Source organism: Podarcis muralis, chromosome W (assembly GCF_964188315.1).
Source record: "Podarcis muralis chromosome W, rPodMur119.hap1.1, whole genome shotgun sequence".
Classification (NCBI taxonomy): Eukaryota; Metazoa; Chordata; class Lepidosauria; order Squamata; family Lacertidae; genus Podarcis; species Podarcis muralis.
Genome location: NC_135674.1, coordinates 22,337,957 through 22,410,045, shown reverse-complemented (window position 1 = coordinate 22,410,045; position 72,089 = coordinate 22,337,957). Strand labels below are relative to the sequence as shown.

Genomic DNA, 72,089 nt, shown 5'->3' with positions numbered 1-72,089 from the left:
AATTGGTGAAAAGAGGGAAAGTAAACTTATATTAAGATCAAGATAAATTTTCAGGATAAAAATTTTGAAGAGAGGGAAAGGATTTGCTGAAATGGATAATTGACTTAGAATACAAAAAAGGGAGGTGTGAGGAGGTCAGGGAAACCAGCAAATGAAAGATAAGTTATGGGAAGGTTCGATTTGTTGTTGTTTTTTTCCTTTTTGTTTTTAATTGTCTCTATTTTTCTGTTTTTTATTGTGATGTGTTGTTTTGTTATTGTTTAATTTGGTGTTTTTTCTTTTGCTTTTTTGTAAACTTAAAACCTTAATAAATACTATTTTAAAAATAATAATAAATAAGCTGTCCTGCCATCTTAGCCATGCCTCTTCCCCTTACCTTGGGAGGAAATAGGTAGTCAAGGCTATTGTCCCCTCACCCCTGGTGTACCTGAGAAACTCAGCTTGCAGAGAGAGTTGAGCTAGTTGCTCCAGCTCAACCACATGGCTCTCACCAGCCACTCTGGAGCTCCTATACCAATAATCTTTTGGACGGATTTAGAGAGCTAGGAGAAGCTACTTTATTTTGCCATTATCCTTCATCTTTCTCATTTGTGTGAGAATGCAAATGATCTGTTTCCAGCAGAGTTAAACCTCACCATCTGTGTGCAGCTGGGAAAGTGCATGACAATCTAAACGTTTGTACTGGCCAACGTCTTGCAATGTCCTTCATCCCAGTTCCAGAACCCTTCCTGCTGCATCATGGAAGATCTCTCATGAGATCCTCAGCAGTGAACATCCAAAGAGTCTTCTGGATCAGACCAGTGGCCCGTTCAGTCCAACATTCAGTCCAGCATCCTGTTCACCCAGAGGCCAACCCACAAGGAGGATTCACACACAAGACCGCTCTCTCCTCCTGTGGTTTCTAGCAACTAGGATGCAGAGGCACCACTGCCTCCAGCAATGGAGGCAGAGCCTAGTCATTATATCTAGAGCCATCAGCAATCCTCTCCTCTAGCCATTCGCCTAGGTTCCTGCTGTTATTTGTCCACTGGACTTTCATTTATTCTGGCCTAAAAGCCCTCAAGGAGAACCTAGGAGACCGTCTTGCTGAAGCAGAAAAAGAGTCCCAATGGGTGGCAATGCATTTCCACAAGAAATCTCTATTTTAGTGCAACAGCGCTAACACTTTGGAACTCCCTGCCTAGGGACCCCAGGCAGCTGCCTTCACTGTACTCTCCCCCACACCTCCGTAAAGCCTTCAGGTTTAGGGGCCTTTGGAAGACATGTGGAAGGCTGCAGGGTGTGGAAAGCCTTTTGCTTACTGCTGAGTTTAATTGTCATGGCAATATTTTGAAATGTGTGCCTGTATTTCACTGGATCATTAAACAGTTCCATGAGGAGTTTTTGTAAACTTGCTTTAAGTTTTTTTGACAATCAAGTGGGGTAGAAATGTTCTAGGATGAATTAAGTTACATTAAATTGAAATGAACTCTCTTGAAATTGAATCCAAAGTGGTGAAGGTCTAACTCTCTGCTTGCTATTCCTGTACAACATCTTTCTTGTGCTTCTGCCTGATTTTGTTTTGTCTGGAAACTGAGTGAGATAAAAAGAGTGCAATGGTGTGTGTTTCAGCCAGCCATCCGGCTGCTGCAACTATTCCCTGGGTGCCACCACACTGTCCTGTCTGTGTGTTTGGAAGGGAATGGGAGCTATGCTCCCCCCGGAGACACTCCACTCCTTCTTCCTTAGCTGTGTTGCTCAACAGTTGAGGCAACCTTCACAGTTCTGGGATGCCAATGCCAAAGACCTGGAAGTGTGCTGTCAATATATTTACAGTGCAGGGGTTCCTCCGGAGGAGACGACCACTTGTTTGTTTTGCGTTCATGTCTTGCTTGCCCAAAACCTAACACAGTGGTTAGACTCTACTAAGGGAATGGTTAGAGTGCTTTAATCCATTCTCATTGGAAAAGCTGAAGTTCTGGGCTGGACCTGAATCCCTCCCACAAAATACTGACAGTCTGGAAACACCCTGGGTGCAAACATGTTTTAGTGGGGAAAGGATCTTTGCCTCTTCCTCCTTCCTAACCTGCAGTAGTGCCCTGGCAAATCACAAAGTGCAGGCTCCCTTCATGGTACTCACAGCCACACCGCTTCTAAGATTATACAAATTTAATATATCAACAACAAATAAACACAATAAGGCTATAATGATACAATCTGAATCATTAGGGGTGCATTGCAGCAGTCATTGCAAATCTCCATGAGTCGCCTTTCAGCCAGAAGCTCTGCAGCACAGGTGGTTCTGATGATTCCCCTGTAAGGAAGGCTTACAATGTAGGAGGCTTTGGGGCTTTGGGAGAGGGGGGAAAGTGGGGACATCATAGAAGTATGCATGATGTGGGAAAGGTGCAGAGCGATGTTTTCTCCCTCATAATATCAGAACCTGGATCTCTTTAAGAAAGAGGAATGTTGGCAGATTCAGGCCAGACACAGAGTGCCTAGTGACACTGAAATTTCCTCCTTCCAGAGGCACTGAGGGGGATGGCTTTAAGAGAGGATTCATCAAATTCATGGAGGGTTAGACCATGTTGCACCTCCAGCCGCAGAGGCAGTCTACCTCTGCCTACCCGTTGCGGGCGTCCCCAGTGGGGAGAGTGGGGCTGCATTTGGAGTCTGCTTGGGGCTTCCCTTGGACATCTGCTGGGCTGCTGAGAGCTGGACTAGATGGGCCTTGGTCTGATCCTGCAGGGCTGTGACAATAAGAGCCTGGAGTATGGCTGTTTCCCGAGCAATTCAGGGAACAGTAGTGCAGAGTTGCATCTCCCTGGGAAGGGGCACGTGCTCAGCAAAGCTGTCTCTTGCTTCTGGTCCTAAGAGTTGGGGTGGGGACATGGAGGAAAGGGGTGCAGCCTTCTGTAGAGGCCGGAGTCTCTCCCCTGCCTCTCTCTGCCACCTCTGAGGTGCCCGAAAAGGCAGATAGCAGAGGAAGCGAACCAATAGTCACGTTCATCTGTACTGGCTCAGTATGACCTATTCTGACAGATGCTGCCTTTCATATTCACGCCCAAGAGCCTTTCCGCTCCAGAGATCTGGGGCTGAACCCCAAAAGGAAGAACAAAGAAACAGTGGGGTCACTCAGAGGAGAAGATGGTGAAATGCAAACAGGGGACACAGAAAGGGCTGAACTCCTCAATGCCTTCTTTGCCTCAGTCTTCTCCGATAAAGAAAACAATGCCCGACCTGAAGAATTTGGAGCAAACGATTCAGCAGAGGAAACACAGCCCAGAATAACTAAGGAGATAGTACAAGAATACTTGGCTAGTTTAGATGTATTCAAGTCTCCAGGGCCAGATGAACTGCATCCAAGAGTATTAAAAGAACTGGCAGATGTGATCTCAGAACCACTGGCAGTCATCTTTGAGAATTCCTGGAGAACGGGCGAAGTCCCGGCAGACTGGAGGAGGGCAAATGTTGTCCCTATTTTTATGGTTAGCGCCATCGTCTAATGGCGGATTCCCTCCGAGCTCCGGAGGGAATCGGCTCAGTAGGAGACGGGTCCTGCCGCGGCGGCGACACGGGGAACCTCATAAACCACAGGCGTTGAAGCCTGTGGACCTGGAGACTCGGTGGGCACCATTTGCGCCCCCCCGACCCGAGAAGGAGCCTTTTTAAAGGCTTCGGAACGGGGGACGGGGAGCGGCGTGGTGCTGAGAGTCGATCGCTTCTCTTACGGAGTGAAGCCGCATGCCATGGTCGGAGAGTGCTGACTTCTTCCTTTGAAAATTTGGACTAAAAGTAACAACCCGTGAGTAATACGGAATTTATAAAAGGAAAACTTTTGTTTAAATTCGGCACGATCGGGGAAGGCACAAAGAGGAAGTCCGTCTCCCCGCCTTGTAAACAGTTTGAAGCAAGGACTAGATAACTAAGGTCGAGAGAACATCTCCTTTTTATTGGATAAAGGTATTAATTGCACGATTGGGCAGTATAAGTAATCTTGCTGGAGGATAAGAGTTAATTTGGAGAGCTGAAGTGCCACACCCCCCCCCCCCGGGGACCCGGGAGTGATCCACGAGAGAGAGCCTGTTGAGGAGACATAGAAGATTTTGACAGCTGTCAAACTAGCTGTCAAAGTTGGAAAAAAATAGAGAACTTTGTTTCTGTTGTCTTTGCTGGTTATATTTGTTACAATATAGTTATAAATTGTTGGAAACAAAGAAGAACTGAAACAAGTTAACTTGGCTTTTGGGTTGGAATTGGAAGGAATACTAAATAACCAGAATCCCTCTAGAGGGGGTTCAGGGACATTACAAGAATGGCTGCAAGTGGAAAAATACAGGCTGAGCTCAACAAGGCTTTTTTTCTCTTGGGAAAGTTGCAAGAGCAAAGTGATGTTTTGGCTACAAGTGTCACAACTTTGAAGTCAACAGTAAATAAACTCACTGAGTTGGATAAGGACTTGACTCAAAAAGTCTATGCAGCTGAGCAAGAAAAGAAATCTGAGAAGTTTGAGGAAGTGGAAAAAGAGATATATGTTGATCAGGAGGAACAGGAAGGAGGGGCCGTAATGCAACAGGCAAAGGAGAGCCAGAGGCCTGTCAAGATGGATACAAAGGAAAATAAGAACTGGATGATGAAAATTTGGTTTGAATTGAGGAATGAAGAATGGAGAGATCTCCTATTGTGGAGATCTGAAGATCTATGGATTACAAATTTGATCAAGGTGGAAGCTGGAGCTTTTGGGACATTTGGATTTAAAAGGATTAAGAAACAAGATTTGAGCTCCACTTTTGGATATGGAGGTCTGGCTGGAAGAAACATGGACATTATTGGGACAGAGCTTCTCCGAGATTTGGTGTTTAATACAAAGGACTATCAAAAAAACCGGCAGAGAGGAACTGAGAGAGAATTAAGAGCCTCGGACGTGAGGTCTCCAGGCTGATAGCAGATAGACTGATGGACATTGGTTGGGGATCGAAACCGGGAAAGGGGGGGGTGGGGTTTGGGAATCCAAAGGGTGTACAATTATATTTTGTGGGGGTTTTTTGGTGTTTTTTTTTTTTTTTTTTTTTTTTTTTGCTATTAGTAATAAAAATGGGGAATTCGTGGAAGGGAATTTGGGTCGACCTTAGAAAAAGGTTTTAAGAAGGAGTATTGAAGTATAAAGATTGATGTATATAAGGTAAAATTGGATACATAAAATGAATTAAATATAATAATGAACTAAACATAATAAGGTTAAAAATTGGGGATAAGAACTTGTTGAACTAACAATTGGAAATGGAATACAAGAAGGGGAGACATGGGGAAGTCGTGGAAATAGGTTATTGAAAATAAGGATTGTAAATGTTGAGTGTTTTTAAATTTTTTTTCTGGATTTTTTTTGAAAATTTTAATAAATATCTCTTAAAAAAAAAGGGGGGGGGGGAGAGGACCCAAATAATTATCGCCCAGTCAGTCTGACATCAATACCAGGGAAGATTCTGGAGCAGATCATTAAGCAAACGGTCTGTGAGCACCTAGAAAGGAATGCTGTGATCACCAATAGTCAGCATGGATTTCTGAAAAATAAGTCATGTCAGACTAACCTGATCTCATTTTTTGACAGAATTACAAGCCTGGTAGATGAAGGGAATGCAGTGGATGTAGCCTACCTTGATTTCAGCAAGGCATTCGACAAGGTGCCCCATGATATTCTTGTAAAGAAGGTGGTAAAATGCAGTCTTGACTATGCTACCACTCAGTGGATTTGTAACTGGCTGACTGACCGATCCCAAAGGGTGCTCATCAATGGTTCCTCTTCATCCTGGAGAAGAGTGACTAGTGGGGTGGCACAGGGTTCTGTCTTATTCAACATCTTTATCAATGACTTGGATGATGGACTCAAGGGCATCCTGATCAAATTTGCAGATGACACCAAACTGGAAGGGGTGGCTAACACCCCAGAGGACAGGATCAAACTTCAAAATGATCTTGACAGATTAGAGAACTGGGCCAAAACAAACAAGATGAACTTTAACAGGGAGAAATGTAAAGTATTGCACTTGGGCAAAAAAAAAAATGAGAGGCACAAATACAAGATGGGGGACACCTGGCTTGAGAGCAGTACATGTGAAAAGGATCTAGGAGTCTTGGTTGACCACAAACCTGACATGAGCCAACAGTGGGACGCGGCAGCAAAAAAGCCAATGCAATTCTGGGCTGCATCAATAGGAGTATAGCATCTAGATCAAGGGAAGTAATAGTGCCACTGTATTCTGCTCTGGTCAGACCTCACCTGGAGTACTGTGTCCAGTTCTGGGCACTACAGTTCAAGAAGGACACTGACAAACTGGAATGTGTCCAGAGGAGGGCAACCAAAATGGTCAAAGGCCTGGAAACGATGCCTTATGAGGAACGGCTAAGGGAACTGGGCATGTTTAGCCTGGAGAAGAGGAGGTTAAGGGGTGATATGATAGCCATGTTCAAACATATAAAAGGATGTCATATAGAGGAGGGAGAAAGGTTGTTTTCTGCTGCTCCAGAGAAGCGGACACGGAGCAATGGATCCAAACTACAAGAAAGAAGATTCCACCTAAACATTAGGAAGAACTTCCTGACAGTAAGAGCTGTTCGACAGTGGAATTTGCTGCCAAGGAGTGTGGTGGAGTCTCCTTCTTTGGAGGTCTTTAAGCAGAGGCTTGACAACCATATGTCAGGAGTGCTCTGATGGTGTTTCCTGCTTGGCAGGGGGTTGGACTCGATGGCCCTTGTGGTCTATTCCAACTCTATGATTCTATGATTCTATGATTCTAACCCGGGATCTGCATGCCAAGGCTGGGGTAAGAAAGAGCCCTTTCCAGCTGGCCACATTGGGTGCCTGCCTGGAGAGTGGAAGCCGGGGGTTTGAGGGACATTGTGCTGCTCCTGGCAACCCCCAGGTGGCCCAAGAACTGGCCCAAGGTAGCTCAGCCAAGTTGCCAAGGCCAGCATTTAAGACCGCGCACCCTTTCCCCTCAGATGATAAAGCCGGGATGAGTCATGCTAGCAGCCTCTGGCCTTGATGGGCTTTGAGGCAGCCCAGCCCCCTTCTCTGCAAGCAGGCTGCCTCCTGGGAGGAGCAGCACTTTTCTGACGTGACAGAAGCGCACAACTTCCTCCTCCCACTTGCCGCCCGCCACAGTCTTTCTCCGCCGGCTCAGTTTAGTGCGCCAAGCGGCTCATCCCAGGTGGGAATTTGGGTGGCACTGCTTGCAGAAGGAGAAGCGGCTGGCGCTAGCAGACACTCCCATTGTTCTTCTCAGGTAGGACTTCCGGGATCCAGACGAATGTTTTCCCAAAAAGTATGGCTCGACTACTGATTTCCCATTTAAAGGATGGCAAAAAGACCTAAGTCTCGAGGATAGGTGAAAAAACCCACAAATTACATTTAAAGTTCTGTGAGATGCAAAGGAAAGCTTGCGTTTTAAACTTGCATTTTACAGCTTGTTGCTTGGTTCCGGTTAACGGAATGGGGGATATTGAGAAAGAAGAGACTTGGAATTAGAAGGTTAGGATTTCAGGGTTAGATGGCTTGGATATTTGTGGTAGATCAAGTCAGAGTAAATGCGCACCTTGAGAACCACTGTATTAGATGTGTGTGGCGTATTAAGAATCTGAAAATAGATATAAAGTTAGTTTATACACAAAGACTCTATTTTGGGTTTCACCAGAAGACACTTTTTATAGACAAAAGGGTGACGGATAAAGAGAAATGGTTAATCTATTGAGAGTTCTTAAAGTGGAAACGGGGAGATTGTAAAATTTAAACAAGGGGTTTCTCTTTTACACTTAATAAAAGAGAGTTGGGGTGTTGTTTATGGGTTCTTTTTCCGGGGGGTTGGGTTTTGCTGTTGCTGATGTTAATTTTTTATCTCTTTAGTTTGGATTATATGATTTACGTGGAATCTTATTATTTATGTGGATTTTATTTCAATTTTGTTGTGTACTTTTTGATATTTTGTTCATTGTTTACGACTAGTTTTGTTATGTTTGCAGTTATCTAATATTTTATTTTTCTTGTAAGCTGCCATGCACATGGTTTGAAATTGGGAAAGGCAACATACAAATAAATAAATGATTGATTGATTGATTTAGAGATTCTAGTTGGAAATGAAGACTGGGGTATGGAAGAGTGTGAGATGGGTTTTGAGATACAATTGTGCACATCATGTGATATCAAAAATGTACAAACTTTTGTTGAAATCCTAAGTGGAAGAGGAACAGATTAAAAAGTGCATGATTAAAGAGGCAGGATTTTCTATTTTTTTGGTTATATTGTACAGTTGGAATAGTGGTAACATAGGTGGACTAAAGAGTTAAAATATACATTGAGTTATGACTTAAAATAGACTTTTAAATATATATATATTTAAGTACTGTTGGTATCTAACTCCCGAGAAGTTATTTAGAATACATGAAAACATACCAAATGTTTGTTGGGAATGTCAAGAAGATGAAGGGACATTTTCTCGTGCTTGGTGGACATGTGAAATAGCTTAAAACATGAGATACAAATACATACATTGTTTTTGAAGGTTCCTATTCAACTGTTGGGACTTACCGATATACAGAAAGCCTTTCCTGACTATAGCGCTGCAGCAGCTCCCAGCCAAGTCCTCGGAAATGTTCCCCAGCAGATGGCATGCTAGGAGGTCCTGCACCACTTGGTTTTTTCAAGTATTCAGAGAAATTGTGGATTTTAGGAGTTAGAAATGGGTCAGTAGCTTCATTTGGCACTGCCAGAAAAGACTGCCCCTTCAAATTCTGTTTCTAACACGTACAATGATTTAATAATAATAATTTTTATTATTTCTACCCCGCCCATCTGGCTGGGTTTCCCTAGCCACTCTGGGCAGCTTCCAGGAAAAGATAAAAAATACATTAAAACATCAGTCAGAAGGCCCTCAGCGCTGGACCTCAGTGTCCGGGCTGACTGATGGGGCTGTATTGAAGCACAATAGGGGGTGGCGTAGGGACTTTGCGCCGGTGATCGATGGTCAAGAAAAGGCAACCTTTGTGGTGTTTTATGTCAGGAGTTGGGAATTCTAGAAGTAGTACTCCTTTTTGCACGTTCTTATTTTTTTTAAAAAAAGATATTTATTAGGGTTTAACAAATCCAGAAAAAAGAAAAACATACAATAAAAGGTTACAAAACTTCAAAAGTAGACAAAAAAAGGAAAGAATACAGTAAAAAAGAAAAAGAAAAAAACAACAATACATCAAAACATTAAGAAAAAAACAAAAAGATTTAAAAGGCAATAACATTTAAAGAAGAAAAAAGAGCCAGTATTTTCATGTCCTTATCTTTCATTTGCTTATTTCCTTGACTTCCTCACACCTCCCTTTTTGTATTCTAGTTCAATTAGTTGTTTCAGCAAGTCCTTTCCCTCTTTCTCAAATTTAGTTCCATAATTTATCTTAACGCAATTTAGCTTTAAATTTTACACCTTTACCCATAATCAATCTATGCTTACCTGATTCTTAATAACATTTCTACTAAAGCCATATAACTTCTTTCCAGCATCCTTCTAACATTCATTAATTTTACAATATTTCTGTAAATATACTTTAAATTTTTTCCAATCTTCTTCCACCAACTCTTCTCCCTGGTCTCGGATTCTGCCAGTCATTTCTGCCAACTCCATGTAGTCCATCAGCTTCATCTGCCATTCTTCCCGGGTAGGCAGTGCTTTGCAATGAGTATTCTTGCTGCTGTCGTAGCATACATAAAAAAAGTTCTATCCTTCTTTGGCACCAATTGGCCGACCATGCCCAAGAGAAAGGCCTCTGGTTTCTTCAAGAAGGTATATTTAAATACCTTTTTCATTTCATTATAGATCATTTCCCAGAATGCCTTAATCTTTGGGCATGTCCACCAAAGGTGAAAGAAAGTACCTTCAGTCTCCTTACATTTCCAACATTTATTATCAGGCAGATGATAGATTTTTGCAAGCTTGACTGGTGTTATGTACCACCTATAGATCATTTTCATTAAATTATCTTTTAAGGCATTACATGCCGTAAAACTTCATACCTGTGGTCCATAACTGTTCCCAGTCAGCCATCATAATGTTATATCCAACATCTTGTGCCCATTTAATCATAGCAGATTTCACCGTTTCATCTTGAGTATTCCATTTCAACAGCAAGTTATACATTCTTGACAAATTCTTAACTTTAGAGTCTAATAATTCTGTTTCCAATTTTGATTTTTCCACTTGGAAACCTATTTTTTTATCCACATTATATACCTCCATTATTTGATAATAATGGAGCCAGTCTCGCACTTTATTTTTTAGTTTTTCAAAACTCTGCAATTTTAGTCTGTCTCCCTCTTGTTCCAAAATTTCACAATACTTCGGCCATTTGGCCTCCATATTGAGTTTTTTCTGAGCCTTTGCTTCCATTGGTGACAACCATCTTGGGGTTTTACTTTCTAGCAAATCCTTATATCTTACCCAAACATTAAACAGTGCTTTTTTCTAACAATATGGTTTTTGAACGCTTTATGTGCTTTAACCTTGTCATACCACAGATATGCATGCCAACCAAATACATTGTTAAAACCTTCCAAATCCAACACGTCTGTGTTTTCAAGAAGCATCCATTCTCTCAGCCAACAAAATGCGGCTGATTCATAATAAAGTTTAAGGTCTGGCAGGGCAAATCCACCTCTTTCTTGGCATCTGTTAATATTTTAAATTTTATACGAGGCTTCTTGCCCTGCCAGACAAATCTAGAGATATCTCTCCGCCACTTCTTGAAACAGTCCATTTTATCCAAAATTTGCAATGTTTGAAACAAAAATAATATTCTTGGCAATACATTCATTTTAATCACAGCAATTCGACCTAGCAACGATAGCTTCAAATTTGACCTTACAGTGGTGCCTCGCAAGACGAAAAGAATCTGTTCCGCGATTCTCTTCGTCTTGCGGTTTTTTCGTCTTGCGAAGCAAGCCCATTAGCGGCTTAGCGGATTAGCGCTATTAGCGGCTTAGCGGGCTTAGCGGCGCTGTTTCGCCTCTGTCTTACCCGCCTTGGCTGAATCCTGGTTTTTCTTTTCGATGTAAGGATTGACGTCTTCGCCCCAGTAATTAGGATCAGTTAGATCCCATCGGGTAGAAGGTAGGAGAGATGCGTTTCTACGGAAATTCTCATCGTAAGTTAAGGCGGCATATACTCCAGCAAGCGCGTGTGCCCTCCTCACGTGAGCCAGATAGGCAACCAAATCCATGGAGCGCCGAGGATAAGCCGCGCAAACTACTCCCATGAATACCTGGTACCCATCCAGCCAATTCTCAAAGGTGCGCTCCGCCCTAGGCGTCCTATACCTCCACTTACCAAAGGAGCGCCTCTTCTCACCTTTTCCTGTTAGCTTAGTCGGAGGGAGAAGGGTGAACATGTCCACGTAGTCCCCATTGAGGATCTTATTCCTCTTCTTCTGGGACAAATGGTTCCCCAATATAAAGTCGGTGGACTGATTGGTGGCAACTTTTACATCCTCCAGTAAAGCCCCATCCTTCCAGTCCAGCACACTGTTAAAGGTCTTACGATGAGAATTGGCCCTCCTTTCGTGCGCCCAAAGTGGGATCCCATGATTCGATTCCCCCAGACCCCAGTAGCTATCCATGGGGCCCTCGCTATCCGAATCCGAGGATGACGTACCTGAGTCGTCTTCAGTCTCGGACTGCTTACTTCTTTTCTTCTTCGAAGACGTGTGCTTCTTTTTGGACTTTCTTTTTCCTCCTTGCGCCTCGACGTTGGCTGGGTTCACACTGGTGGCTGTCTGAGTACCTTGAGGTTGCACATGCTCCTCCTCCAAGGCAGAACCCGCGCTGTCATCGGTAGAGCTGTGCTGGGGCTGCTGCTCCTGAAACACACTAGGAATGTCTACAACCTGTGAAACCGCGTTACCACTGGCACCCTTGGCCGTAGCCCCCCCTTTGCCGGGACCCTTTGCAGGTGCCTTTCCCTTTCCCCTGCTTTGGTTAGTTTTCTTAGCCATGGCTGCCTGGGCCCGGGTATTAGGGCGACCTACGATCGCCGTGTCCAACTGGTTGCTAGCCCCTGCAACAACTGGGATGTCCTGCTGACCCTGACCGCTGGGCGGAGTATCGGGTATCACGTCTTGTGATGGTTCCGGGGCTGGAAGGGCAAAAGCCCCCCTAGGCCTACACTGTCTGTAAAAGGTTTCGAAAGCCATGAAAAATTGGGCAAAGGCTTGAGGGTCGCATGGCATGGCCGGCAGCTGGGCGCCCCCACTGCCCGTGAGAGGTGCCATCTGATTACCGGAGGTGGGTGGCTGCTGGTCCCCCCCGGAAGCCATTACTTAAGCTAGAGCGTCAAACAATAGCCACTGAAATTATTCGCCTAAATATATGGTGTCACCCACCTAGGTGGACTGTGTACTCCCCCCTAGTTCAGTAAATCCTAAGCAAACTTAGATGCCACCACCGGCCACTGCCAGCGATCGGCCGCACCGCCTAAAGCTGCACCCAGCTCAGTATTGTCTACAGTGACTTGGCACCAGGTTGAATATGGAAGGGCTGGTTGCCCTAGTTCAGTATTATCAACACTGACCCAGCTGTTCCTTTACCTGTGGTACTGGCTGCCAAGTTCAGTATTATCAGCACTGGCTAAGGTTCAACTTAAAATTAGAAATGCTAGCTGGGACCAAATTCGATAATCTCAACACTGGCTTAGCTGTTACTTAACACTTTAGATGTTAGCAAAACCTATTCTAATAATACCTACGCCGGTGCCACTGTAACTTAAATCAATAAGAGCTAGTTCAGAACCACTAGAAGTTTGAACCACTAGCCCTATTCTGATAAAAGAATTAATTTTTTTCCTATATATATTAAATACTGCTATTATTAGGCTTTTAACTATTATTGAATTGTATTTCCTATCCAGTAAGCTCAAATTAAATTTCCCTAAACCAATTGGTTCAGGCAAAACCCAAATCCCAGTGAGAGAGGACGTTTATATTTGTAGAAGGCTATTAGTTCCCCTTCTTGAATGAAGGAGAGGGCTTAACTAACCACTGCCAAATAATCTCCACTATACCAGGCACTGTGCCCCAACAGCATAAAGGCCACTTAAAAATATTTACAGCACTCAGCACATTAGCCCCAACAGCATAAAGGCCACTTAAAAATATTTACAGCACTCAGCACTTTAGCCCCCCAGACGAATGAAAACCAAGCAATCGAAAGAATTAACTCCCAATGCCTTCAGACTGCCAAAATAAATGCGCAACTAAACCCCGAAAAGGAAAGTTCCTAAGCAGCAAAACTATAAAACCGTGTACGTAAAGGGTCTGATTGAACTGTGCGAAAACCTTGCTTGCCTGATCGCCGCTTTCTTATGCTGCTACCTCCGCTTTTTTCAAAGAATACTCTGCTTGCGTTCAGAATATATTCCTACCGCCACACCTAAAATGGCCGCCTGGGCCTCTACTAGTGTCCCTTCCCAAGATGGCGACCGCAGTCTTTCCCCTCACCTCAACAAAGATGGCCGCTCACACTACTACCACGTGTGCCCACAAAGATGGCGCCGGTTCTCCGCCCTTAACAAAGCCCTTAACAGAAATGGCAGCCGCAGAACGTATTCACGTATTCACCCTTGCGTGCCACACCTAAAATGGCCGCCGGGGCTTCGCGCCACATCTAAAATGGCCCCCGGGGCTTCGCGCCACACCTAAAATGGCCGCCGGGGCTTCGCGCCACACCTAAAATGGCCGCCGGGGCTTCAACACGTGGACCTTACCAATATGGCGGTCGCTATCAGCCTTTTCCCCTCGCCTAAACTAAAATATGGCAGCCGCAGGTTCTCCGCCCTTAACAAAGCCCTTAACAGAAATGGCAGCCGCAGCTTCAAAACCCACACTCAGGGGAGGCGGGCGGATGCTGTAGCAACCCGGCAAACCAATCCAGCGAGACGAGGCAAGCGAAGTTGGAAAGCAGAAACGCGACGACAAAATGCAATGTAAACCAGGGGGCTGAAAAACAGCGTGGGGGGATTTAGAACGGGATGTGCAAACCTGGCGCTAAGAGGGAGAAAAGCAGGGGGGCAGCTAGGCAAGGCAAACAGCCGGTAAACCTAAGAAAGTAAAAAACTGAAGGGGGAAAACCAGGGAACCCGAGCAAAGCAGGGCAGACAAGAAAACAAAACTGCCGGCAAGTACTCCCACGACCCAAGCGAGAAGGAAGGAGCGGAGGGGAGCTCCGCTCTGTGTACTTTACCCCTCCTGCTCTCCGGTTTCAAACGTGATGCTCCCTGCGTTGCCTGATCGTGGGGTGATCCAGCCGCTGCACTGATCCTCCTACGACTCCCAAACTGACAAGGTAAGTGTCCTCCATGCGCAAGTAAACAAAGCGGAAAGTTCCCACGGAGCCGCTGGAGTCTCCCAACCTTCTTTCTGCTGGCAAACCACCCCAGCAAAAGTGATTTCAGCTCTAGTGGAGACCGTGGTCTCCTTAGTGATTTAGCTCCGTCGGGGTGAAGCCAAGCACGAGGCAGAAGGTGAGGCTCGCAACGGCTCCCAAACAGCGACGAAAACATCACAGCTGGCAAGGGGAAAAGAGGGCGGTCCTCGGGCGTGCCTGGGCTTAAATAGGCTATGCCCCACCTCCCCGACCCGCTGATTGGCGGGCCGGGTCGGAGGCACGCCCGGGGATTCCCTGTTCACGCGGGGGCAAAGGCCGGCCCCCGCGCGCGTGTGGGAGGGTTTAGCACACAACCCCCTCTCCTCCCAGGTCGGAAATGGCTTTAGCGGCTTAGCGGATTAGCGCTATTAGCGGCTTAGAGGGCTTAGCGGATCAGCTGATAAGCGGCTTAGCGGCTTAGCGGATCAGCTGTTAAGAGGCTTAGCGGCTTAGCGGATCAGCTGATAAGCGGCTTAGCGGCTTGGGAAAAAGGGGGGGGGAGGGAAAAAACCCTGCAGGAACTCGCAAGACATTTTCCATAGGAAACTCGCAAGACATTTTCCATAGGAAATTCGTTTTGCGAAGCACCTCCAAAACGGAAAACCCTTTCGTCTAGCGGGTTTTCCGTCTTGCGAGGCATTCGTCTTGCGGGGCACCACTGTACTTCTAAATCCTTTTTCACTTCCGTCCAACATTTTTCATAGTTATCCTTAAATAAATTCACATTCTTAGCAGTCATATTTACCCCTAAATATTTCACTTTCTTAACCAATATCAATCCTGTCTCCTTCTGGAACTTGTCTCTCTCAATCTCATTTAGATTTTTCTCTAAAACTTTAGTTTTCATCTTATTCAACTTGAAACCTGCTACCTGACCAAATTCTTGGATCAGTTCTAATACTCTTTTAGTGCTTGATTCTGGCTCCTGTAAAGTCAATACCAAATCATCAGCAAATGCTTTTAATTTATACTGTTTGGCTCACACTTGGATACCTTTTACCAATTGGTCCCTTCTAATGATATTTAGCAAAACCTCCAGGACCGATATAAAAAGCAATGGAGAGATTGGGCAACCTTGTCGTGTTCCTTTCTCAATCTTAAATTCTTCCGTCACTACATTGTTCACAATTAATTTAGCCTTTTGTTCTGAGTAAATTGCACCTATACCGTTTCCAAAACCTTGACCAACCCCCAACCCCAATAAATTCTTTTTCATAAAACTCCAGGAAATATTGTTGAAGGCTTTCTCCGCGTCCACAAAGATCAGAACTGCTTTAGTATTAATCTTCACTTGTAACTTTTCTAAAATATTAATTATATTCCTCGTATTGTCAGACAAATGTCTGCCCGGGAGAAAGCCCGCTTGGTCTTTATGAATTTCTTCTGCTAACACCTTTTTCAATCTTCTAGCCAAAATATCTGCAAATTTTTTATAATCCACATTAAGCAGTGATATGGGACGGTAGTTCTTAAGCTGCGTCTTTTCAGTCTCTGATTTCGGTATAAGTGTGATGTACGCTTCCTTCCACGACTCTGGTGCCCTTTTCCCTTCCAATATTTCATTACAGACTTCCTTTAAAGGTTGTATTAACCATTCTTTCAAAGTTCTGTAATATCTAGAAGTCAGTCCATCTGGTCCTGGAGATTTACCCAATTGCAAATTCTGAATGGCCCCTTCTACTTCCTGTTCCGTTATTTTGTAATCCAGCATTGATTTATTTTCTTTGGAAATTTTTTGTAGTCCATTTATTTTCAAGAATTTATCAATGACCATTTCATTCTGCTTTTCTTGTGTATATAGTTGTTTAAAATACCTCTGAAAACACTTTCTGATTTCCACTGGATTCTGTATATTCTTTCCTTCCACTTCCAGATTCGTGATAGTATTTAATTTTTGTCTTTTTTTCAATTGCCAAGCCAACAATTTCCCGCACTTATTTGCCGATTCAGATGTCTTTTGTCTCATCTGTTTAATCTTCCATTCTATTTCCTGATTCATCATTTTCATGTATTGTACTTGATATAGCTTTATTTCTTTCAAAATCTCCTGAGACTTTGGTTTCGCCCTCAGTTTCTTCTCTCCTTCCTTTATTTTTTTCCAAATTTTGTCTTTTTTCTCATTTTGCATTCTCTTCTTAATTGCATTCTGTTGTATCAAAAATCCTCTCATAACGGCTTTACTTGTGTCCCAAATTACTCTTTTTTCAACAGTAGTGTTCATGTTTATCTCAAAATAGTCTCAGAGTTTTCTGGGCCTTTTTAGTAAATTCATCATTCCTAAACAAAGAGTCATTCATCCTCCATCTAAAGGAACCAGTTGGCATCAGTTTTAATTCCATCTTCACAGCATTATGATCAGAGCAGGTCTTAGGGCAGATTTCAACTTTGCTAATCTTTGGGGCCAGCCCTCTAGTTACCCAAATTTGTTCAATTCTTGTCCATGTCATTTTAGCCTCAGAATAGAAAGTTCCCTCTCTACCCAGAGGGTTCTTCATTCTCCAAGTGTCAATTAAGTCCATGTTTTCAGTCATCTCAAAAAATGTTTTTGGTAATCTTCCATCCTTAGTAATTATTTGTCTTTGCGCCTTGTCCATATTTGTGGATACAACACCATTCATATCTCCCATCAGAATCATATTGTAGTCCAAATAGTCCATCAAAATTTCATGTAGCTTTTTAAAGAATTCCGATTTCCCTTCATTTGGTGCATAAACGCCTATTATCAAAAATTTATCTCCTTGTGTTTGGATTTCAATTGCTACAAATCTTCCTTGCTCGTCTTTAAAGATAAATTTAGGTGATAGACTCTCCTTTGCATAGAGGACTACTCCTCTTTTTTTAACTTTATCCGATGAAATAAATTCTTGGCCTAATTTTTTGTTACTCAGTAGCTTCCTGTGTAACCTTGTCACATGTGTTTCTTGTAAACAAATCAAGTCCAATTGCTCTTTTTTCAACAAATGAAACACTCTCCTCCTTTTTTCCGAGCTGTTCAGTCCATTCACTTTCCAGCTCAAGGCCTGCAGCACCATCCTGTGGCTACTTTGATGCTCCCCCGACTGCCCCCAGAGCCTGCTCCTCTTCTGTTGGTGGTAACACTGGTTCGTTAACAGGGGAGTGCAGTCCAAAAGACAATGCTGAAATGTCCAGGGTACCCTTACTTGGTGATGTTTTCTCCCAAACTCTTTGCTCCAATCCTCTGCCTGGTGATCCTCTTTCCGATATTATTGGCTCTTTTCCAATTCCCTTCTGTAGGTCTTCTTCGTAGTTATACAGGAACTTTGTTTTATCTTCTACTGATCTTATCTTTATTTTCCTTCCTTTAAAACTAAAGGATAGGCCTTGAGGAAATTCCCACCTGAAGTTAATTTTATTCCTTCTCAACAGATCCACCAGATCTCTGAAATTAAATCTCAAGTCCAAAAGGTATTTAGGGATGTCTTTAAATATCTCCACTCTAAATTGGTGTATTGCCAAGGCCTCCTCGTAATGCCAACTCAAGATTTTATCCCTCTCTTCTTTAGATCGGAGTGTAATCAAACAGTCTCTTATTCTGTTCTTCTCCTTCTTCCCTCCTCTTCCAAGCCTGAAGGCTCTCACAATTTTAAACTCCTCTTTTTGCAAATCCTGGTTCCAGAAGGCTGCAAATTCCTCTGTAAGATAGTCTATCAAAGAGTCTTTTTCTAGTTCAGGTATCAAATTTGTCTGTTTCTCCTTGAGCTCAAACATAGAAAGCATCAACTTCTGGTCTTGTACTTGTTTCCGCACATCTGGGACCTCTGTTTCCAGTTGTGCTACCTTCGCTTCAACTGTAACAATCTTTCCCTTAACTTCCTCTGCAGTCTGTCTAGTTGCATTGGACTCCTTAACTAATGTCTCTATAGCTTCTGTATTAGAATTAACCTTTTGTTCCAAGCTTTTTATGCTTTGTGTATTTTGGTCCAATTTTTGTGAGTTTTGGTCCAATTTTTTATTCATTTGTTCCAAGGAATTATTAATTTTACTCAAAACAAGTGCCCAATCTTCTTCCGAAAGCATTCCTCCTTTTGGTTTAGTATGCATTGATGCAGCTGCAGAGGGAACAGGAGGGCCATCTCCGAAAAGACTTCCCAGACCTTGTTGTCTTTTCTTGTAAAGAAGGATCTATTTTTTCTTTCCCATCTGCCATAACACTCAAAGCCCTCAAGGTCAGATACAGTCCCAGAGTTTTATCTTTAAGGCTGGAAAATTCCACTCCTTGTAGCAATTTCAAAGTCCTCCTCTAGAGGGAAATGGTTATTATTTATCTTGTATTAGTCCAAAGTATCCTTTTACTCTCTTTTTTTATTTGCAATAACAAGTTGCGCCAATATAATTAGTATCACCTTAACTTTAACTCAGAAAAGAAAGTTGAAACTTTTAAACCAGGAGAAAATAGTTGAAACAATGTTTCACTCACTGACAGCCAAATGGTCTATTCACAGTCAAAGCGGAGCTCCGAAATGCAGCAATTTTAATGGCTGCCGTTCCCAGGTTCCGAGTGGTGAAAAGTTAACTTTTCCCTCTTTTTCTGCAGGCAAATAACGTCCAAAAATCCTCCCCCTTTCCCCCTGCTTCCAAGGGGGGGCTCGCTATTTTTATACTGGAAATTTAAAGATCAAACACAGTCTTTCAGGCTTTAGTTTAATGTCAAGAAGACGGGGGCGGAAACAGTACTTAAGGATGATCAAGCATTGCCTATGAAGGTCCAGGAGCTTGAAGAAAAACTCCAGCCATTGCCAGCAATACTCCAAGAGCCTCAAGCAAGAGGTATTTTTGAGAATCCTGTCTTCACAAATTCCGGGAACATGGCCCTCCCAGTGTTAAGGTGGGGAGGTGGGGTTGGGAGGTTGCAGATAAGAGTCAAAAGTTAAAAATGTAAAGGCTAATGGAATTCTATTTAAAAATCAAAAGTCGCTGTGGTGATTCAAGTTATAGTGTCAGACAAAAGACAAGATGAAAAAGGAAAGATAAGGAAGAGAGAAAAGAGATAGAGAGAAAAAGAAGAAAGAAAAAGAAAACACAAAAAAATCCTACTGAAAATGGTTTGTTTGTTTGTTTGTTCAGAAAAGAGAAGGGGGGAAAAACACCATGGTAATAAGTAAATAGAAAAAGTGGGGGAAAGTGGGGATGGAAAAGTAGATATATATAGAATTCTTTAATGAGAATTTTTTTGAAAAAAACTTCATTTGGAGTGGGAACAACCCGCCCCATCTGTGCACCCCAGCGGTCTGTGCATGAGCTAGAAGCCAGCGGCCCAGCCAGCAGCTGACATTGGGAGGTCCAACCAAAGACCTTGCTGGTCCGATATGCTTTTCTCACGCTGCCCTCTGTTGTAAACCAAATCTGCCCTTCGTCCCTTATGGGGTATGCAAGAGCCCGTATAGAGTCCTTAAGTGGGTTCCCTATTGGTAGGAGAAGATAACAGAGGTCAACCAGAGAATATTGAGAAGCAAAGCAGCTAGTAAGCCTGATCTTTATTAAAGCTGTTGCAACAGGGTGCTCCCCTCACACGCAGGAGGAGGGAGGAGGGCCCACAACAAAGGTGTGCCCACCCTTATATAGACATTTTAAATTGCCCGCCCTGGAGTCCAAGACCACCCCCAGAAACATCATACATACATCACAGAAGGGGTCTAGCCCAAGACCACCCCCCAGATACATCACACCTACATCATAGAAAAGGTGGTCTACAACAGAAATCTGAGTGCGTTGTTTATCTCCTGTCTGGCAGGTTACCTGTTAATGGTCACTTGATTGGATTACCTGGGGAACCTGGCCAGTCCTCTGAGATGGTAATCACTTAATTCCTGGGACAATGGGAAGGTTCCCTCTCCCTCCTTGGAGAGAAACATTTGGTCAGTTTGGGAGTCAAAATGGTTTCAGGACTGTATTCCTGTGCTGCTCCAGACATGTGGTTTCTATATTTATGCACGTGTTTGCTTGGTCCATTTATGAACATTTATGACCTATCTAAGACCTTCAAATTCTTATAAGACCACCCTCCAGATGCATCTTGAAAGCAGGCTTCTGGCGCAACAGCCCTCCCCAAGCTCGGAGCGCTGGGGATGAGGGGCCTGCGGCTCTCCAGAGGCTGCTGGAGCCTGGGGACCACATCTGGAGCGGAAGAGGCACGCCAAAACTCAACTCCTCACCTCGGTCTGGTTCCTACTTCAGCGAGAACTTCTTGGTTTATGCTGTGTAATTTATTGGTTTCTGCATTCGGAAATGGTGAGCCGCTTTGGGTTCCTTGGCCAGAAAGGCAGTGCGTTACAAATTAAATCATTCAGAAAGCTGGGGAAGGGACCTCCCAGCAAAGTCCCACCAATTCCTGCAAGCCGGTCGACGGGAAATGAGAATGGGGAGTTCAGGTGTGGTCGACCCCCCGTGGCCCGTCGCTCGCTGGACTGGCAGCCACCTTGGGAAGTCCTCTGCCTACCGCTGAGTTTCCTCGGTGCCGCTAGCAAAGATGTTTCCGCCTCTGTTATCTCCACCTCCCCGCGTCTCCAGCAGCCAATGATCGCTCGGGATCGGCCGCCGAAGAGTGAACCAGAAGCGCTTGAGGCTGCGTGCATCGAGGTCTGCGCGCACCCCTGCGCAATTATGCGCCATGCCAACGATGTCCTGATTCCTCGCGTCACTCCTGCTCTTGCGCACATCCTTCCTCTTCTTTTGAGCCCTTTAAGAGCGGCTGGTGTCAGCGCCCCCTCCCTTTCCTCTAGTCCTCCCAAATCACTACACTTTCATGTTGCCTTTTGGCCTCCGTTGTTGAAGGAGCTCTTTTTAAGAGATCCGGGGTGGCATAGTGATTAGTTTGTCAGACTAGGACCTGGGAGAGACCTGGGTTCAAATCCTCCCACTCGGCCTCGAAGTTCCCTGCGTGTGGCATTAGAGGCCAGTCCATAGAAGCCAACTCCTAGGGGTCGAGGTCCCTTTCGCCACCCCCTAATAAAATATTTGGGTGGGACAGTCGATTATGCGGGAAGGGGCTTACCAGCCCTCCCACAATATTTCATACAAGTCCCCCCCCCCCCCGGCCAGTCACTGCTTGTCACTCTAGCCTACCTCACAGGGTTGTCGTTGGGATTAGATTGCGCCACTCTGGACGCCACGTGGATGTCACATTGAGCTCCTCCGAGGAAAAGAGGGGATATAAATGCACTGAATGAATGAATAAATAGCACCCGACCAGGGTGTCGTGTTGAAATGTGTGCCCCTCCTTCTCTTTCCTTCCCTTTTTCGTGCGCCCATTTGCTCCACGCAGAATAATAGAAGAACAGAAGAACGTGGGGCAGTTGCCTTTTGCCAAGTCAGAGACTCCTGGTCTATAGAGCTCGGAATTGTCTCCACTGACTGGCAGCATCTCCTCATAGTCTTCTCCCAGCCCTGCTTGCTGGAGATGTCCCTGGGGACTAAGCCTGGGACCTTCTGAACTATAGCCCTTCTCTGCCCCTCGTGGTGACCCCTGGTGGATAAAGCCACACGAAGGCCAGTCGCAAGGCATCACAGGGTATGGGCACTCTGCACGCACTCAAAGGCACTGCAATGGTATTGCTAGAGAGTGCTGCGATGGGATTCAATCGGGAAGGGAGAACCCTGTACCTCTGCCACCTTAAGCTCCTTGGAGAACGAGGTGGGATACAAATGCAAACAAAGAAATATTTTGGACTACAACTCCCATCAACCACCATCAGCTGGGGCTGAGGGGAATTGTAGCTCAGAAACCTCCGGGGTGAGGCCCAAGGTTTCATCACACCTGCTCCGCCAAGGCACAGAACAGAAGAATCTGGCGGACACTGGTGTCCATCTAACCCTGCTTGTCTGCTGTGCTGGCACCAGCTCTCCGGCCAAGGGTCCTTTTAAGGGGGGTGGGGGTGCCAGGGATTGAACCTGGAGCCTTTGGCATGCAAAGTGGGGGCACTTCACCACCGAGCAGATCTCCCCCCCCCCCTTGGTGCCTGCTGTCAGAGGGGGCTCCGGCCAGCCAGGTTCTGCACAATGGGCGTGCCCAAGGGACTCCAGTGAGGCCCGCATCCCAGTCCACTGCTTGGCTGGACACTCAGTACTGCTCAGGATAGGAGGCCATTTCCTTGCAATGGTAGAAGAAGCTGAGCACCCGATTTAAACAAAAAATAAATAAACAATGGAGTATGTCATATGCATAGCATGTATCCAGGAAAAATAGAGCTTGCAAATTTTCTAATACACATGGGTCATCACTTCTTATTGCTGAGAATAAATTGGGGATCTTGTGTGACATTGTAATGATTCTGATTCTGATTATATTTAGACCCTGCCCACCCAGCTGGGATTCTCCAACCACAATTGTATGTTGCCACAGAAAGAAATATTAAAAATTAAGAAGTTTAGTTGTTTGCCCACAAATCTTTCCCTATAGACCAATATTTGGATTCTTCTTGAACATTCTCCACAGTTTGAGGAAGTTCCAGGCAGCTGTAAAAGTTATAAACAGTTCCATGAATTTTTAAAAGTGCTCATAGTTATGAGTAGTAACATTACATATACGATGTTTCCAACTTTTCTTTTTTTAAAAAAAAATGTTTTTATTAAGTTTTTCCATAAAATCTCTAGTCATTTGATTTTGCACATCACATATTCTCTTTTGTTGAACTTCCCACAACTCCCCTGAAAATCATCCATAGTTATTCTCTTATCTACACATTCCTTATTCCAAATATCGCTTATAAATAAAATTTTCTATCCTCATTTACCATCTTGCAATATTCCTTAAACTTCACAAAGCTTCTTTAAAACACACTAGCGTTATATTCTCCTCACATACAGTTTTCAAATACTCTCTAAATTTTCCCCAGTCCTCCAAAAACTTATGATCTCTTTGAAGTCTGATTTTTCCGGTTAATTTGTCCAGTTCCGCATAGTCTGTTAATTTGCTTCTCCATTCGTCCAAAGTCGGTACTTGTTCTTGTTTCCACCTTTGAGCTATCAGCATTCTTGCTGCGGTTATTGCGTACTGGAAGAGTTTAAAATCCCTTCTTTTTATTTCCTTTCTGGTTATCCCTAACAAGAAGGTCTCTGGTTTCTTTACGAAACTGTACTTTAGCATTTTCTTTAACTCATTATATATTGCTTCCCAGAATCCCTTCACTTTCTTACATTCCCACCACATGTGCATAAACGTGCCCTCTTTCTCTCTGCATCTCCAACATTTATTACAGATTTTGTACATTTTCCCCAGCTTAGCCGGTGTCATATACCATCTGTATACCATTTTCATGGTATTTTCTTTCAACGTTACACATGCGGTGAACTTCAGATTTTCATTCCATATTTTTTCCCATTCTTCCAGCTCTATACTATACCCTAAGTCTCTAGCCCAATGGATCATTACCTCTTTGACTTCCTCATCCATCGTATACCATTCCAATAGAATTTTGTACATTTTGGATATTAATTTACAATCATTATTAACAATTTCTGATTGAAACCTCGAATCTTTTTCATTATACCCTTTTTCTTTCACCTCCTTTTTGAACATATCACTTATCTGAAGATAGTGCAGCCAATCAAATACATGTTCTTTTATTTGCTCATATGGTTTTATTCTCCATTTCTCTCCTTCTTTTATCACCAAATCTCCATATGTGATCCAATTGCTTCTCATATTGATTTTTTTGACTTCCATTTCCTCTAGTGGGGATAACGAATGTGGTACCCCCCTTTCTAATATGTTTTTATACCTGTCCCAAACTTCAATTAAAGATTTCCGGAAAATATGATTTTCAAACGATTTATGTCCCTTCTTCTTCTCTTGTCCTAGATAGACGTGCCACCCGAATCTATTATCGAATCCCTCTAAATCCAGTAATTTTGTATTTTTAAGTTTGATCCATTCTCTTATCCAGCAAAGGCATGATGCCTCATAATGCAACCTCAAATCTGGCAGGGCAAATCCTCCTCTTGCTTTTGCATCCGTTAACAATTTATATTTGATTCTTGGCTTTTTGCCCTGCCAGATATATCTTGAGATCGTTCTTTGCCATTCCTTAAAGATTTTTACTCCTCTTATTATAGGGATCATCTGAAATAAGAATAGTATCTTGGGTAGCACGTTCATCTTTATCATTGCTATTCTGCCCCAAAGGGATAATTTTAACCTTCCCCACCCTTCCAAATCTTTCTTAATTCCGTTCCACACCGGGACATAATTATTTTGGAACAGGTCAATATTTTTCGGTGTTATCCATATTCCCAAATATTTAACTTTCTTTACAATTTCAATTCCCATTTGCTGCTGTAACATCTCCATCATTGTTTGATCCATATTTTTTGTTAGGATTTTAGTTTTTTTCCTATTTAGTATAAAACCTGCCACCTCCCCAAATTTTTCCATTTCCTCTAATACTTCCAATGCATTATTCATCGGGTCTTCCACCATTATAACCAAATCGTCAGCAAAGGCTTTGATTCTGTATTCATTTTGGCCTACTGTTACCCCCTTTATCCTTTCGTTTTTCCTAATTGAATTCAGAAGAGTCTCTAGAACCATTATGAACAGTAAGGGTGAGAGCGGGCAGCCCTGCCTGGTACCTTTTGATATCTTAATTTCTTCTGTTATCACATTATTTACTATCAACTTAGCTCTCTGTTCGTTGTATATAGCCCTTATTCCATTGAGAAAGTCGTTCCCCATCTCTAAAAATTCCATGTTTTTCAACATGAAGTCCCATGATATATTGTCAAATGCCTTTTCGGCATCTACAAACATTAACATTGCTCGTCTCTCGTTCCTAGCTGTCAGATATTCCAATATGTTTACTATGTTTCTCACATTATCCCTCATCTGTCTGCCAGGAAGAAAACCCACTTGATCTTCATGAATGATTCCCTGTAATACCTTTTTTAATCTTTTTGCCATTATTCCTGCAAAGATTTTATAATCCGTATTCAACAAAGATATCGGTCTATAATTCTTTACTTGTGTTGGGTCCGCGTCCTCTTTTGGAATAAAAGTTATGAATGCATCCTTCCAGGTTTCCGGAATTTCTTTCTCTTTGAGAATATTATTCAGCACTTCTTTCAGTGGTGTCATCAGGGTTAGCCTTAGCTCCTTATAATACCTTGCTGTAAAGCCATCTGGTCCTGGGGCTTTCCCATTTTTCAACTCTGTTATTGCCATCTTAATCTCCTCACTATCTATTGGGATATTCAGCCTCTCCCTTGCTTCTGCCGAGATCTTTTGCACCTCTCTCTCTTTTAGATATCTCTCTATTTTCCTCATGTTATTCTTCTCTTTATTCTTATACAATTGACTATAAAAATCCAAAAATCCTTTCCTGATACCTTTAGGACTAGTTATCTCTTCCTCTTTTACCTTGATTTTTTTTATTGTACTTTGTTCTTTTCTTTTTTTGATCTGCCAGGCAAGCCACTTTCCTGATTTATTCGCGAATTAAAAAAATTTTTGTCTTAATTTTTTGATATTCCATTCCACTTCTTTGTTAATTAGCATTGCAAATTGGGTTTGCAAGGCCTTAATACTTTGTTTAATTTTCATATTATTTGGTTTTTTAATTAGCTTTTGTTCGTTTTCCATAATTTGTTTTAAAATCTCTCTCTTTCCTTTCTCTCTATTCTTCTTTTTGATTGAGTTTTGTTGTATACAAAACCCTCTCATCACCGCCTTTCCTGCATCCCACACTATACTCATTTTCGTTCCTTTGTTACAGTTATCCTCGAAATACTCTTTTAATTTCTCCTGCGCCTCTTGTACAAATTTTTGGTCATCAAATAAGTAATCATTCATTCTCCATCTGAATGTTCTTTCCTCATAACTTTTCATTTCTAATTTAATCGGACTATGATCTGAGATTACTCTTGCTTCAATTTCCACTTGAGAAGTTCTTGGGATTAGCTCATCTGAGATCCAAATTTGATCTATTCTGGACATCGACTGGTTTGGTTCTGAGTAGAATGTAAACTGTTTTTCCAGTGGATGTCGTAACCTCCAAATACCTGTTAAATTACAGTTTCTAACCAATTCAAAAAATGTTTTGGGTAGTTTACCTTCCTTCGTTCCACTGTCCCTCAGTCTGTCCATTTCTGTTGAAACTACCCCGTTCATATCTCCCATCAGAATTATCTTTTGATCCATGTATTCCAACAATATTTCTTCCAAATTTTTGTAAAAGTCAGTTTTATTTCCATTAGGTGCATAGATCCCAACAATTATTATCTTTTCACCTTGCCAGTCAATTTGAATCCCGATAATTCTCCCCTCTTCATCCTTAAAAATTTGCTGGGCTTCTATTTTACTTTTCACATACAGAATCACTCCTCTTTTCTTTTCTTTATCTGAGGATATAAATTCATTTCCGAGTCTTTTATTTATCAAAATTTTCCTATGCCTTTTAGCCACGTGTGTTTCTTGCAAGCATATTATATCTAAAAAAATTTTCTTTAGAAGTTGTTCCACTTTGTTCCGTTTTTTTTTATCGTTCAGACCATTAATATTCCAACTCCATAATTTTAATGCCATCTTTTTCCGATTTATTATAATAAATCTTACTTCTATTAATTTTATTATATTCATTCCTCTCCTTCCTCTCCCTCCTCCTCTTCCTCTCCCTCTTCTTCCTCTTCCTCCAGCTCTTCTCCAATTTCCCTCCTCTCACCCACTTCCTTCATTCCTTTTGCCTCCGCCCCTCCTGTTACTCCTTTAACTTCTTCTTCTTCCTCTATCAATAACTCTTTATATTTCCTCTGAAATTTGCCTATTTCTTCTGGACAGGTCAGTCTATGCCTTTTGTTTTTATAAGTAAAGGAGATCCCTTCCGGGAACTCCCATTTGAATTCTATATTATTTTTTTAAGGATTTTCACCTGTGGCTTATAAAGGTCTCTCCGTTTCAACAGTCTAATTGGTATATCTTTAAAAATGATTATATAACTACCATCAATAGATAGTCTTTTTTCTCTATTTTTTTGGAGTACCAAATTTCTCATGTCTCTATCCTTAAATGTTATGAGGCAGTCTCCTGGAAATTTCTTTGCCTTGGTTGTCCTCACTTTTATCCTAAAGATATTCTGAATCGTACTTGCAACCTCCTCTACTTGGAGCTCCATCCATTGTGCTAATTCTTTTATTAATTTTTGTCTAATATTCTCACCTTGACTCTCTGGTATCCCCCTCAACCTTAAATTAACTTCCCGTTGCCGAAGTTCATTCATGGAGATTGCATCCCACATTTCTTCTTGAGCTTTATTAGTTTCCAAGAGTCCTACCCTACTTTTATCCTCTTCCCGTTTCAAATCCTTCATTTCCAATTTCATCCTTTTCATTCCTTCCTCTAAGGTGTGAGTTCTTTTCGATACCTCTCTTATTTGCCCTTTAAGTTCATTTACTGTTTCATCTATCTTCCTATCCATTTTCCCAATCTTTAAATCCACCTGTTCTATTTTGGATTCTAGATTCTTCTCACTTTGCCTAATCTCAGCAAACATCTTTAGTATTTCGGCTCTGAAATCTGACTCTTGCTTGGACCCCTTTCTCTCTGCCGGGGTCCCCCCATTCCCGCCTTTCTTTGATACATGAGACATTTTGTGCAAGTAATCTTATTACCCCACTTCAGTAAATTAGAGAGAAACCTGTTCCGGTACTGGCACTTCCAATCCCCACTCAGGAAAAATAAATCAAATAATCTATATCTATTTCCTCTCTTTTGCCAAACTCAAAATAAATTCGGATCCCTTAAACCCTTAGACCCTTAGACCCTTTAAATCCATAGATGTTCAATATACATAGCACTAATGAATTAGTGATTAATTGTCCAAAGTATTCTTACATATACCTGAGTGGGGTGTCCACTCAAAAATTAGTGCAAAAACGAAGAAAAGGAGAAAAAAAAAGAAGAGAAAAGTTTATATGTAGATCTTCCCGAGGCGCTTTAGCCAGCAGTTCTTAAATCTTCATGCCCCCAATTGGGCTATTCCCTCATAAGGTCGTCAAATTGTTTTATTTAGTCACACTCTTTTTCTTCTTGCCCTCAATTGGGCTAAATCCTCAAGATACTCAGGCCGACTGAAGGTTTCCAAATAGTTTCATACAAATCCCAATCCTAAACCCCAGGTCTATCCAGTGGGTCCGCAAATACCCCCCAAAAAAGAGAAAGGAAAAACCAATTTGTAAATCCACCTCTGTCCGCCAGAGTGCCACCGTCCGACGAGGGGGAGGGAGTAGAGGAAAGGGAGACGAAGAAAGAGAAAGAAAACTGTCCCTCTTTTCTTTTAGTTCCTCGAAAACAGTAGCTATATTAGCCTAGGATGAAGTACTTCCAGTTGGCTAACATTGTATAAAATATAAAAGGGTCAGTTCCCAAAAAAGAAAAATAAGGCATCAACCCACCAACGTACCTACTTCCTCCTTCCTCTGTTCAGAAATGGAGACCAAGCTGTAATGGAGTCTAGACGCTAACGCAGTAATATCTTCCACTAAACAGAACTCCAGAGATTACGTTTTCTTCCCCCCGTCACCAAAAGGGCTAGGAATAACAGAAAATAGCAGAATATTGACTCTTTGCTCCCCCTCCAAATTCGTCTTTTGCCAGTTTTTACCAGTTTTCTTTTTTTTTCTTTTCTGGAAAGGGGAGAAGAACTTTATCCGCCAGCGTCACTCACATTATTCTGCCGCTTTGTTTACTCCCCTGCGTCCATAATGATTCCAGATAAGAGTTGAGCTCTTGTTTCCTTCTTTTTGTTCGGGTCCTTCCTTAGTTGGTATCCAAATTGCCTAGGTCCTTCTCTGAGCTCAAATTTCTTTCTTTTTTTTTTTTTTTGAGAATCCAGCGTTTCTCTTACAGGCACGGGGCTTCGCTTTCTCGGAGGCAGTTATGGCTTCCCTCAGCCCGCTTCTCCCCCCCGCCGTACTCTTCGCTCCGGAAAACGGAGTTACCTGACGGCCGGGAGGTTCGCGTTCTGGCTCCGCGGGATCCAATGTATCTGGACACCCTCCAAATACTTTTCAGGGGACCACGGCGCCCTGTGGAACCCCTATTTTCCTCCGAGAAGCTCGGGATTCTCCCAAGGAAGAAATCCCCGCCTGCCTTAGAGTCGCGCTGAACCGGAACATTCTTGAACATTCTCCACAGTTTGAGGAAGTTCCAGGCAGCTGTAAAAGTTATAAACAGTTCCGTGAAGTTTTAAAAAGTGCTCATAGTTATGAGTAGTAACGTTACATATACGATGTTTCCAACTTTTCATTTTGGGGCAACCTTTTTCCGTAACTGAGAATACTTAGTCCCTTTTCCAGTGTTTCTAAGCAAAAGTGCATCCCTTTATGATACAGGAAACTGTTTTGGGGGAAGAAAAGAAAAGTCAACAAGTTACACCCCTAGTGCCCACACAAACACACAGACACGCCTTCTTGGCACTGCCTGCTTTCATCCACATGCCTTGGGATATGTGTGAGGGTGCTTCTGAGCATGTACAAAGTACCCCCCCATACACGAAAACCCTGTCTCCACCGGCTTATCACACAGCTCACCCATGAGCATGCCTGAGTCTGGATGTGCAACTGGAGAGGGTGAGAAAAACAGTCACCCTGAACCAAATTTGAAAATTGCAATGGATAGAGAGGGGGGGAAGGATTAGATTCTCAATTATACTCTCTATTGCTTCATGTAGGTTATCAATGGAACCCCTGAAAAAGATATGGCACACAAATGATTCCCAAGGATGGGAATAAAATCTGCTTCCAGATTTCTTTGGGGAAACTCCTTGAAACTATTGCACAGATGGGAGAGCAGGAGCTGGTCGCTCGCGCATGCGCCTGGCAGGGACCTGGCCTCGTCGTGAGCAGCAGAGCTTCCCGCCGTGGGGCTCACGGCGGACTCCCGAGAAGGGCACAGAGGCTGCAGCGCCTGCTGTCGCTTACTCCAAAGTAAGTGTGTACGCACCTACCTGGGACTAGTTGGCCCGATCTGACTCAATGCACTTACTTCTGAGTAGACATTTAGGGGAGGGGGTGAAATGTTGCGTCTGCCTGTTGCACCAACAAGGAGAGGGAGCTTTCTTGCAGGAAAATCGCCAGGAAAGTGTTGTTCTTATTACACCTGTTGCTTGAGAGAACTGCCAGCACGGCAAGGAGGCAAGGTGCGCGCCCAAAGGGCGGCAGACCCGTGTATGGCTGCGCGTGTGTGAATGTGAAGTTGCGTGCAGTGGGCGAGAGACGAGACCTGCAGCCAGGGAGAAAGTGTGGTTCCCACAGGCTTTCTCATGGGAAGCGGGCAAGGCAGGGAAGAGGCGCTTGCCCTCCGAGGCTGCAGCAGGACATGATACAAGAGCGAGCGCGCAAGAGGCGTGAGCCACCCGTGCACGCCAGGCACAGATGGCAGCAGCGGCTCCCTCCGAAAGCGAGGGGCGGGGATTCGTCTTCTGAGGGTATAGGCAGCAAGGAGCCAAAGACAGCTCCCGAGCGTGCAAAGGGAAGGCAGTGTGGTGTGGCGGTTAGAGAGCTGAACGTGGGGGCCGACCTGATCTTACTCAGAGCAGAGCCACGGACATTACGGGACACAGAGAGAGTTTGGTGAGAGCCTGCAGTTCTATGATTCTTTGAGAGCAGGAGAAGGACTTTTCCCTACCCGCTTTCTCAATGCCATCCATCATTTTAAAAATAATAATCTTATATCTATAAAAACATATCAGTTCCAACAGTCATACAACAGAACTTCTCATCTTATACAATATTTTAGACTTCCGTCAACACCTCTGATGATTTCCCATTCTTTATCACTTATTCTGCATTTCTTAATTTCTAGATTACGTTTGTCAGGGGTTCAGGGACAGAGGCACAGGTGAGGGAGGAGACGGAGAGCGAGGGGGAAGAATCCCAGGACAGCGAGGAAGAGGATGACAATGACTTGAGGGATTCCATGAGTCTTTCAAGTGAATCGGAGGATTCCCAGAAGGGGGCGTCTGTGGTCAGGCCAAGGGGAGTCACAGGGGGGACTCGTCAGGAGCAGGGGACCAGCAGGGGAACCCAAAGTGGGAGCTGGGAGTCGGGACCGGCTTCTCCGCCAGAGCGCAGTGAAGGGGGTGGAGATTCCAGAGTGACAGGGGAAGCAGGTCCGAAAGCAGAGAGGGAGGGGAGATCGGAGCAAGACATCCTCCCGGAAAGGGAGGGGAGTAGTGCAGGGAGTAGTGTAACTGTCAAGAGGAAGGTTAGAGGTTGCGAACGCGCGCCAAGTTCAAATGTGGAGGCGCACGGAAGAACAGGGAGCCCGGAGGAGGAGCCAGGTCCCAAAGCACGCAGGAGGGGGGAAGAGCTGTCTGGGGATTCCGCGTCAGGGGAATCCAGGAGGGGCGAAACCCCAGGGGGCAGGAAGACCCTGCGGAAAAGGAAAGAAAGGAAGAGGTGGAGCAGCACAAGCCTCTTAAACTGGTGCAGAGGAGGGACTGACTCAGAGGGGACTTCAGCGGTCTAAGCGTAACAGACGTGGGGCTGCGCGCCTCGGCTGTGGAGCGTACAATACACTGCAATAAACATCTTTGTATATAAACTGGACTTGGCGTTGGTCTCTTGTGAGCTGGGACCTGAGGCAGCCCTGACAGTAAATCCCCTCTCTAAAAGAACGCAAATTTTTTTTTGCAAAGCTCACGAAGTTTGGCAGCCATGAATGCGGAGGAACAGTTAGCAGCCCTCCGAAACGCAGTCACCGAGCTTTCCACTGCGGTAGTGGTCTCCCAGAAGAAAAGTGACGAAGCGGAGGCGCGATGCCACGATCTGCAAGTCAGGTGGGAACGTGCGTGCAAAGAGGGGTTCCCGGGGTCCAGATCAGAGGGAATCGGACTCGGAAGGCGGGGGGGCAGTTTAGTAGCCCACTTCGATGGGAACCTGAAGCACTATCCCAGTTTCAGAGCAGACGTCGTATATGCGCTGCATTTGCTTCGGAAAGACTTTAAAGATGAGGAGGAGAAAGTGGGTTTTATTGTGTCCCACTTGCATGGGGAAGCTAGAGCCTGGCTGCGCAATTTGTGGCGCGAAGATGGTCCTGCCCGCAGAGATTCTGACGAATTTATCAAAGCCATGGACGCTTGCTTCCTATCTACCGTGGACGTTGATGTGGCGCGACGGGAGATGCATGGATTGCGGCAAGGCAAGGCTACAGTGCGTCAGTACCATTCTCGCTTTTTTGCATTGCTGAATGTGCTGGGCTGGGAAAAGGACTCCCAAGCAGTGAGAGATTTGTTCTGGGAAGGGCTCCATGGCTCCATAAAGGATGAGTTGGCCAGGGGAGACAGACCTCAGACCCTAGCAGACGTCGTGCAGAGGGCACTCACGATTGGAGTGCGCCACGAAGAACGTCCTTGGCACAGTGAGGAGGGTCGCCAGGTGCGCGCACCAGCTAAAGCGCCTCCTTTTATTCCCAGGGATCTGGGCCGTGCGCATCCCTCGCCTCTGCTGAGGCAGGGGGAGGAACCGATGGAGCTTGGTGGTGCTAAGGCTCAAACAGCGGCCGGAGCCCCAGCGGCCGGTGCAGTCAAGGCGAAGCCTCCTAGAGGGAGCAGGAAGTGTTACATCTGTGACAGTGCGCAGCACATGGCCAAAGAGTGTCCCCAGAGGCTCCAGAAGCACACTGCAGCATTAGCAACAGTAACAGAAGAGGTGCTTCACGGAGAGCAGTTTCAGGGAAACGACAGTGCCTGGCTGGAAGCAGAAATGCTGGGGCTCAGCCAGGCGAGTCAGTAAAGCAGTCCCCAGCGATTTTGCAGCATACAGACCCCTTACCACCCAAGCCAGTGGTGCAGCTCACTGCAACGCTCCAGCTACCTAATGGACCCACCCTGGAAGTCCCCATTACAATCGACTCCGGTAGCAACGCGGACTTTGTGGGGGTGCAGTTCATCAAGCAGCATCGCATAGCGCTTCTAGCAGCCACACAGCCCCTGAACGTCGTCACGGTCGATGGCAGGAAGTTGCTCGGCGGGCAAGTTGTACAACAGACGCCACCCATGGTGATGCAGATTGGGAATCATCGCGAGGTCATCAGCTTCAATGTCACCCGCCTGTCAGACACGCCTATAGTGTTAGGCATGAGCTGGCTGGATAGACACAGTCCAACATTAGCGTGGTACCAGCGGCAGCTCACCTTTGGCTCATCTTACTGCGCACAACATTGCATCCAGACAGGCCAGGAGGAGGAGGGCCAGGAGGAAGGGCGGCAGTTACACCTCGGCATGGTGCAGGCAGTCCCCCACAAGTACAAGGGGTTTTTGGAGGTCTTCTGCGAAAAGGAAGCTGACCAGTTGCCACCCCACCGGCCCTACGACTGTGCGATTGACTTTTTACCAGGGGCGACGCTGCCGACTGCAAAGCTGTATTCCATGTCTGAGGATGAGATGCAAGAACTCAGGGAGTTCATAGAGCACAATTTGAAGCGGGGATTCATCCAGGAATCCAAAGCAATGGGGGGCAGTCCTGTGTTTTTCGTGAAGAAGAAGGACACGCCCCAAAAGAGACTCATTGTGGACTATCGGGCCATAAACTCGATGACAAAGCCCAAGGCTTTTCCCATGCCCAAGATTGACGACCTGCTAGCGACGGTGAGGAAGGGGAAGATCTTCACCAAGTTGGATCTACGCGGAGCATACAATCTCATACGCATGCGTGAGGGCGATGAGTGGAAGACGGCCATGTTCACGCCGTTGGGCACCTATGAATACAGAGTTATGCCTTTTGGTCTCCAAAATGGCTCCCACTGTTTCCAAGCATTTATGCACCACGTGCTAGCGGGACTCCTCTACAAGAAGTGCGTATGCTTCCTCGACGACATCCTGATCTTCTCGGAATCGCAGGAAGCTCACGAGAGGGACGTAAAGGAGGTCCTGCAGAGACTACGGGAACACAGACTCTACACCAAACTGGAGAAGTGCCAGTTCGACGTAACGGAGGTGGATTTCCTGGGCTACAGGCTATCCGACAAGGGACTAGCCATGGACAGCGTCAAGGTCCGTGCGGTGTTGGACTGGAAGAGCCCGCGCAATCGGAAGGAGGTCCAGAGGATCGTCGGTTTCGCCAACTTTTACCGCAAATTCATCAGGGGTTTCGCGAAAGAGACGGCAGCAATCACGGACACTCTCAGTTCCAAAAAGAAGAAGTTCACCTGGACGGACCAGGCGGAGCAGTCCTTTCGGAAACTTAAGAGCCTCTTCGCATCCGAGGAACAGCTGCTACACGTGAATCCCGGCAGGCCCATGCGGGTCGAGACTGACGCATCCGACAGAGCGGTGGGGGCCGTCCTCTTGCAGGAAGATCCGCAAGGGAACTGGAGGCCCTGCGCTTTCTATTCCCGGAAGCTCAGCAAGTCGGAACAGAACTACACCATCTGGGACAGGGAGTTGTTGGCCATTCACGCGGCTTTCAAAGCGTGGCGGCACTTCCTCATAGGAGCCAAGCACACCGTGCAGGTCCACACGGACCACAAGAACCTAGAGTATTGGCGCACGGCGAAGCTCCAGAGCCAGAGGCACATACGCTGGACGGAATTCTTCGCGGATTTCGACTTCCGAATAGAGTACATCCCGGGAGACTCCAATGTCATAGCAGCTGCGCTCTCCAGGAAACCGCAATATCTCGAGGAAGCGGCAACAGCGGCAGCCAAGCACATTTCCGCACCGCAGGCGTGGGCGTGCGCTTCAGCCGTCGTGGACCTGGACGCGGTGCGTTGCGCGCTGCAAACGGATCAGTTTGCACAATCCAAGATGGAAGAGCTGCGCAGAGGTACAGCGAGGGACGACGAGTTCCAGATACGCGACGGTCTGCTAACTCGCAAAGGTGCCCTCTACGTGCCGGGGGACGATCTCCGCGCGAAGGTTCTGCAGCAGTTGCACGACGCACCCAGCGCGGGTCATTTCGGCAAGGAGAAGACAGCGGACTTGGTAGCCAGGGACTTTTGGTGGCCCCAAATGCGAGGAGAGGTCGCGGATTACGTCGCCAGGTGTGACACCTGTCAGAGGTCCAAGCCAGTGCACAAGAAGCCAGCGGGACTACTGGAACCGCTGGAGACGCCACTACAGCCGTGGGAGCGGGTGGCGCTGGACTTTGTTACTGATCTGCCCAGCTCCCGAGGCAAGACGGCGGTACTTGTGGTTGTAGACCTGTTCACCAAGATGGCGCACTTCATTCCTTGCGCGAAGGTGGCGACAGCGGAACAGACCGCCAAACTGTTCATAGACCACGTATTCAGGGTGCACGGCTTACCACGGTCCATCCTGTCCGACCGGGGTCGCCAATTCATTTCCAGTTTCTGGCAGAAGCTCCTAGGTATCCTGAACGTCAAGATCAACTTAGCGTCGGCAAGACATCCACAGACCAACGGCCAAGCGGAAAGGGTCAACGCCATCATGCAGCAGTACCTGCGATGTTACGCCAATCAACGACCTGCAGCTTGGGTGGACTACTTGCCGATGGCCGAGTTTGCCTACAACAACACGAAGCACGCGTCAACGGGGGTGACACCGTTCTTCGCCAACAATGGGCGACATCCCAGAACCTTCCCGGGGTTGGTGACGACGGGGGAGGGGGAGCCGCAGGGAGCTGACCATTTAGCAGCAGAACTGCAGGAGGTCCACGAGGAGCTTCGGCGGCACTTGGAGCTAGCTAAACAAGCCTATAAAGTGCAGGCGGACAGGCACAGGAGGGCAGGAGAAGACATCCAGGTGGGGGACTGGGTATGGTTAGCAGCCCAAGCGGTGCCGGCCAAGTCGTTAGCTAAGAAGAAGCTAGGACACAGGCAGCTAGGGCCGTACCAAGTTGAGGCCAGGATCAATCCCGTAGCTTTTCGGTTGACCCTCCCAGAAGGTTCCAGAATGCACCCGGTCTTTCATAGGTCGGTGCTCACACCCTACAAGGCCCCACACAGATTTCAGGAGTCAGGGACGGCACCAGACCCACGCAGAGGGTCACCAAGGGGGGGGGGAGTCACCGAGGGCCACGCCACTCAACGAGGTCACAGAAATTCTGGACTCGAGATGGGGGGAAGAGGGAGTAGAATATCTTCTCGCCAGAGAAGGTACCCCGGCCAGCGCCAACAGTTGGGTGCCGGACTACGCTCTGGAGGAACCTCTTCTCAAAGACGAGTTCCATGCCTTTTTCCCCACACAGGCCCATGCCAGCCGAGTATTTCGACGACTGGCTTTTTATGCCCACACTTTCAGCCAGCACTTTCCGGGGGTTCTCCTCCGCAGAGGAGACGACGCCAGAATCGAGCCCTCCAAGGGGATCGTGCTCGGGGGTGGACACGGACCCCTCTTACTGGTGGGACGATCAACCAGAAGAGGACTGGCGCAGGAGGTGGCTGAGGGGGCCTTGGCAAACAGCACCGCCCGAAGTAACAAGGGGAGAGGAGGACGCGAACAAGTTGGGGGACGAACCCGAGTTCGAGCACACATACACTGAACTGGAAGCAGAGGAGATCGACGTCGACGACCTGTGTCCAGCATCTACCCCCGCAACGACGGAGCTCCCAGAACCTGCGCCCGAGCGGCGGGAGGGGGGAAGGGGGGGCTTCGAGGGGGGATGGATGTCAGGGGTTCAGGGACAGAGGCACAGGTGAGGGAGGAGACGGAGAGCGAGGGGGAAGAATCCCAGGACAGCGAGGAAGAGGATGACAATGACTTGAGGGATTCCATGAGTCTTTCAAGTGAATCGGAGGATTCCCAGAAGGGGGCGCCTGTGGTCAGGCCAAGGGGAGTCACAGGGGGGACTCGTCAGGAGCAGGGGACCAGCAGGGGAACCCAAAGTGGGAGCTGGGAGTCGGGACCAGCTTCTCCGCCAGAGCGCAGTGAAGGGGGTGGAGATTCCAGAGTGACAGGGGAAGCAGGTCCGAAAGCAGAGAGGGAGGGGAGATCGGAGCAAGACATCCTCCCGGAAAGGGAGGGGAGTAGTGCAGGGAGTAGTGTAACTGTCAAGAGGAAGGTTAGAGGTTGCGAACGCGCGCCAAGTTCAAATGTGGAGGCGCGCGGAAGAACAGGGAGCCCGGAGGAGCCGCCAGGTCCCAAAGCACGCAGGAGGGGGGAAGAGCTGTCTGGGGATTCCGCGTCAGGGGAATCCAGGAGGGGCGAAACCCCAGGGGGCAGGAAGACCCTGCGGAAAAGGAAAGAAAGGAAGAGGTGGAGCAGCACAAGCCTCTTAAACTGGTGCAGAGGAGGGACTGACTCAGAGGGGACTTCAGCGGTCTAAGCGTAACAGACGTGGGGCTGCGCGCCTCGGCTGTGGAGCGTACAATACACTGCAATAAACATCTTTGTATATAAACTGGACTTGGCGTTGGTCTCTTGTGAGCTGGGACCTGAGGCAGCCCTGACAACGTTTAAGTATCCTTAACTAATAATGCTTTTCATAGTCTTTCTTGCAGTATTTCAAACTATCCACCTTACCAAACTTCTTGCAGTCCTACTAGCGTAATCTGTTCATCACAATTACTTTTCAAATAGTTCATATATTTACTCCAGTCTTCTATGAATCTCTGATCCCGCAGGTTTCGAATCCTTCCTGTTAATTTATCTAATTCTGCATAGTCCATCAACTTCACCCTCCATTCTTCTTTCGTTGGTAGTTCTTTCTGCTTCCATTTTTGTGCCAATAATATTCTTGCTGCAGTCATTGCATATAAAAACAACTTACAATCCTGTCTATTAATATCATCTCCTACAATGCCAAGTAAAAATGCTTCTGGTTTCTTAATCAATGTATATTTCAACATCTTTTTCATCTCATTATATATCATTTCCCGGAAGCTTTTCACTTTTTTACATTCCCACCACATGTGATAAAAAGGTCCTTCCTTTTCTTTACATTTCCAACATTTATTACTTATTTTATACATTTTAGCTAATTTTACTGGGGTGATATAACACCTATACATCATTTTCATCACATTTTCTTTCAAAGCATTGCATGCAGTGAATTTTAATCCTTCCTTCCACAGTTTCCCCCAATCTTTTAACTGTATATTATACCCAAAATCTTTGGCCCAGTGTATCATAACCGACTTTACCTCTTCATCTTTCAAATGCCATTCAAGCAGCAATTTATACATTTTAGACAAATTTTTTAATTTATTATTCAATACATCAATTTCAAATTTTGATTTGTTATCATCAAATCCTTTCCCCCTCAAATCCTGTTTAAACATTTCATTGACTTGGCAATAGTGCAGCCAATCACTTACATATTCTTTAACCTAAAAGAATAACCGCTTTAACCCAAGTGGTTAGCACGCTGTCCACCAGCCCAAAGAGTGCTGGATTGTCTGTGTGCCGCTTGTTCGCTTATGGTAGTCTGTTGTAACATACACAGAGCTACTCTCTCTCTTAGTTACTGATTAACTGGAGTCCTGGAGCCGCTCCGTCTGCAACAACACAACATACTGGTTGAGACACACAAACTCTACACACAGACTGAGGCCCACAGAGATGGCTGGTTACATTTATAGGGAACCCAAGATGAGTCCCGAGTCACAGTGACCCAGCATTTGACTGCTAACACTTAGGCTTGACAGATTTGTGTAGCCCTCGTAGGCCGCGCTGCCTAGGCCTGGCCTGCTTCTGCTCTCAAGAACCTTTGTCTCCTGACAAAACCTCAGGCCTGTCCTTAAGCGCTTAGCCATCTTCTGGGTTCTTGGGACAGGAGCATGCAGCTAAAGTGTCCCATCCTTGCTGCTCCTCACCAGTTCAGAGTCAGGCAGGTCTTTGGCCAGTTTGTGGTGATGTAGCACCCTGCTTGTGGTTAACGCTTAGCTGGAATGAAATATTCAACGCAGCAATAGAGAAATTAAAATAATAATTTATTTGTCAGACAAATAAATGAGAGGCACAGTGGTATATGGTTACCAAGCTCTGGCCCTGCCTTCCTGCCATTATGGCCAGCACTTATATTTCCTTAACCCAGCCCCCTTGCTCCTCCTTTGGCTGCCTCTGTCCAATCAGCCTGGTTGAAATTCCTATTGGCTGTTTGCTAGAACCAATCATAAAAGATACACCCATTTCCTATTACCTTTTATGGGAGACAGAGAGCTATATTTTCTTCTATTTATAATTGGCAAACAAGTAGCCATTAACCTTGACAAGCACCTTTAATTCTAAAATAGAGCAGATGGCTAAAACAGATGGTGGCTAATTTTATCTGAACAGAGATCTTGGGTTCACCTTCTCACACACCATCTATGAAAGAGCTCCTTCTTTGGAGGTCTTTAAGCAGAGGCTCGACAACCATATATCAGGAGTGCTCTGATGGTGTTTCCTGCTTGGCAGGGGTTTGGACTTGATGGCCCTTGTGGTCTCTTCCAACTCTATGATTCTATGATTCTATGAAATAAGAATCTAACATTTCTCACTTTCTAGATGCTTAGACAACAGAATATCATATTATACATAACATAAATAACCTTTTAAAAGGAAAAGAAATCTTTGCAGAGTAAAAGGATCTGTTTAAAAAGAAACAACTTTAAAAAAGGCTTCCCAAAATATTCCCTCCCTTTCTGCCAGCCAGATGCTTAGCCTTTTTGACCTTTAGGCAAATGACTCTTTGTATGATGAGAGGCCAAATGGCAAAACCTTACTATTTACCTACTTCTTAATTTAACCGCTTTTACAGCTTAATTGTACTCTGCAACATGCAAGGTCAGCGACCTCGCTCTCAGTCTTTTTATGACCGCAATAAACCAGAGGGGCCCTCTGCCCAAAGAGCTTGCCAGCTGCCTGCTGGTTTCCTGCCTCAAATTTGTGAATTTAAGCTCATTTTTAGAATACAGGAATCTGATCAAAATATAAGCCTTGATTAAAATGCAGGCTATGATCAGATGCCTCAGCGATGCATCGACTTTGATGTGATCGAGAGAAGTGAAGCTACTGTGGAACCATTGCTCTGCCAAGTCCTCAAGGGGCGGTACAGAGTTCTCCTCCCTCCCACTTAGTCCCACAGCCACGCTGAGAGGCAGGGACTGGGCATTCAGTGAGCTTCACGCCTAGTGTGGATTTGGACCCTGGTCTTCAACACTCTTGCCACTACCTGTCAGAGGAACTGGCAAAAAGCCACAGGAAAAGATTTTGCAAGGATACAACAGTCTCTCAATCTGTGCACTTTTGCCCATGCTAGACCCCAGCAATGCTTATGCAGCTGCAGTAAAAGAGCCAGGATGCTTCCTTGGATGTTTGAGCATGGGCCATACTGGAGATCTAACTCCTTTTTGTGTCTCTCCTCCTGCTGTAGGTCCGAGGGCGGCTTCCAAAGAAGCTACTGGGTAAGTTTGTTTTACTTAAAGTCTTTGGAAAAGAGGTGGACAATATTGACGCTGCTTCTGTGCAGTCGCTTTGACTGTGAGCCCGATCGAGATGCACAACAGTGCACTGCCGCCTTGGGCAAACGAGAAGCTATGGAGGCATCATGCAACTTTTTGTTCTTTTCAAAGTTTGCACTTCAAGACTTTTATTTTTTTAAAAAATCCCCTTTGCAAATTCGAGAAGTTTCCCCATGTTGTGCCTCAGCATTTGACGCTGCTTCTGTGCAGCCTCACCAGTGCACTGTGCTCACTAGAAAGACTCCCTTAAAAATCCATTCTTTGCCAAACTCATTTTGGCACCAATGCTCTCCCTGATAACAACAACAACAACAATTTATTATTTATACCCCGCCCATCTGGCTGGGCTACCCCAGCCACTCTGGGCGGCTTCCAACAAAATATGAAAATACAGTAATCCATCAAATATTAAAAGCTTCCCTAAACAGGGCTGCCTTCAGATGTCTTCTAAAAGTCTGGTAGTTGTTGTTCTCTTGGACATCTGGTGGGAGGGTGTTCCACAGGGCAGGTGCCACCACCGAGAAGGCCCTCTGCCTGGTTCCCTGTAACTTGGCTTCTCGCAGCGAGGGAACCTCCAGAAGGCCCTTGGAGATGGACCCAGGTGTCTGGGCAGAACAATGGGGGTGGAGACGCTCCTTCAGGTATACTGGACCGAGACCATTTAGGGCTTTAAAGGTCAGCATCAACACTTTGAATTGTGCTCAGAAACGTACTGGGAGCCAATGTAGGTCTTTCAAGACCGGCGTTATGTGGTCTCGGCAGCCGCTCCCAGCCACCAGTCTAGCTGCCGCATTCTGGATTAATTGCAGTTTCCGAGTCACCTTCAAAGGTAGCCCCATGTAGAGCACATGGCAGTAGTCCAAGCAGGAGATAACTAGAGCATGCACCACTCTGGCCAGACAGTCTGCGGGTAGATAGAGTCTCATCCTGCGTACCAGATGGAGCTGGTAAACAGCTGCCCTGGACACAGAATTGACCTGCGCCTCCGTGGACAGCTGAAGGAGAAAAATAATCATTTCCTTAATAACATTTTAAATAGCGTATTTAACTAAAACAATAAAATTATAGCATATGTATCCATGTTTGTTAACTGATGTGGTTAAACATGGGTTTTTTGTTTTGTTAAAAACCCCCCAAAAAAACCTTAGACTGAGTTTTAGCACACATGAAAGACTTAACACAAATACTTCTTTCCTGATGTATAGCCTTTGGACTATAATGTAACTTAAATAGAAAACTATCCTCCAAAAGCATTTTATTTTAAAAATCCAATTTAAATAAAAACCAAATTTTTTAATTATTCTTTTTTAAATCATTGATTTTTATCCACTCTGTTGGGCGTACACATTGAATGTGTCATTTCAGCCAATGTCATATAGTCTATCACCTTCATCTGCCATTCTTCCAGAGTGGGTAGATCTTGGGTCTTCCAGTACTTTGCGATGAGTATTCTTGCTGCTGTAATAGCGTACATAAAAAAAGTTCTGTCTTTCCTCGACACCAATTGGCCAACAATGCCCAAAAGAAAGGCCTCTGGTTTCTTAGGAAAGGTACATTTAAGTACCTTTTTTATTTCATTATATATCATTTCCCAGAAAGCCTTAATCTTCGGGGACGTCCACCAAAGGTGGTAGAAAGTACCTTCAGTTTCTTTACACTTCCAACACTTATTGTCAGGCAAATGATATATTTTTGCTAGCTTGACTGGGGTCATGTACCACCTATAAATCATTTTCATAATATTTTCCTTTAAGGCATTGCATGCCGTAAATTTTATACCGGTGGTCCACAACCATTCCCAGTCAGCAAACATAATATTATGACCAATATCCTGTGCCCACTTAATCATAACTGATTTAACTGTTTCATCTTGTGTATTCCATTTCAGCAACAAGTTATACATTCTTGACAAATTCTTAACATTGGGTTCTAACAGTTCTGTTTCTAATTTTGATTTCTCCACCTGGAAGCCAATTTTCCTGTCTTGTTTGTAAACCTCCATTGTTTGATAATAATGGAGCCAATCTCGTACTTTTGTTTTTAGTTTCTCATGGCTCTGTAATTTCAATTTATCCCCTTCTTGTTCCAAAATTTCCCAATACTTTGGCCACCTGGCCTCCGTATTAAGTTTTTTCACCGCATTAGCCTCCAAAGGTGACAGCCACCTTGGAGTTTTATTTTCCAACAGATCTTTATATCTAGTCCAAACATTATACAGTGCTTTTCTGACAATATGGTTTTTAAAGGCCTTATGCACTTTAGCCTTATCATACCATAGATATGCATGCCAACCGAATGCATTATTAAAACTTTCTAAATCCAAGATATCTGTATTCTCGAGGAGCATCCACTCTTTCATCCAGCAGAACGCTGCTGATTCATAGTACAGTTTTAAGTCTGGCAGGGCAAATCCCCCTCTTTCCTTTGCATCCGTTAATATCTTAAATTTTATTCTGGGCTTTTTGCCCTGCCAGACAAATTTCGAAATATCCTTCTGCCACCTCTTGAAACAGTCCATCTTGTCAAGAATTTGCAATGTTTGAAACAAAAATAACATTCTAGGCAATACATTCCTCTTTATAGCTGCAATTCGGCCCAACATTGAAAGCTTCAAATTTGACCATATTTCCAAATCCTTTTTAACTTCCGACCAACATTTCTCATAATTATCTTTAAATAAATTCAAATTCTTAGATGTCATATGAACCCCTAAATATTTCACCTTCTTAACCACCGTCAAACCTGTTTCATTCTGGAACTTCTCCCTTTCCATGACTGATAGATTTTTCCCCAAAACCTTAGTCTTTTGTTTGTTCAATTTGAACCCAGTCACTTGACCAAATTCTTGAATTAATTCTAGAACCCTTTTCGTACTAGTGTCTGGCTCTTGTAAAGTAAGTACTAGGTCATCTGCAAATGCCCTTAACTTATACTGTTTAGCTCCGACCTGTACCCCTTTAACCAGCTGGTCACCTCTAATCATATTTAGCAACACCTCCAGGACAGATATAAAAAGTAATGGGGAGATTGGGCACCCCTGCCGTGTCCCTTTTTCTATTTTAAAGTCCTCAGTTATCACGTTATTTACAATCAGCTTTGCTTTTTGTTCTGAATATATTGCGCCCATACCATTCTCAAAACCTTGGCCTACCCCCATTCCATGAAGATTCTTTTTCATAAAACTCCAAGAAATATTGTCAAAGGCTTTCTCCGCGTCCACAAATATCAAAACTGCTTTAGTGTTTATATTCGCCTCTAGTAGTTCCAAAATATCTATTATATTCCTCACATTGTCTGACAAATGTCTTTTTGGGAGAAAGCCGGCTTGGTCCATATGAATCTCTTCCATCAACACTCTTTTCAATCTTTTTGCCAAAATGTCTGCAAAAATTTTGTAATCCACATTACGTAATGATATAGGGCGGTAGTTTTTAAGTTGAGTCTTTTCAGTCTCTGTCTTTGGTATGAGTGTAATGTATGCTTCTTTCCACGATCCTGGTGCCCTTCTCCCCTCCAAAATCTCATTGCAGACTTCCTTTAACGGTTGCACTAACCATTCCTTCAACGCTTTGTAGTATCTGGAAGTCAGCCCGTCTGGTCCTGGAGATTTGCCCAGCTGCATGTTTTCGATGGCGCCCTCTATCTCTTGTTCTGTTATTTTCTGGTTTAAGTCCACTTTACTTTGATGAGAGATATTTTGTAATCCATATTGTTTGAGAAACTCATCTATATCTTCTTCCTTCTGCGGCCCTTGCGAATATAATTTTTTAAAGTAACTCAGGAAGCAATTCCTGATCTCATTGGGTTTATATATATTCTTTCCATCAATTTCTAGGCTTGTAACCGTATTTAGTTTCTGCCTTTTCTTCATTTGCCAAGCCAGGAATTTGCCACATTTGTCTGCAGATTCGAATGTCTTTTGTCTCATTTGTTTAATCTTCCATTCAATCTCTTGGTTCATCAATTCCATATATTGTGTCTGATACAGCTTAATCTCTCTCAAGATCTCCTGGGACTTTGGTTTGGATCTCAGTTTCTTCTCTCCTTCTTTTATCTTTTCCAAAATCTTATCCTTCTTTTCATTTTGGTTTCTCTTCTTTATTGAATTTTGTTGTATTAAAAATCCTCGCATCACAGCTTTACTTGCGTCCCAGATTACTCTTTTTTTCCACATCTGTATTTAGATTTATTTCAAAATAGTCCTTTAGGATTTTTTGGGCCTTTTGGTGGATCTCCTTATCTCGAAATAGGGCGTCATTCATCCTCCATCTAAATGAACCAGCTGTTGTAAATTTCATCTCCAACTTTACGGCGTTATGGTCGGAGCAAGTCTTTGGGCAGATTTCCACATTCTTAATCTTTGGAGCCATCCCACTAGTGATCCAAATTTGGTCAATTCTAGTCCAGGTCATCATAGCTTCAGAGAAGAAAGTTCCCTCTCTCTCGAGAGGGTTCCTTGTTCTCCAAATATCAATCAAATCCATATTTTCAGTCATTTCAAAAAAAAGTCTTTGGTAATCTCCCATCTTTGGAGATTACCTGTCTTTGTGCTTTGTCCATATTCGTAGATACTACTCCATTCATATCTCCCATCATGATTAAATTGTAGTCCAAATAGTCCAATAATGTCTCATGCAACTTCTTAAAAAATTCTGACTTCCCTTCATTAGGTGCGTAGATCCCTAATATCAAAAAATTTTCACCTTGTACTTGAATTTCAATTGCCAAATATCTCCCTTGTTCATCTTTAAACATAAATTTCGGAGAAAGTTTTTCCTTTGCATAGATTACCACTCCTCTTTTCTTTACTTTATCTGATGAAATAAATTCTTGGCCTAGTCTCTTATTGATGAGTAATTTCCTATGCAGTCTTGTCACATGCAATCCTTATTTTCAATAACATATTTCCCTGACTTCCCCACACCTCCCCTTCTTGTATTCCAGTTCAAATTGTTAGTTCAACAAGTTCTTGTCCCCAATTTTTAACCTTATTTTATTTAATTCATTTTAGTTAACCAATTTTAACTTATAAACATCAATATTTATACGTCAGTGCTCATTCTTAAAACCCTTCTCTAAAGTCGACTCGAATTCCCTTCCACGAATTCCCCAATTTTTATACTAATAACAAAACAGAATAATAAAAAAACCAGAATATAATTGTACACCCTTTGGATTCCCAACCCCCCCCCCCTTTCCCGGTTTCGATCCCCAACAAGTGTCCATCAGTCTATCTGTTATCAGCCTGGAGACCTCATGTCCGAGGCTCTTAATTCTCTTTCAATTCCTCTCTGCCGGTTTTTTTGATAGTCCTTTATATTAAACACCAAATCTCGGAGAAGCTCTGTCCCAATAGGGTCCATGTTTCTTCCAGCCAGACCTCCATATTTAAAAGTGGAGCCCAAATCTTGTTTCTTACTGCTTTTAAGTCCAAATGTCCCAAAAGCTCCACCTTCCACCTTGATCAGATTTGTAATCCATAGGTCTTCAGATCTCCCCATAAGGAGATCTCTCCATTCTTCATTCTCCAGCTCAAACCAAATTTTCATCATCCAGTTCTTATTTTCCTTTGTATCCATCTTGACAGGCCTCTGGCTCTCCTTTGTCATCTGCAGCATTGCAGCTCCTCCTTCCCTTTCCTCCAGGACAACATATATCTCTTTTTCCACTCTCTCAAAGTTCTCAATTTTCTCTTCTTGTCCAGCTGCATAAACTTCCTGAGTCAAGTCCTTATCAAATTCAATGAGTTTATTTACTGTTGAGTTCAGGGTTGCAACATTTGTAGCCAAAACATCACTTTGGCCTTGTAACTTTCCCAAGAGAAGAAACACTCTGTCCAATTTAGCCTGAATTTTTCCTCCTTCAGCCATTCTTGTAATGTCCCAAAACCCCCTCTAGAGGGATTCTGGTTGCTTAATATTCCTTCCAGTTCAAATCCAAAAGTCAAGTTAGTTTGTATCAGTTCTTCCTTGTTTTCAACAATTTATAACCAAATTGTAACAAATATAACCAGCAGAGACAACAGAAACAAAGTTCTCTTTTTTCAGCTTTGACAGCTAATTTGACAGCTGTCAAACTCTTCTATATCTCCTCAACAGGCTCTCTCGCGGATCACTCCCGGGTCCGGGGGGGTGGCGCTTCAGCTCTCAAAATTGGCTCTTATCCTCCAGTAAAATTACTTATACTGCCAAATCGTGAAATTAATGGCTTTTATCCAATAAAGTAGAAGAAGTTCTCTCGACCTTAGTTATCTGGTCCTTGCTTTGAATTTTTTACAGGACGGGGAGACGGACTTCCTTTTTGCGCCTTCCCCGATTGTGCCAAATTCAAAAAAAAGACAAAAATTTTCCTTTCAAGTCCAATTTCCGTACTACTCACGGGTTGTTGATTTTGAGGTCCGATTGTTCAAAGGAAAAAGTCAGCGCTCTCCGACCATGGCATGCGGCTTCCGTACGAAGGTTGCCACGTGGGGCAGAATCCAATGGAGATGAGCTAAGCCATTTATGTGAAACACTCCTCAAATGGTTGGAAGAGGATAAAGTAATTCTCTGCTTCTCATAAACGCTTTGCTGTGGGGAAGCTGCACCCATAGGGCCATGTTTCAAGCAGCAAGCATGTAAGACTTGAACCTCGCATGATGAAGTCAACTTGAGTTGCGGTGACTCCCTTTCTCAGCCCTGTCACGTAGTCATAGTGGAACTATGAATGGCTTGACCTGTTGAACTTTGGGATGCTGCTGTACTAATAGGTCTAATTGCTTTAAAACGTTTTATGTTGATAACTCTTAAATGAAAGACTTTCTCTTAAATGTATAAAAAATGCCTTCCAGTAGCACCTTAAGGTAAAGGTAAAGGTACCCCTGCCCGCACAGACTCTAGGGTTGTGCGCTCATCTCACTCTAGAGGCCGGGAGCCAGCGCTGTCCGCAGACACTTCCGGGTCACGTGGCCAGCGTGACGAAGCTGCTCCTGCGAACCGGCACCAGAGCAGCACACAGAAACGCCGTTTACCTTCCCGCTATAAAGCGGTACCTATTTATCTACTTGCACTTAAGGGTGCTTTCGAACTGCTAGGTGGGCAGGAGCTGGGACCGAACGACGGGAGCTCACCCCGCCGCGGGGATTCGAACCGCTGACCATGCGATCAGCAAGTCCTAGGTGCTGAGGTTTTACCCACAGCGCCACCCGCTTCCCTATCCAGTAGCACCTTAGAGACCAACTAAGTTTGTTCTTGGTATGAGCTCTCGTGTGCATGCACACTTCTTCAGATACATGAGCACACAAAAGCTCATACCAATCACAAACTTAGTTGGTCTCTAAGGTGCTACTGGAAGGCATTTTTTTATTTTGTTTCGACTACGGCAGACCAACACGGCTACCTACCTGTATCTTAAATTTATGCCAGCCAATCTTCTGTTGGTAGAAAACATGGGCTATCCAGCTAATCAGCAGCATCTCACCAGGCCTTAATCGGCAAGGTATATCTGGTCATGGTTTGTTGCTCCCTAACAAGCCACAGTCAGCAGGCCAGCCATAAGCAGGGACTTCAGATTGGCTGGCAATTGTTGCTTATTATGATAGGGCCACAGTCCCGGGTTCAGACGTGATGTGGTGCCAAGGCCTTGTGCTTTGCTTCTCCTGCTTGCTCCAAGAGAGAACAGCATGAGGAGCAATTGGGCAGCATGTGCTACATAATGCATTATAAAATGACTCCTTATGGCCGCTGTATGTTTACAGCATCTAGGAAGCTGCTTTGTATGCAATCAATCACAGTCTTCACTTAGACTAATCTGCATAATAACAAATCACCATTTCGCAGGGAATGCATGTTTTAATGCTCCCTAATGGCAAACTCCTTGCTTGTAGAAATATCTTTTTAAATCCTATCCAAATGGCATGTCCTTGTCTCAGCTCCTGAATTACCATTACCGAAATGGAGATCTAGAAAATTTCCACTTCCTGCCTACCTTGGGAACCATCACGCGCCTATTTATGATAAAGGATACTCTATGGTGGTTCCACTCTCTCCGCCCAGTGAGGGTATTTAAGGACGAAACAAGGAGGCAATTGGTTCCTTGCATAGAGTCAAAGCTAATGAGGACAAGGGAAAGCAAGCTTAACACTAGAAATACTAACTGCCCGAAGGAAGAAAAGAATTCTGTAAGCCTAGATTTACAAGACCTGAAGCAGAGGCTAATGAGTATAAAGACTGAGATTTCTACCCAAAATATAAGGTCAGTAGAGCCTAGAGCACAATATTTAAAGAGGTCCAACAGCTCCTTATCCCATAGAAAGACATCAGTGCAACTCCCTGTTCCCTTTTCAAGTGACACCGAAGTAGATGAGGAATTTGGCGCCTCCGACATTTCTATGGCAACAACACCTAAAGAACTCTACGTTGCTGACAATCTGGAGAAATCCAGCACCCAATCTACATCTGGACCTTTGCCTAATGTTCCAAAAATTTATCATAATGATCAACCTTCTCTACTGTACTCCTGGCAAGACAGGATGGACAGATCTTCCAAACTCGAAGCTGGCTCTTTGTTGGCCAGTGACCCACATTTTATAGCACATGCCTCATTAATACTCCCACAGCCACAGATAGAACCAACAGTCCTCCAATCAATCCAGGAGGGAGAGGGGGATTGACAGTTAACGAAACACCGTGGGACCGCCCTCCCCGCTTGGGGTGCGGTTGGTTGGGTTTTATCTTCTAGGGATACTTACCCTATCAAACCTTCACCTCTTCCCCTTACCATTTTGACCCAGGAGTCCTGGCCCAGGGATGACTTGTCAGTGAGGGGATGTTACCCCTCTATTGGGGAGGCTAGTATGGGGTCTGGGATTCCCACTATTGAAGGGCTAGGGAGGAAGGGCGGTGGGGCTAGATATCACTATCGGCGAAGGGTTTTGAGATGCAGTGATGCTCGAACCCCTTCCAATCTACGCCCCATCCCAAGGGATGAGGGTAGGGTGAGCAGGGATTACCCACCTCCGTCATTGGTGTTGTGCAATGCCAGGTCCATAGGTGTTGGTACTAAAGGGTTAAGAGGTAACAAGTCGCTCTAATCACTGAGCAGCTGGAAGTCATTAAGCATCCAGGAATGTGAGTTAGTTTGTATAAATAGTCAGTTCACCCGTGTGTCCTCCCTTTTCTTTCCCCCCTTGACCTGACTCGCAGACTCAGTTTGTGGCCATGGGCGTGTTTGCTGATATGAGTTAAGTTTAGAGTAAAGTTGTTTTTCTTTATGCTGGAGATAAAAGCATGTGTGCTTTATCGCCAGGGTTTTTTTTGTAAATAAAGTTTTTCCTGAGTTCCAAAGTGCTTGCTCCAGGATTCTTCATTGGAAGGTACTGACTCTCCTGCCTTCTTCAACCGCTGCATGAAATTCTCTGCTGAGATAAGATTTATGGTGTTGGAAGCGCACTGGACGTTTACTTAACATTAAACTAATTGAAGTTTAATGGACAGGTTATGGCTGTTTGTACATCAAGAAGGAGATAAGGAGTGCAGTTCAGAGTGATTTATGAAAGGACTGGAGCGAAGACAGAAGCGGTTGCCGACAACGAAAGCCTTCAAAGCAGCTTGAGTCCTGCAACGTGCCTAGAAAAAGTTTTAAACAGGCACTGCGCAGTTTGTACTCGCTGGAAGACGTCTTATTCCTCAAGGAGCCACCTCAGCAGCTGGGAGACGGTCTACAGGTGTGTGAGTATCGTTCCTAAGTCCCAGGGAGGATGGCAGAGTCCCAGGAAAGTTTTGCTGTCCCGTTTACGCGACTCAATGGAAAAAAATGGCAAGATTGGAAGGCTAGAGTAAGGGTTTGGTTGCAAGCAAAAGAGTTGTGGAGTTGTACTGAAGCACCGCCTTTACAGGCAGCTGCAGACGTGTCTGCAGAAGACAAAGCAGCAGCAGCAGCAGCAGCTTCACAGAAACGCGACAGGAAAGCCCAAGGTCTATTAGTTTTGGCAGTGGGACCAGAGCAAATGCCTTATGTTTCTGAGTTAAAGAACACGCATGAGGTCTGGACGGTTCTGCAGCGGCTAAATTCCAGAAACACTGTGGGGGCCAAGATCCATGCTACAAGATGTTTGTTTGATTTACGTCTCCAACCGGGAGCGTGTGTGAAAGAACATATTGCCAAAATGGTGTCTGCCTTTAATCAACTAAGACAGCTGGGCATTCCTTTCTCTATGGAGCAGCAGTCATACATATTGTTGTCTTCTCTTGATAAAAGCTATGAGACTCTAGCTTTAACTTTGGAAGCTATGCCTTCAGCTGAATTAACCCTTGAATACATTTCTTCTCGGCTTGCAGATGAACAGGATAAAAGGCAAAGAGAAAGAGGTTTGTCTTCAAAGGGGAGTTGTGCTGTGCCTAAGAGTGGGGATGCTGAGTTTGAGAACACAGTAAATGCTTTTGCAGCTAGACACTGTTTTCGCTGTGGTTCCTCTTCCCATTTAATCAGGAACTGCACACGTGAACCTGGTCAAGACAGCACCAAGGCCATTACCCCTAGTTACCAGACAAGGAGTTCCAGGGGATGTCGAAGAAGAGGAGCAGGTTGTGGCTACTCCCACAGCACACAGCACATGGCTTCAGCAATGGCGTTGATGCAAGGGCGTGGCCAAGGCAGCAATCTACGCTGGTTGATCGACAGTGGTGCACCTCACCACCTGGTGGCGCCATCTAGTGTCCGTTTGCAGAATTGCAGACATTTGCAAACCCTTAAAGTTGTGACAATGGCAGATTCAACTAAACGTTCCTTAGAGACCGTAGGCACAGTGTTCTTGAATTGTTTGCATACAGAAATTGATGCCTACGTGCTAAAGGGAATGAAGGGGTGTATTTTGTCTGTGTCAGAACTTGATAGAGATGGGTTTAAAACTGTGTTTGAAAATGGGGTTTGCACTATTTCAAAGAATAACGTATCTCTTTTGCAGGTGGAATGCAGAAATGGGTTATATTATTTTGAGACAAGTCCAGATGAAGTTGAACAGGTTCATGCTGGTTGTGTGAACTCGCCTACCCATAATTCTTGTGTTCATTTATGGCACCGCCGTTTGGGACATATTAATTTTCAGTATGTTAAAAGGCAACCTGAATTATCAGAAGGGTGCAAAATGAACAAATGTACTAAGTATTTGGATTGTACTGCATGCAAAAGAGCGAAGGTTCATAGATGCAGCTATCCCAGTTCAGATAGGAAATCTGACAAAGTATTCCAACTTGTGCATATGGACCTATGTGGCCCAATGCCTGTTGCTAGCATGGGAGGTTCGAGGTATGCACTGTGTCTCTCGGATGACAAAACAAAAGTCACATGGTTTTTTCCTCTCAAAACAAAAGCAGATACTGCAGAAACAGTTAAAAATTGGGTTCATGCAGTAGAACTTGAATTCGGTACTAGAGTACTTGCTTTTCAGACAGACAGAGGGTCAGAATTTACCGGGTCTGTGTTGCAGAATTTCTTTAAGAAAAAGGGAATTAAGCATCGTCTGTCTACACCTTATTCCCCCCAAGAAGGAGGCGTGGCTGAACGTAAAAACAGGGTTCTGCAAGAGTTGGCAAACTCTATGTTGTTTGATTCTAAACTCCCTCAAAGTTACTGGGCGGAAGCCTGGCAGACGGCTACTCATATTCTGAACCGAGTATATAATTCGGTAATTGATACTACGCCATATTTTGCTTTATACGGGAAGAAGCCCAAAGTTAATTACTTTCGGGTGTTTGGATCTCAAGCCTATGTACTTATCCCAAAAGCGTTAAGGAAAAAGGGAAGTCCAAGGGCTAGGAAACTCATCTTTTGTGGGTACGAACCACACGCCAAATCTTGGAGGTTTGTGAACCCAGATGGGGATACTACAAGAGTGGTCATCAGTAGGAGCGCTGAATTTTGTGAGCTGATTTTGAGAGATGATTTAGGCATTTATGCTGAGAATGAAAGTCCAGAGGGTGGTGAGCTAGAAGGGGATGGTGCACATGGTTCAGATGCAGATTCTGATCAGGCACAAGGTTCTTCTCCTAAGGTAGAAAAGCCAGAATCTAGGAGTGTTCCAACATCTCCAGTCAGTAGGCCTAGCAGACAGCAAAAGTGAAGCAGGTTGCCTGCAACACCAAGCCCAAGGGAGGTATCTAAACGGAGGTCTTTATCCCTAGGGGCGCATCCAGATATAAAGTCTGAGACAGATTCTGACAGCCAACGGTCAGAAGGGGCACAAGAGGAACAATTGCACAGATCAAAACGTGCCACAAAGGGCAAACCACCAGAGCGGTTTAAGGTGACAAGTGTATACATAAATATGGCACAGTGTGAGCCAGATAGCTATATAGAGGTACAACAGCTTCCAAGCTCAGAAGCTGTAAAGTGGCAGGAAGCAATGGAAAAGGAGATGGCTTCAATGAAGTCTCTCGGTGTGTTTACAAGTACAGAGCTTTCGAAAGGGCAACAAGCTGTAGGTTAACGATGGGTATATCGTTTAAAGCCCACAACTACTGAGGAGTTGCAATATAAACCCCGACTAGTTGCAAAAGGATTTTTGCAGCGCAAAGGTGTTCACTATTCTCAAATCTATGCCCCTACTTCAAGATCGGAGTCATTAAGAATGCTTTTAGCCTCTTCAGCTAAGAAGGGAAATAAGCTGTTTCATTTTGATGTCAATGTGGCTTATTTAAATGCAGACTTACAGGAGGAAGTCTATATGACACCACCACCAGGTTTTGAAGGAGACAAGCCAAACCAGGTCTGGCGCCTACACAAATCCATTTATGGGTTGAAACAGTCCGCCCGTAATTGGAATTCCTGCTTAAACGATGCTCTAGAGAGCATGGGGTTCAGAAAGAGTGCAGTAGATGCGTGTCTTTATCTAAAGGGCTCGGGATGTGAACAAGAAGCAGTTTTGATATTTGTTGACGATTTATTATACAGTGGAAAGGACGATAAACTTGCACAACATTTTGCCACAAAGCTTGGAGAAAAGTTTCAGATAAAATCACTAGGTACTGTATCTGTTTATCTAGGAGTTAAAATTCAGCAAGATGAAAATGGGAATTATTGGCTCAGCCAAGAAGCTAAGATCCAGCAGTTGCTGGAAAGGTTTAAAATGGACGACTGTGCTGGTGTTAAAACCCCAATGGAGTTATGTTACACAAAGGATGCCCAAGCCGAGCAACAGGCAGAGTTCAGTAATCCCGGGGTTTACCAGTCAGCGATAGGCAGTCTACTCCACATTGCACAGTGGACTCGGCCCGATATAACATATGCTGTCAACATGCTGTGTAGACAAGCTGAAAAACCATCAATGCATGCTTGGCAAGGAGTAAAAAGAGTTTTAAGGTATCTCCAAACTACCAAAAGGTTTCGCTTAAAACTATCAGCAGAGGGCAGCACACAACTTAAATGTTGGGCCGACAGCAGTTGGGCAGATGCTGGACCAGATAGAAAATCAGTGTCAGGAATGGCGATAAAATTTGGAAATGCACTAATTGGTTGGAGATCAAGAAAGCAATCACTTATAGCTTTAAGTTCGACTGAATCTGAGTTCAATGCATTATCAGATGTATGTAGAGAACTGGAATTTTATAAGCAACTGGTACAAGAATTGTTTGGAGAATGTTCCCTACCTATCAGAGTGTGGGAAGACAATCAACCTTGTATTAAACTAGCTAAATCAGGTCAATTCAAGGCACTCACAAAACACTTGGATATCCGTTATCAAAATGTATGCCAAAGTGTGAAACAAGGTTTAATTGAACTAAAGTATTGTCCAAGCAAAGAAAATCTCGCAGACGGTTTTACAAAAGCTTTGAGTCCGCATTCTCATAAATATTTCTGTTCAGGTTTAAATTTGAATTAAGGTTGGTACAGCTCAGTGTTACGAGCGAGAGGGGGTGTTGGTACTAAAGGGTTAAGAGGTAACAAGTCGCTCTAATCACTGAGCAGCTGGAAGTCATTAAGCATCCAGGAATGTGAGTTAGTTTGTATAAATAGTCAGTTCACCCGTGTGTCCTCCCTTTTCTTTCCCCCCTTGACCTGACTCGCAGACTCAGTTTGTGGCCATGGGCATGTTTGCTGATATGAGTTAAGTTTAGAGTAAAGTTGTTTTTCTTTATGCCAGAGATAAAAGCATGTGAGCTTTATCGCCAGGTTTTGTTTTTTTTTGTAAATAAAGTTTTTCCTGAGTTCCAAAGTGCTTGCTCCAGGATTCTTCATTGAAAGGTACTGACTCTCCTGCCTTCTTCAACCGCTGCACGAAATTCTCTGCTGAGATAAGATTTATGGCGTTGGAAGCGCACTGGACGTTTACTTAACATTAAACTAATTAAAGTTTGATGGACAATAGGCAACAAAACCGCCACCATGGGTGACTTTTTTGTCTCGCAGAGGATTGACCTGGCTTGCGTGACGGAGACCTGGGTACGGGAAGGCGAAGTAGTCTCCCTACATGAGATAACACCCCCAGGCTTCTCTGTCCTCCATCAATCACGGACTGTGGGTCGGGGGGGGGGAGGAGTAGCGTTGTTAATCCCGGAGGATTGCTCTTTCAGAGCTCTGCCAGCACCGGCAATCTCCGGCATTGAATGTGTTGGTCTCGTGTGGGGCACCAAGGAGAGCTTGGCTGTCTGGCTGGTGTACCGACCACCCAGCGCACCGGCAGCCACCCTGTCAGACCTGCTGGAGGTGGCGGCGGGCTGGGCCTTGGAGTTCCCAAGCTTATTGGTTTTGGGAGACGTCACTGTCCATGCCGATGCCGCCCCCTCCTCACAGGCTCTGGACCTAGTGACTTCCATGGCAACACTAGGGCTCTCCCAGTTTGCTTTGGGGCCAACTCATCAAGCAGGCCACACGCTGGATCTGATCTTTGGGGCTGGCATAGATGTGATCATGCTCCCCCCTGTGGAAGTGCCATGGTCTGTTCACTACGCTCTGAAAGCCAAGATTGACTTCCCGCTCCTCCCCTGCTCGGGTGGCGAGCCTATTTGGGCTCGCCCGCAAAGGCTGATGGATCCTGATAGATTCCGTCAGGCCTTGCGGGACCCTGCTCCTCCTGGCGACTCATTAGATGACCTTGTCGAGGACTGGAATAACCGCCTCTTGGCAGCCATCGATGAGATCTGCGACCCCGTCGAAACCGGGCCCCTTGGTTTACTGAGGTGCTCCAGAAAATGAAGCAGGATCTCAGACAGCTAGAGTGAGTATGGCGACGGACTCGTGACAGAGCTTCAAGAACATCTTATAGGACACTTATGAAAGCCTATGAGATGGCTATGCAAGCTGCTAAGATATCTTACTTCGAAGCTTCCATTGCATCCGCTAGCTCTCGCCTGGCAAAACTTTTTAGAATAATTAGGTCGATAATGTCCTTAGGAGGACAACCAAATTTAAGCACAAATTCGACCCACAGCTGTGAGGCATTTGCGAGCTTTTTTGCGGAGAAAGTCCTGTTGCTCCGCCATGACCTCCCTGCCAATTTAGATACAGTGACTGAACTGGAGGCCCCTTGACTGTCTTCGGGTCCAGTGTTGGACCATTTCAATCGGCTACTCCCTGCTGATGTGGATAGATTCCTCCAAGCTGGTAGGCCCACCACCTGCCTCCTCGATCCGTGCCCGTCTTGGCTGATTAGGGCGTGTCCAGATGTTGCACGGACCCCCCCTGGTTGAAATTATCAATTTGTCCCTTGGCATGAGGACATTCCCAGGGGACCCGAAGGAAGCAGTGGTGTGTCTGCTCTTAAAGAAAAACTTCACTAGATCCTTTAGACCTATCCAATTACCGGCCAGTTTCAAATCTTCCATATCTGGGTAAGGTAATTGAGAGAGCGGTTGCTGAACAGCTTGGTAGGTTTCTGGAGGAAACATCGGCTTTAGGTCCATTTCAGTCCGGGTTCCGTCCTGGTTTCAGGACCGAGACGGCTCTGGTTGCCCTAACAGATGATCTACGTAGACAACTGGATCGAGGCGGGTCAGGACTGCTGATTCTTTTGGATTTGTCAGCAGCCTTTGAAACGGTCAATCATGATCATCTGGACCACCGCCTTGTCGACGTGGGGATACAGGGCATAGCTGTGCTCTTTTATCTCTGGTCGGGGACAGAGGGTAGTGCTAGGGAGGGAGATGTCATCGTGCCACTCCTTGTTTTTTTTTAAAAAAATAATTTTTATTAATTTTCCAAACATGTAATAAAAACAAACAACAAAACAAAACATACACACAAATAAACATGTATAATTTCATAAACTCATTTTCCTTCACCTTATTTCCCAGACTTCCCCATACCTCCCTTTTTCTGCATCCTTATTTTTCCTTTTTGACAGCAACCCTCCATTCAATTAATTAGCTCATCTTCATTATAATTCCCTTAAATTTATGATATACAGCTGCAATTCTCTGTTTCTTAACACCATAGCATCTCAGCACTCCTCAATATTACAACAATTTTTAAGGTATATTTTAAATTTCTTCCAATCTTCTTCCACTGTCTCACTCCCCTGGTCACGGATTCTGCCGGTCATCTCTGCCATTCCCATGTAGTCAATCACCTTCGCTTGCCATTCTTCCAGAGTAGGTAGCTGCTGCGTCTTCCAATACTTTGCCAAAAGAATTCTTGCTGCTGTGGTAGCATACATAAAGAAAGTTCTGTCCTTCCTTGGCACCAATTGGCCCACCATGCCCAGGAGGAAAGCCTCTGGTTTTTTAGAAAATGTCCATTTAAGGACCTTTTTAATTTCATTATAGATCATTTCCCAGTAGACTTTAATCTTCGGGCAGGTCCACCAAAGGTGATAGAAAGTACCTTCAGTTTCATTACATTTCCAACATTTATTATTGGGCAAATGGTAAATTTTTGCAAGTTTGACTGGGGTCATATACCACCTATAGATCATTTTCATTATGTTTTCTCTCAAAGCATTACAAGCCGTAAATCTAACACCAGTATTCCATAACCTTTCCCAGTCATCAAACATAATGTCATGGCCTATGTCTTGTGCCCATTTAATCATAGCTGATTTTACTGTTTCATCTTGTGTATTCCATTTCAGCAGCAAATTATACATTCTTGACAAGTTCTTAGTATTGGGTTCTAACAATTCTGTTTCCAATTTCGACCTCTCCATCTGAAAACCTATTTTCCTGTCCTGTTTGAATACCTCGTTTATCTGAAGGTAGTGCAACCAATCTCGTACTTTAGACTTTAATTTGTCATAACTCTGTAATTTGACCCTTTCACCATCTTGCTCTAAAATTTCACAATATTTTGGCCATTTGGGCTCCATATTAAGTTTTTTTGTCTCTTTAGCTTCCATTGGTGATAACCACCTGGGAGTTTTACTTTCCAATAGATCTTTATATCTTATCCAAACATTGTATAGTGCTTTCCTAACAATATGGTTTTTAAAACCTTTGTGTATTTTTACCTTGTCATACCATATATATGCATGCCAACCAAATCTATTGTCATACCCTTCCAGATCCAAAATGTCTGTGTTCTCAAGAAGCAGCCATTGTTTCAGCCAGCAGAACGCTGCCGATTCATAATAAAGTCTCAGGTCCGGCAGGGCAAACCCCCCTCTGTCTTTTGCATCAGTTAAGATCTTAAAGTTTATTCTGGGCTTTTTGCCCTGCCAGACAAATTTTGATATGTCTTTTTGCCACCTCTTCAAACAGTCCATTTTGTCCAGGATCTGGAGTGTCTGGAATAAGAACAACATTCTAGGCAATACATTCATCTTGATGACAGCAATTCGGCCTAACAAGGAAAGTCTCAACCTTGACCATATTTCTAGATCTTTCTTCACCTCTGTCCAACATTTGTCATAGTTGTCTTTAAATAAATTCACATTTTTAGAAGTCAGATTCACACCCAGGTACTTCACTTTTTTTGTTATTATTAAACCTGTTTCACTCTGAAATTTCTCTTTTTCTGCCATTGTTAAATTTTTCTCCAATACTTTAGTTTTTTGCTTATTCAGTTTAAATCCTGCTACTTGACCAAATATCTCAATTAATTCTAATACTCTTTTAGTGCTAGTATCTGGCTGTTGCAAAGTCAGTACAAGGTCATCTGCAAATGCCCTTAATTTGTAATTTCTGGCTCCGACCTGAACTCCTTTAACCAATTGGTCCCCTCTAATCATGTTTAACAAAACCTCCAGGACTGTTATAAAAAGTAAAGGGGATATTGGGCACCCCTGTCGTGTGCCTTTTTCTATAGGTATTTCTTCCGTAACCACATTGTTCACAATCAACTTTGCTTTTTGCTTAGAGTATATAGCACCTATACCGTTTTCAAAACCTTGGCCTACCCCCATCCCTTGGAGATTCTTCTTCATAAAGGTCCAACAAATATTATCAAAGGCTTTCTCCGCATCCACAAAAATCAAAACCGCCTTTCTATTAATGTTCACTTCCAACAATTCCAAAATGTCTATAATGTTCCTCACATTGTCCGACATATGTCTCCCTGGGAGAAAGCCTGTTTGGTCCTTGTGAATCTCCCCTATCAGCACTCTTTTCAGTCTTTTTGCTAAAATGTCTGCAAAGATTTTATAATCCACATTAAGTAATGATATAGGGCGGTAGTTTTTAACCTGGTTCTTTTCAGTCTCTGTTTTCGGTATAAGTGAAATAAAAGCTTCTTTCCACGATTCAGGTGCCTTTTTCCCTTCCAAAATTTCATTACAGACCTCCTTCAATGGTTGTATTATCCATTCCTTCAAAGCCTTGTAGTATCTAGCCGTTAAGCCATCTGGTCCTGGAGATTTTCCCAATTGCATATTCTGGATGGCACCCTCTATTTCTTGTCCTGTTATTTTCTCATTCAAAATCATTTTACTTTGTTCTGAGATCTTTGGTAGTCCATACTTCTTAATAAATTCTTCTATTTCCTGCTCATCAACTGGCCCTTGTGCATATAGTTTCCTAAAGAAACTTTGAAAGCAATTGCTTATCTCATTTGGTTTGTGGATGATTTTTCCATCCATTTCCAAACTTGTCACAGTGTTCAGTTTTTGTCTCTTTTTCAATTGCCATGACAGAAGTTTCCCACATTTGTCTGCCGATTCAAATGTTCTTTGTCTCATTTGTTTTATTTTCCATTCTATCTCTTGATTCATCAATTCCATATATTGCGTCTGGTAGTACTTTATTTCTCTCAAAATCTCATGAGACTTTGGTTTAGACCTCAATTTCTTTTCACCTTCTTTTATCTTTTCCAAAAGTTTTTCTTTCCTCTCATTCTGCTTTTTCCTCTTTATGGAATTTTGTTGTATTAGGAAGCCTCGCATCACGGCCTTGCTTGCGTCCCATATTATTCTTTTCTCCACATCTGTTCTCAAATTAATTTCAAAATAGTCTTTCAAAGCTTTTTGGGCCTTCTTATAAATCTCTTCATCTCTGAATAGGGTGTCATTCATCCTCCATCTGAAGGTTCCAGTTGTTGTTAGTTTCATCTCCATCTTCACAGCGTTATGGTCGGAGCAAGTCTTTGGGCAGATTTCTACTTTTTTTATCTTTGGCGCCATGATACTAGTTACCCAAATTTGGTCGATCCTTGTCCATGTCATTTTTGCTTCAGAGAAAAAGGTTCCCTCTCTCTCCAGAGGGTTCCTTACTCTCCAAATATCAATCAAGTCCAGTGTTTCCGTCATTTCAAAAAAGGTCTTTGGTAGTCTTCCATCCTTAGAAATTATTTGTCTCTGTGCCTTGTCCATATTTGTGGAGACAACGCCATTCATGTCTCCCATCACTATAATTTTAAAGTCCAAATAATCCATTAAAGTCTCATGCAACTTCTTGAAAAATTCCGCCTTCCCTTCATTTGGTGCGTATATTCCCAATATCATAATTTTTTCTCCTTGAACTTGTATTTCTATTGCCAGATATCTTCCTTGTTCATCTTTAAATATCATTTTAGGGGCCAATTTTTCTTTTGCATAGATCACGACGCCTCTTTTTTTGACCTTGTCTGATGAAATAAATTCTTGTCCAAGTCTCTTGTTTACCAGTAATTTCCTGTGTATCCTGGTCACATGCGTTTCCTGTAGACATATCAAATCCAATTGCTCTCTCTTCAAAATATGAAAAACTTGGCGTCTTTTTCGGGGAAGGTTCAAACCATTACAATTCCAGCTAAGAAGTTGCAGAGACATTGTACTGCTATGTGCCTATTCCTCCAACTGCTCCAAGTTTTTGTTCCTCCTCTGATGGTGGTAAGAGTCCAAATGAAAGATTTGCGATATCTGTCGGTTCTTTGTCTCCTGTTGTTTCTATTACTCCTTTCTGCAGACCCTCCTGGTATCTTTCCAAAAACAGTTCTTTATCTTGAACTGTTTTTATTTTGATCTTCTTTCCTGTGTAATTAAAGGATAATCCTTGTGGGAACTCCCACCTGAAAGGTATGTTATTCTTCTTCAACAGGTAAACCAAGTCTTTGTAAAAGGCCCTCACCTCCAAGATATATTTAGGGATGTCTTTAAAGATCTGAACTTGACAGTTCTGAATTTCAAGAGCCTTATGGTAGTGTAAGTCCAGTATTTTGTCCCTTTCTTCTTTGGATCTCAGTGTAATCAGACAATCCCTAGGCTTCTTGCCTTGCCTTCTGCCCAACCGGAAGGCCGTTGTTATTTCAAGTTCTTCCTCTTGTAGCTCATCCTGCCAAAATTCCAAAATGTTTTCTGTGAGAAATTCCACAAGGTTGTCTTTCTCGTTCTCTGGAACCAACCTTAATTTCAAATTCTTCTCCTTTCTCTGAAGTTCCCACAAAGCTAAGGTTGCATCATGTTCATTCACCTTTTTTGCAATCGGTGCAAGCTCCCTCTTTGTCTCATCTGCAGTATCTTTTGCACTTTGAGCAATCTTTCTTGTTTCAGAATTTTCTTGGATCAATTTATTTATAGATTCTGTATTAGAAGCTACACTTGCCGTATTCAAGTCCAGTCTTGTTGTCAAATCATTCAGTTTTTTTGTATTCTCCGCTGACTGCTTTGTCAATGCTTCCAAAGACTGATTTATTTTAAGCAATGCCTGTGTCATTGACTCCATAGATGCAGTTGCTACTTTTTCCTGTCCAGCTGGTGTTATGCCTTGCATCGAACCCCTTTTCTTTTGAGCTTGCTGAATTTGTTTTGCTTTTGCTCTAGTTGTTATCTCTTCTGGTTGGCCACTCATATCCTCAAGGTCAATTCTCACAGGAAAGGTTTGCAAGTGGAAAAATCCACTCTTTTTCTCTCACTGTGACAGGTTCTCTTTAGATCCTCTAGAGGGAGCATTTAATTGTATCCAGTTAAGAGAAGTCAGAAAAACATGAGGCAGAAAACAAAGAGTCCAAAGAACAAAGAGTCCAAAAGTCCACAGTTAAAATTCTTATTACAGTTTCAATATCCTCAGAAGTTCAACAAAATAACTCCATTAAAGTCTCATAACTTTGTTTCAGTCAAAACCCCAACTTTGTATCCAGTTTAAATTGACAGTTCACTTTCCCGGTGCCTTACTTCGGCAGCCCGTCTCAGGGTTTTGACAGTGGAAGATCTTTTTCCTCTATTTATTTCCAGCAGGTTTGCAATGTCCAAATTTCCTTCCCCCCTTCTCCTGCTTGTTGGGGGGAAGTTTTGTTCAGATGTCAGGTTTTGACAGTCAAAGGATTAACCTTCTTTTAAGTGCAGCTTGCTCTTTCGTTGCTTTAATTACCATGCAGTCCGGGGAGGCAGACTTCCTTACTTTATGCCTTTCCCGTTTTCAGCCAAATTTCCCAAATTCAATTTAGATATCCTGTTCCCTTCTGTCAATCTTACTCACGGGTTTTACAATCAAATTGTAGTTTCAGGAAGGAATCGGCGCTCTCCGTTCAATGGCGATGCGGCTTCACTCCGCAGGCTGGGTTACGACTCTCAGCACCGCGCTCACACCCGATGCCGCTCCAGAGCCTTTAAAAAGGCTCTTTTGCAGTACCGGGGGGCGCGAAAGGTGCCCGCCGAGTCTCCTTGTTCACAGGCTTCAGCGCCTGTGATTTTAGGGGTCCCCCGCTCGCCGTAGCGGGTCAGACCCGAACTCGCGGAGCAGTCCTCCCTCGGAGCTCGAGGCAAGGACCGCCATTAAACGCTGGCGCCGACCGGAAGTCTCCATCGTGCCACTCCTTGGTGTGTGGAGTGCCGCAGGGCGCAATCCTCTCTCTGATGCTTTTTAAAATCTTTATGCGCCCCCTTGCCCAGATTATTCAGAGCTTTGGGCTGGGCTGTCATCAATATGCTGATGACACTCAGCTCTATCTGCTAATGGATGGCCACACCGACTCGGCCCCAAACACACTGACCAGATGCTTGGAAGCTGTGGCTGGATGGTTTCGTGGGAGCCGATTGAAACTAAATCCTTCGAAGACAGAGGTCCTATGGCTGGGTTGGGATGGCATGGGGATGAGGGACCAACTCCCTTCTCTTGCGGGGGCCCAATTAGTGCCATTGCCTTCCGTTAAGAGTTTGGGTGTAATCCTTGACGCCTCCCTTTCCATGGAGGCACAGGTTATAGCAACAGCCAAGGCGACATTTTTCCACCTTCGCCGCATCAAGCAGTTGGTCCCTTACCTTTCCCGCCCCGACCTGGCCACAGTGATCCATGCGACGGTCACCTCCAGGCTTGACTACTGTAATTCGCTCTATGCGGGGCTGCCCTTGAAACTCCAGCGGGTGCAGAATGCTGCAGCGAGGCTCCTCACGGGATCTCTGCCATGGGAGCATATTCACCCAGTGCTTTTCTAGCTGCACTGGCTCCCGGTGGAGTACAGGGTCAGATTTAAGGTGCTGGTTTTGACCTTTAAAGCCCTTCACGGCTTAAGACCTACAGGACCGCCTCTCCCGGTATGCCCCACGGAGAACCTTAAGGTCCATAAATAGCAACACCCTAGTGGTCCCGGGCCCTAAGGAAGTTAGATTAGCTTCAACCAGAGCCAGGGCCTTTTCAACACTGGCTCCGGCTTGGTGGAACGCTCTGTCTCATGAGACCAGGGCCCTGTGGGATCTGATTTCTTTCCGCAGGGCCTGTAAGACAGAGTTGTTCCGCCTGGCCTTTGGCTTGGAGCCAATTTGATTCCCTCCCCCTCTTTCTTTTTCCTTTCTCCTCCTGTGATGAGGCTGCATTTTAATGTTTCAATATTTTAATGCTGTATTTTAATCTTGTTTTTAAGTTGTATTCACTCAACTTGTTTTAATTATTGCTTGTTAGCTGCCGTAAGCCTGGCCTTGGCTGGGGAGAGTGGGGTATAAATAAAAATCATTATTATTATTATTATTATTATTATTATTATTATTATTATTATTATTATTATCTGGGCACAGATATCCTTGTAATCCTGGTTTCGGCGCTCAAAGTCTTCCACGTGGGCAGCAAGGTGAGAATTGACCATGCAGAAGCTGGTATTGTTGCAGACAAACCTTGCGGCCACACACTCCTTGTTACCCTGCAGGGGCGGAGCAAAGATGGCTGTTAGTGAGCAAGCAGGAAAGAGGGGGAAACTGGTTGGCAGAGATTAGAAAAACAGATAGACAGACAGAAAGATCGACGTAGGGAATTCCGCTGTCAGGGTCTACTCCCCATCTTCCCCATGATGCCTGTGCCCACTGTCTCCCTCATCACTTCCTTGATGCGGCTGAGCTGGTCCTTCCTGACAAAGATGAGCAACATCATTCCGACTAGACGCACCAGCTGCACCTAGAAGATGCAAGGTACTGGGATGTCTACCAGCTCTGTTCATTGCTTGCTGTCCTGGGCCGGCTGGATGCAGATAGGAGTGGCAGGGGGCACCAACTGGGGATCCCCCAAGGGAAGAAGGCTCAGAGCCAGGGAACTGGTGGGGGGACGACGAGGCTGAGTTGTCCGAGGGAGAAGAGGGAGCAGACTGTGAGCAAGAGGAGGTGTTGGAAACTGAAGAGGCAGGAGGGCAGGAAGATTCTGTGGCAAACAGCAGCCCAGAATCCGAGGCAGAAGTGGAGGCTGGAGGCGGGGGTCAAGAGGCAGAGATCAGGCAGGCTGCTGAAGAAGCCAGGGGGTCTCCCCATCCTGCTGCGATCAGCGCCCCTCCCTGCTGGTCTCCCAGAACACAGAGAAATTAAGAGGAGGGAGCAAAGACAGGCAAGGTGTCAGAGTCTCAGGTTGCTTGGGAAGGACCAGGGGGAGGAGGAGACTTCAGAGAGTGGTGGGAGGGTAGCAACCTTCAGCCTTCACAACTACCTCACTGGGGCAAGACCTCCTCCTCCTCCTCCTCACTCCAGCTCCTGACAGCTGTCTGGCTGCTGAAGAAATGGGTGGGGTTGGACTTACTTTCTTGTACTTGGATTTGGAACGCAAAGCCTTTTCCACAGCTGTCAGCCACTCTTGCTCCTTTGTCGAGGGCAAGTAGAAGAAAGCCTCTGCGCTCAGGTCCAGCTCCTGGAACCTAATGCCAAAGTGCCAAAGAGAAGGATGTGGAACTGCAGGAATAGGACTCCAATCGGAACAGACGTGCTGGTTAAATATGCAAAGACAACAGGAGTGTGTGGCAGGTAGGATTACAAGGGCAGGCAAGATCAGGACCAAGAACAAACAAGTAATACCAGCCACTTCTTCCTCAGCTTAGCTATTCGGGGCCCCAAAGGAGCTTTGCTAATGAAAGAAAAAAAGCTTTTTCCTTGTATTTTTTAAGATGTGTCAGCCAGCCTGATATCTAAGCACTATCCCAGTAGCCACAGGCAACCAGAAATTCTTTGAAGGCAAGTGAGTTGGTTGATCTCTCCATTCTTCCTTCACCTGGCAACCTGGTTTCCAGGCTGGCTTTCCGGGAGCAGAAAACCACCTCTCAGATCTGCTGTGCCAAGCTTGTTTGCTAGAAGATTACCCCGTAACACCCTTGTCCTCTTTGCAAACCTCCTAAATGGCTAGCCTTCTGTGTTTCCATGCTGGCCGTGAAGGAATGGGCATTCCCCACTCTGAAAACAGCACAGAAATACAGCCTGTCTAGTAAAGGGGTAAAAAGAGCAAGCTAAACAGCCTCTGTAAAACAGTAGGATCTCAAGCTGCTAACCACATACTGATAAACATATCATAAAAGCAGACATGAAAAACAAATGGCCACTGAGTACTACTAACGGTACGAGGAAATAACCAAAGCAAAAACTTTGTTTGAAGTAGTAAGCTTAGCCTTATAAGGATGACCCACACCAAGTGTTGGGGGGGGGGGTCACACCTCCCTGTCCTCCAGCACAGCTTTTAGCTTCAGTTTTGGATTAACTGCATCTTGTCACAATGTCTGAAACTGCACAAACCGCTTCATTTGAACCATGGCTCATTGAAACAAGCCAACTTCCAATCATGGGTTTACAAAGCTGGTAAGATTAACCACCTTAGGATCTGGACACACCAAACTGTGGTTAATTTAAAATCCAAGTGGAAGCTTCCCAATAGGCTTGGGGTGGGGGAGAGGTGTGCAAACCTGGAGGAGAGGCTGCTGTCCTGCTCATAATATGAAGCCACGGTTCAGTATGTGGCACCAAGGAAAATTGCCCACCACAACTAATACTTTCAATTACCCACCCATGTGGCCTGAGTGAACAAGACAGACTTTGCCTGGCACCCAACAATAAAGCTGTCATGTAGATGTCGCTTTCTCCAGCCCCAACTCTGATACAGGTTCCACTGGTCTTTGCATGGTCTTTGCACTTTTGCATGATCTGACCTGAAATTCTGGGTGTTGACATATTCCTTCTCTCTCTTGGCGAGGACGTGCTGGACTCATCCTGTCTCTGTCCAGACTGCGTATGTGTGGAAGGCACAAAGAGCTTGCGCATAGTGTGGGTCATTGGGGTTGCTTCTTGCTCATGCTTTCCTTGTCACGGATACGCCTCAGGGAGATGAGAACAGAACTCAAGTAGTCCTTAAAAGCAAGGAGGCGGGAGAGCACAGTACACCTCTAAGGCAACTTACAGCCTGCTTGGTGGCAGCAGTGGGGGTGGAGGCTCCCGGCGGGCACTCATTTGCTGATTCTGCAGGTTTCTTTCCTTCTCCATGAAGTTATCCTCGAATCCCAGAATTCCTGAGAGAGGAAAAGACTTCTGAGGTTAGAGAGGCTTCAGAACCGTTTGGGGAAGTTTCGGGAAAGGAACTTAGAAAATACTTAACTGCAGGAAAATGTTCCTGCCTCCCCACAGCACCACATTTGCCGGACAATTGCCTCTCAGCTTATGCATGTTTAGGAAGGATTGTGGAGGCAACAGGTCCTCCCCTCAAGGCCTTTTCCTCTAAAGGAGGTAGACTGGTCTTCTCCAATCCTCTGGCCACTGCTGAGTTTTCCAAACTTGCTGGCATATTGCGTGTACCACCTTAACAGCATCATCTTTAACAAAATTTAATAGTTCAGCTGGAATATTATCACTTCCACTGGCCGTGTTATTAGCAGTGCTTTCTAAGACCCATTTGACTTTGCTCTCCAGGATGTCAGGCTCAAGGTCAGCAACCACACTACCTGGGGTGTATGAGACATCCATATCTTTCTGGTATAATTCCTCTGTGTATACTTGCCACCTCTTCTTGACGTCTTCTGCTTCTGTTAGGTCCTTTCCACCTTTGTCCTTTATTATGGTACTCTTTGTATGAAATGTTCCTTTCATAGCTCCAGTTTTCTTGAACAGATCTCTGGTTCTTCCCATTCTGTTGTTTTTCTCTATTTCTTTGCATTGCTCGTTTAAGAAGGCCCTCTTGTCTCTCCTTGCTATTTTTTGGAAATCTGCATTCAATTTCCTGTATCTTTCACTATCTCCCTCGCATTTTGCTTGCCTTCTCCAAGTCCACCTTTCCTTTTGAAGCAAAATGTCCTTGAAATGGGGGAGAAATGCCCTGCATGAAGTCTTGGGTTTGCAATTTGGGGAGAGGGAAGACTGTCTGCGGCGCTGGGGAGCGGGCAGGCTGGCGAGGCCCCCTAGATCTAGAGGCCCTAGGCTTCAGCCTACTTAGCCTATACATAAATCCGGCCCTGCCTATGTCACAGTGAGCACAGGCCCATCGATCATGTGCAAGGCATTCTGCGTGTTGGGAAGGAGCCTCCTGTTCTGGGCCAGGGGGAAGAGTGACTCCGCCAGATGGTTGAAAGGGGAGGAATGCCCATCCTCATATGCTGCAGCAGAAGACTGGGTGGTGGGGTCGAAGCTGATCCCGGGGAGCACGTGAGGAGTCAAGGCTTCCCACATGAAGGCTTCGCTTCCCCTAGAAGTCCCTGCCTCCTGGTCTGTGTTCGCTTTCTTCTTCAGGTACAGCGCCAGCATGTTCTGGATGGTGCACCTGCTTTCGGGGGAGAGCTTGTCGAACTGGTCCACACTAGAAGAATAGCCATGAGACAGGTGAGACTTCTGCAAGGCGTCCCCAAAGTCAGGGGAACATAAGCGCATTTGAAGAGCCTTGCTGGGTCAGGCCAAGGCCCATTCAGTCCGACATCCTGTTGGCATAGTGGTTCCTTCCAGATGCCCGTTTTTGTCGATTCATGATTGTTTCTATTCATGACAGTAGGAGGGCAGTTATATGCAAGACTGTATTCAGCGCTGTTCGTACCTGTAAACCTTTCGGGACAGACATACTCCGACCCTTCCAACCAGTGCCCCCTAACTTCCAGCTGAAACCAGGTACCTTTTTCATACCACAAATGTTCTTCACTGGTGAACCATGGTATCTCAAATTCCAGGGGAGCCCTGTACGATGCCAAAATTCAATGCCCCCGTGCCTCTCAATGTCTATTCAACATCATAGTTGCGGTGTCCCCTGTGGGGCCCGCAAGGCTTCACGCCAGAGTGACCAAACCAGTTGCACTCCCCTAAATCCATCTAAATGTAATTGGGGGGGGGGGGGATTTGTCCCACTTAAGTTGTACTTTATAGCTCAAGAGGGCCCCTCTGGCTGATAATAATATAGTAGCACAGGGGACGCATCACAGAACAACTTGCAAAGCAAAATGACATGTAGTTGGTCCACCACAATTGCAAGATTATTGCATCCTTCAGGAATGGTGTGTCCAGCTCCATCTGAGTCATCATCCAGGCACGCTGTGGAGCTGCATGGATGAGAGATGGGCATCTTCGGCCAGTCAGGGGTGAAGAGCTGGCAAGATCCCCTGTACTGAGCAGAAAAGCAAACTCTTTGGCCTCCGAGATCTCTCCCAAGTCTCAGCAGCCCTCACTGTGAGCCATACTAGAGGAATTTTGTCCTGCTTTTGCTGAGCTACAACACAGGAGCACACCCCCAGGTGGCCATGATGTGGTAACCCTGGCGAAGCATTGCAGAGCAACTGAGAAAGCAGAATGATGTTTGCGTGGACAGTCCATTAGAAAGCTGCACTATTCTTGCATCGATAGCACATTGCAGAATATGGCCCCCCTCCAGGCAAAAACATCCGTCTGGCGGGACAGTAGCTTTTATTTCGGAGGTTGTGGTTTTACATCTTCCTATTTATTTATTTGTTTGTTTGTTTGTTTGAAATTATTTATTTATTTCATAAAATTTAAACACTACCAGATGGTAAGAAACATCAAAGCCGTTTACAGAAAGATAAAACCATAAAATCAGGGGAAAAAACCTACAGTACATTAAACGCTGAAGAAGTGAATACCAGAATAGATCAGAACTCACTCCCAAGGTAAGGGGAAGAGACATGGCTAAGATGGCAGGACAGCTTACTCTATGATGTTAACCCCTTCATGCACTAATTAGACTGAAGCATGTTGGTTATATGAGACTGGTTATCCCACACAACATGTGCTAGAGGTTTTCCAGGCAAAAGGGGACAGAGGGAGAGAAACCAAGAACCTCAAATTCACTAGACCAGGGATGGGGAATTGTGTGGCCCTCTAGATGTTGTTGGATTCCATCACCCCTGACCGTCGGCCATGCTGGCTGAGGCAGAAGGCCATTGGATCTGGCAATATCTGGGAGCCCACAAGATTCCCAGCCTCCGCCCTACACAAACAACCAGGCACTCAGCTGTGCGGCACACCTATTACCGGAGGGAGGGTCACTCCAGAGGCAGCTGTGGCATGAGGGTGCTGGATCATGCCTTTGTGGGCACACCTGAGGATTAAAGAGGACCCCCTAGGAAGCATGCTTGCAGATCTTCCTTACCACGTGGCTTTCTGGCAAAAACACAACAGTACTAACGGCCATATGGAACCACACCTCAAAGCTGGATCAGACTTCCCAGATCCTGTAGCCTACATGAGGAGGAAGACTGGGGCAGAGGGGCCTAGAGTGGGAGTCAGAGCTGCTCTTAGGGCTGCATGTCTGAAGCATGGGCAGAAATCTTTGGGTGTGAGGTTGCATGGAGCTGTCTCTTTGTGTTTTGGTGATGCCAAGCCGCCAGCCAGCCACAGGCAGGCAACCAACTGGCTTCAGGGGCAAGCTCCTTTGCAAAGCCAGTCTGACTTCACTAAATGCAATGGCAGAGTGACCATTCGGCACGTGTTCTGCTTCGCTGTGAAATGGCGTGTGTTCCTCAACCCAGAGAACCTCTTTTTCAACGTCAAGCTGGTCTAAGGAAGAAAAGCATAAGAGTTAGTCTTGAATCCCCACACACATGTGCTGGGAGATGCCTGCACACCGCACATGTAAAGCACATCGCCTCCCACCCACACCCAAAAAGTCCTGGGAACAATGGTTTGTTAAGGGTGCTGGGAATTGCAGCACTGTGAAAGGAAAAGTAAGGTTCTTAGGATGCTTTGGAGGGGGTGGAATGTTGAATACACAGCGGCCACATGGACGGATGGACACACACACACACACACACACACACACACACACCAGCATAGCAGACAATCTTGCAAAGGAGTGTTGTCATTTAAACTGCTGGTGTGACGTAGGACCCCGAACAAAGAGAAGGAACAAACTACCCAGAGTCTGCTTCCGATTGCCCTTGTTCTCCACCTCCCTCTATCCTAATCAGCCGCAAACAAGAGTTCAGATTTGAAAGCCTTGTTATCACCTCATTCCCTTCAATTAGCCAGCTGCTCTGGCAGATGACATCAGTTCCTTCCCGCTCCCAATATTCCTGCTCCTAACCTGGTTAGCCATAGCCCGGAAGCTGAATCTCAGGGGAACGCCTTTGGGCTGGGAAGGGCTCATCTTTTCTGGGCCTCTTCTCACCCTCAGGAAGGGGTGCTTGACTCCTGGCCTGTGAAATGCACTCAAAATGTAAAGATGCCTTCTTTCCATGGAGCCAAGGGAGAAGGGTGGAATTTGTTATACCTCCCAACCTTCCCACGTCAGAGATGCAGGAGTTGTGTCACCTCCAACTTCCTCAGGGATGAAACAGCTACAAAAAACGGAACATCCCACCTGGGCACGGTTTCTGAGAGAGCAACAGCAGAAGACCCAGACTCTGGCAAGATGAGCATTTGCCCAGTGGATTCTGGCCGCTCCATGAGGGCAGACAGGGGATGGCTGTGGTGGCCGCAAGCCCCTTCCCACTCCATCTCAGATACAGAACGCATTTGCTCTGCCACTCCTTGGCTCGGGCGCCACCTACTGTTGGCCTCCTTGCCTTCCACCCTACCAGTCCCAATGAGCACCATCCACCCCTGGTCCAGAGACGCAGAGCAGTAGTTAGGTGATCTTGCGCCATGGCAGAACCGTCCAGATTGCGCCCCCAGGCACGGACAAGTTAGCTCTTCTTTCTGCCTCTCCTCCAACCCCCCCTCCACCCATTCAATTCACCCTGGAAGTACAAGTATCGAAAAGTACAATGTTAGAGGTTCCCCCCCACCCCATAGCAATATAATTGGATTCAGCTAGCTGGTCAGTCTACTTTCGGTTTCACTCCTGGCTCCTTGTTAAATTAATACTGCATCAGAAACCTCCCAAGCAGATATCCAAAGTTCTTTGGCATTAATGAGATGTCTCTTCTAGTCCAGGGGAGTCTTTTGATCTTCTTCCAGGAAACCAAGAGTGCAATTGTTTTTAGTCTCCCTTGCTTTCCTGCTGACCTTCAGCTTAAACACAAACTGCTCTGGAGTGAGAAAAACCCATCACACTCAAAAAGCCCAGCTGGAGGGACCTGGAAGTGTGCGGGGAAGAGCAATTTTGTAGTGGGTTTCTTGCACAGGAGCACCAAGTTCACTAACTGGCTGATTCAGATTGAATCCCATTCAAAAAGAGTGCAATGGTGTGTGTTTCAGCCAGCCATCCGGCTGCTGCAACTATTCCCTGGGTGCCACCACACTGTCCTGTCTGTGTGTTTGGAAGGGAATGGGAGCTATGCTCCCCCCGAAGACACTCCACTCCTTCTTCCTTAGCTGTGTTGCTCAACAGTTGA

General features: G+C 45.0%; 1 pseudogene; it reads left to right on the top strand.

Annotated features, from left to right (window-relative positions):
- The first annotated feature begins 30,218 nt into the window (after positions 1–30,218).
- LOC144326327 (uncharacterized) lies at positions 30,219–64,259 on the top strand (annotated as a pseudogene).
- The last annotated feature ends 7,830 nt before the right edge of the window (positions 64,260–72,089 follow it).